The sequence below is a fragment of the Achroia grisella genome, unplaced genomic scaffold (genome assembly GCF_030625045.1).
Source record: "Achroia grisella isolate CSIRO2021 unplaced genomic scaffold, CSIRO_AGI_Agris_v1 utg445, whole genome shotgun sequence".
Classification (NCBI taxonomy): Eukaryota; Metazoa; Arthropoda; class Insecta; order Lepidoptera; family Pyralidae; genus Achroia; species Achroia grisella.
In genome coordinates this window covers 2,004,532-2,066,938 of record NW_026712860.1, presented here as the reverse complement: position 1 = coordinate 2,066,938, position 62,407 = coordinate 2,004,532, and the positions used below count along the sequence as shown (strand labels likewise).

Sequence of the window (62,407 nt, the reverse complement as noted above, 5' to 3'; positions counted from 1 at the left end):
TTATATAAAGCTATCTTAGGTATCTTCTTAGCAGGTCACTTTTTATTACTGCATACTTTTTTTTTTTAATCGTACATCCCTCAATGCGATTAAAACTACTTATAGGTAGGATACTGTATAGGTATATCTACCTATACAGTATCGATTTATTGAATGTTCTTGACTTATACCAGATCAAGTAGGTACTACCTACTTATGGTTCAATGCAGAAAATGAGGTGTTCAAACAACCACCCTAGCTTGATACGCAGACTATCCTACTAGTATCAACCGACCTATTTTATCGAAGGTCAAGTAATATTGGATATTTACGCTACCATTCGTGTTTATCTATACATATAAATAAAATTGGAGTGTCTGTTTGTAATATTGAAATAACTGTTTTTTACTACATGCATATGAATATAAATATGGTACATATATCAAAATAACATTTTTTACAATTTTTGTCCGTCTGTCTGTTTGGTCCGGCTAATCTCTGAAATGGCTGGACCGATTTTGACGGAACTTTTATTGGCAGGTAGCTGATGTAATAAGGAGTAACTTAGGCTACTTTTATTTTAGAAAAATAAAGCTAAATTCCACTCGGACGAAGTCGCGGGTGCAGCTAGTTTGATAATAATATTTTAAATGAAACATTTACAAAAATGTACAATTTGTTTATATTAAATGGAATATATACCAATGTCACCGTCATGAAACAAGCGAAAAAATCTTCAATAAAATAAGATTATACATAGAATAGAAGACGCAGTAGTCTAGTAATTGATTACAAAGAGTTAAAATACACAACGTATACGAACTTTACTGTTTAATGACACAACGTTATTAAATAAAAAACTAATCTCTACAACATTAGCTAAAACTATAATTATAGTTAAAAAATATGGTAGTTAATTTAACCTTACCGGCATTAAAAAAATACTGTTATTACAAGGATAACAGTAATATTTAAAGGAAAAATGGAATAATAGAAAGCGAAGCATCATTTAGCAACAATTCCAAGACAATAAATTAACTATAAATATAAATAAATTAAAACTTAATAATAATGATACTGCGTTAGTTTAAAAACATTTAAAATAATAGTTTATGCAACGGGATAACTTTGTCAGTAGTAGTCTTCCTATTTTAGAAATATTGAAACCAATACATCATTACATATCAGAAAAACAATGTACTATAATCACAATAATTTAAATATACTAGCATAAATTAATGTAATATTTATAGAAACTAAACTACATTTAGTTTCTAAAACTTGAAAACAGTAAAATAGATATAGCAAGTCCGGACAATGTTCAATAATTGTATTATACAAATATATTTTTTCATATTTTAACATTAGATATACTAAATGCTAGTCAAAACTATCTTCATTTTCATTTCTCATATATGTATATTGATACATTTGGGAGATAATATATTTCTCAAACTATTAAATAAAAACTTTATACAAACATCGATACTTTTACCCTTACCGTAATGAACAATTAAAATGAAAGATCTTAGATAAATAATTATAATAGAAAATGCAACTACAGTATAGTAGTTTTTATATATATATGTACAACTCTGCAGACAGGACGCAGTGTGGTAGCACTTTCTGTACAAATGTACACATAATGATATGAGCAATTTTTGCTAAAATTTCTACAATCTATGGATCTGTCGACCAACTAATCCGCTCGTAGTTCATAGGTCACAATATTATCCTCTCCTTCAAAAAGGTTATGACGACACTATTCTCATCCTCTTTTCACAAATCAATCCACCGTAAGAAGAAAAGTGACGTCCATTCATGGTAGTGATTCATTAGATTGGTGATGTGTTCATTCTTTCTATGTTTAAATTACTTTCACACGTCTCTGTATTTGTGAACATAATAATGTATGTAACGTGCCCATTGTTAGCTTATTTGTGAAATTATATAGACTAATTGCAAACACTGTGAGACTATAGCTTTTTTTATAAGCCTATAAGAGGAAAATAAAAAAGAGCGCAGCACGACTTTGCTCCGTAAAAAATAGACTAGTTTGAAGCGAAATCGACGCTGCAGCGTATTCCATCCTTGTTGTTTAATGACGTACATTCCAAAGCCGACACGGGAGGGCAAAGTACAAATGTTTGTTCAAACTTTGAACACATGCTCACAGTTATGTTAATACTATTCACACACGTTCAAATACCTACATAACACATGGCTGCTTTGTGAGTGTTTGCGTATTTGAAACTATGTGTGCCAGCTTCACGCGTTTCTGTACGTCAATACACTTGAGAAATGCAATGTGTTTGGTTACTATAGCGTATCGTATTTTGAGCACACATCAAAGAGTTCATCTTCAAATATTTGCGTAGTTTGCCACACATGTGCAAAGTCCAGTCGCGTTCACGTTGGCGAGTGAATCGGTTGTGTTTATAATCATACAAGATGAATTGGAGCAATGAAAATGTTATCGAATTTTTAGAGTTACTACAAGGTGAACCGTGTATATGGAATCCAAAAAGCACGGAGCATAAAAATCGAAATTTGAATCTTGATGCTTGGATGAGAATAAAAAACAACTTTTCTTTGCCTTGTTCAATCCAAGATTTAAAAAGGAAGAGGAATTCCTTATTGACGCAATATAGGCAATATATAAAAAAAATTAAAGACTCTACTAAAATAGGCAACGGAGCAGACGTTTACAAACCATCATGGTTTGCTTTTGATACAATGAACAATTTCTTGGCAGCTTTATATGATTATCATCCAACAGCTTGTATTGAGGTGAGCGAATAACAACAATTTATAACACATATTTACATATAATTTACATATGCCCAGCTAGAAGATTTAAATGAATATGTTTCCGTTTTATGCTATACCTACTTCATTACAATAAGTAGGTATTCAAATAACAAGATCAATAATGTAATAGGTGATAACGATACATTATTAGCAGCTAAATACGAGTAGCTCTCGTTACAATTACAAGACAAGCAAGAGACAAACACGAGAAATACCTAACCAAGTAGTACCTATGTGTATAATGTATATGCGGAATTGACGATCCGTCTAGCTCCCCCACCGCCCGTCACACACATGCATGTCTTATACGTATCATTCATTCAGAGCAGAGGCCAGTGTTACCAGATTTAATCTCGTGATCGTACCAATTGTCCGCTAAATTGGCAAATATTTTTGCCACTTTAGCGGCAATTTTAGATTTGTTAATCTATAAATAAAAAAGCTTAAAGATTAAGTAGGTGCCTACTTCATGTTTCTTTAAATATCACTTGAGAGTAAACATGATAATTATCTATTTTAGCATTCATGGGTATAATGCATGACAGACAAATAGACACAGCCACATTTTACTAGTTATAAGTTACCAGTATACTGCAAGGAATAAAATAATAATATCTAATACCTACATCAAAATAACAGATATTTTTAAAATAATTAAAACCTCTAGTGTTGCTTGAAGCATAGATTTCTGCCGAATCTGGTCACCCGAACTGGCTATACAACTCGGTCCCTGCTGATGTAGACTGAGACTGTTGTTATGGTAAGGAGATGCGGTAGCGCATCTAAATCTATAGTAACTTTTGTTCGCATAATGTAATATTTTGTTTATGTAAAAGTACTTCTTTATGTTAAGTATTAGTAGTATAGTATGTTACATACTTGTACTACTATGTATATAGGTTACTCGCTACTTTATTTTTAAAAGAATGTCTCATATGGTGCCCCCATTTAAAAATTAAATTATAAGATATAAGTTATTCTATATCCCCGTGATACAATTTATACACACGTTACACATTAAGATCCGTTCAGTCTTTTAATATTTATAATAATATTGTTATGGATTATTCAGTAGGTACCTAGCGTAGTTAATTTTCTGATATGTAAACTATAACGCACATAGGTGCGGTAAAAAGTTGGGCAAAACTATCATCTAATAAACAACTACAATCTAGATGAAAGTTTTTCTCAAAGAAATAATATTTCACATAATTTTACCTCCTAAATATAATAAAAGACTCAATAGGTACAATGAGTTAAAAAAATATGAAAATTATAATGGTCATTTTACAATCCTAATGTAGTAATAAACTAATGTTTACACTCGGCTTGGTACTTACCAAAATACTAAGTAGGACAATACTGCAACACTTTCATAATAACAAACTAGTAACATCTCATAATAATTGCGTCTATGTTACACATCTACTATACCTACTACAGTAATAATTGTAACTATTTATAGCTACATATTATGATGTGCTATGTGCACTTATTTTATAGAGATCATCGGTAAAAAGAAATAGAAAATACTTATTAGTATTTCAACACAATTTTTTCTTATTATTTTACAGGACAGTACTGATGAAAAGGATGAAGAACTCGTGCATAAATCTTTATCAATGGAATCAAATATGGAGAGACCACTTTCTCCTGAACCAATTATTATCAGGCCTATAGCACCACATTCAAACAGTAGTAGTGAATCGGAATCATATCCTATCAGAAAACGACGGCGCGTAATGCAAGATATACTGAGAATTAAGGAGCATAATGACGATGAATACTTTCCCAATAAAAAAGTAACGGTCGAATGCGATTTGTATGGTCAATTATTGGCACAAAAATTAAAGCCTTTGAATACAAATGACAGACTAGTATTAATGAATGAAATTGATAACCTCGTATTCAAATACGTGATGAATATTAGGAAACGGAATAGTGAAACTACAATATATGTGCCACCTATGAATCCAACCACGGTTCAACCTGGGCCATCTACTATGAACACCCAGTCTCCAGATGTTTCAAAAGAAACATAAACATATCATAATAATAAGAAGTAACATTATATAATACAGAGTTTCAAAGAGACTCGGACATGTAATATATATTTGTATAAGCAGCTATAAAATATGTACAGTAAGTCTAACGATGATTTATATGGGTCCTTTGAATCACTTCGTTAACGCGTTTTGTTAATCTCTTTTCCCTGTTATAAATTATGTAATGTTTTATAATAAATAATACAATAAATGAAATCGTAATATTCGTCAAAATGCATTAATATGGATTCCAAATTAAAAATTTGGTTGAATTGATTTAGGCACCATTATTTATTTTATTTTAATGTAGTGAATAATATAAGATTGAAATGTGATTTTTTATGTATTTTATTATTATAGTAGCTACACGCCCCGGCTTCGCACGGGTGTACATGTATTATATACATAAACCTTTCTCTAGAATCACTCTATCTATAAAAAAACAGCTTCAAAATCCGTTGCGTAATTTTAAAGATTTAAGTATAGGGACAGACAGCGTTAGCCACTTTTTTTATACTAAGTAATGATGATGATGTAATGATATTTCTTATTTATTTAAGAAACATAATAAAATAGTTATTTTTACTAAGTTCCATTGTCAATTAATACCTACAACAAGTTTCCTTGTCCTGTCTAATCTTTATAAATCTCCAGAAAGACAAATTGTGGCACTCAAACATTTCTATAGATCATAGACCAGTGTTATTTTTCTCCTTACGAAAGTGTAACTCTTTTACGTTGAAATATAAAATTGCTGGGACTGAAAATTAGGCGCATATTTAATATCTAAAATACCTATTTTAACCAGTTACTTTCCTATCATTGTACTAAATTAAAAATGATTTTATATTAAAACTAGAACTAACTAATAAATACATATACAAAATAAAGAATTTTATGAGTTAAATGAAAACTTAACTAAAAAAGAGGTCAGTCGTAGTGTTACAAGCTGTTGCTGCTGATGCTGTTGTTTCTTTATAATGTAATAAAACATTATACAAAATGTGTATATTATAAATATAAGTTAATATGTAGAAGTACATTGTGCAGTACTAAGTTAATAACCTAATGTGATATAAATAGGAAATTTAATGACCTCGACCTGTCAACTGTCAGTTAAACATATAAATTGCATTATTTTACAAGGTAAATCAATTTGCATAAATAATATATTTTCTACATTATTTATATAAGTCAACTACAAGTTAACTAGGTAAGGCTTAAAATAACTTATTTTGACATGTAAGATGTCACAACATACCGGAAAAGCAGGTGCTACGTCTAACCACACATGTTCTTCTTATTTTAATCGCATTGGCATCAAATATATTACGAGACATAATATAGTACAAGTATTCGTCTAAAAAATATTGAGATAGATTACTATACAATAACATAATCTAATAATTACAACCTATACTTATAACTTATTGATATTTACGAGTATGTGGAATGAAGACGCAACAGTTAAAAAAACCCTTTTCGGCTCTTTATGAACGGCAGTCTCGGAGGTTTTAGTCTTCTGCCGTCCATGCAAAAAGAGTAGAATGGAGGGGAGCATCAACATTCCGGTGCATTATCTCCGTAGTGAACCATGCGAGGAATGAGGAGTTATGGTAGAGAGAAAGAACTGGTTACTATGTTTTTAGGCTGTAATGGTTTTTAGCCCTGAGATGAACGGATTTTGTATGATGGATTTTCACACAAAAAAATAGGTAGGAAACCTTTATTTCTCCTATTTTTGCCGCTAAGCAGCTCATAATTTGTATTTTGGTTGAAGGGTAACATAAATGTGCAGTAAGCAGTGAGTGAGTAAGTATGCAAGCATGACATCTTAGACCTCCGGAATGGCAACGGAAATGGAATGAGGGAAAAAATATGCGTCATACTGAATACATGATGCACAATCATGTATTACTAACAAAAAAGGTAATATCGGTGTCATAGTTTTTCTCTTCCTATATTGCGATGTTATAAATATGTCGATATAAGTATGTATATATGCATTGTACACTGTATGCATATGTAGTACATTTTTTATTTGACTACGGAATCATTGCGGTTCATCTCTGTTACCTTCCAAATAATATTCATGTTATTATTCGAAGTTTAACTGTATGTTCATTGTGAAATCAATAGAAACGGCTAACTTTATTAACCGTGACGAACGAATGAATTGTGTTAAATAGAGCGTTCGATAGTTAATACCTACTTGGTGCTTAAAGATAAACTAAAGATAAAAATATATTCTATATGATATGGACGAAGTAAGCATATGGCCCGCTTGATGTTAAAGGAACTACCAACATTTGCAATATCAGCGAAATCACTCGGCCGAGGCTAACCCTTTAGTGTTATGAAAATCTTGTGTCAGAGTACCCAATAGTTTCACTGTCATGACCCAACCTTCGAAGCGGAACACAAACATAAATAGAGAATTAGAGATATACTACGCAAGTACCGGAACGTGTGAATACAAACAGGTGGCAAGACAAAATTCTAATATTATTCAATAAAACTGTATTTTATTATTCCTGAATACATCTTACTCGTAATTTATAAATATTTGTTTTTTAAACACAGACAGACGACAATAAGCCCGATAATTAGGAATTTGAACAATGGATTACTAAGGATAAATCGATTATTATTAAAAATATATATATCTAATCGATTATTGTGCTAACAAAAATAATATATTTTTATACTCATCTCTTGTCACATCCTTACTACTATCATAAAGTTCGCTACGTGATACCAAAATGGAGCACAAAATATTTTAGCTATATCTATCTATAATTAATGAAATTTTGTAGACTTCTAATTCCACTGTAAATGTTTAATCTTTATGAATACCATGTAATTCTGCTACAAAATTTTTACTTAGGTACACTAAATCTAATTTTAGTCATGGTTTTGTCTTATGGTGCTTTATATTGACTACTAAGCCTAATTGACATACTGAGAAAGTGTAGCATTTGGCGCTAAAATGAATATCCAGACTGAGTTTAATGAATGAAGAATGTAATGATAGTGTAATGTCAGCTGACTTGTAAATGTACATCGTACTCGTGAACATCTGCTCTTTTAAAGCCTAGACTTTACTATTTAAAAATATTCTATTGATGACTATTTGAATTGACAATAGCTTCATATTCCTGGGATTACCAAAATATATTGTCACTATATTCTAAACGAATGCCTAAAAAATATTGTATTTCTTTCAAATGTAGTACTTGTTAGCACTGTATAATAAGTAATATAGGTAATTATAGGTACTGCATGCATGCAAGAGTAGGTAAGTACATATATATATATATATATATATATATCTACAAGCTGACTCGTTAGCGTTTTCGCCATTCTCACACTAGTACTATGTCCATTAAATTGTTTTATAATAAAAGCTAAATAATATTAATGTCGTAAATATGCAAATTGGGACCAATTTGTAAACTCCTATGTCTAAACCACAATCGGCATGTAGCTTAGCCTACCTAACTGACCTTCTGGTCGATGACATTAGAACGGAATAGAATGGTTAGATACTGCAGTCTAAAACCATAAGTATACATTGTTGACTGACACATATGCATATATTTACGCAACCGCATGCAACTTCACATCAATAATAGATGCATTTTTTTGTCAACAAACTGTTATATAGTACCTAATTACAAATTTATTTCATTAATCAAATTGTTTCACATTAGTATTACACATTTCAACATTGTTATTGTATTCTTAAGTTATACATTTTCTTAAGCCAGGGCTGAGATCTCCTTATAAGTATAATTAAATACTTGTGATAGGAGATCACACTCTTCCATGGTTATTTATTAATATGCTAAGGATTTGTTTCTGCTGTAAATGACGTGTGTGAGTGTGTGTATGGAAGGATGTTGGGTGTTCTTCATACACATATAATATATTCAACAACTCAAAACATACTAGTAATTATAGTATTACTAGTATGTTTTGTAACACACTAGTTATCGAAATTTATAAGATATACTATTAGCATCCCTCATACATTCCTATTTCTAAATACTAATAGTATTATTATCCCTATATATATATATATATATATATATATAATCAATGGATTTATATATAATCCATATGTTATCCCTATGATAACATTGCGTAGTTTACTTTATAACAGCTTGTAAACTAGGATAATGGTGAACTACTTAGCACAAAATACAGTGTTTATTTTTTTAGTAATTACAAAGGATCGAAAAGGCAAGGAGAATAGACAGAAAAAAAGAATAAACAGATTAATCCTCTGTTTATGTTTGAAAAAATAAACAAATTATAAAAAAAAATTGTCCTTAGGCTTATTTATTTTCATAGGGATAAGATTTGGATGTCGCAGGTATAATTTTAATTAACGTAAAATATCTTTCATTTAAATAGAAGTAGATTAATTTGGTATTTCACCTTAAATGGAAGCTACTAAGTTATTACAGAGGGAATAAACAGATTGGCTGCAGGTGTATGGTAAATATAGACAGATACTTAGATTTCAGAGATGTTAATTATTATATAATATAATTTAGAAAGAACATTTCAATCTAGACATTGAGAAAATCTAATTTTTTTTGTAGTTCTCTGTAGTTTTATTGTTTATACCTGTTTTTGTTAGATTGTGAAAAATATATAGGCATATAATAAACTAAAAACTGGATAAAAATTGTAAATTATATGAAAATAAAGAAAATACAATAGATAAACAAGAAAACAATTTTTTATGAACTTAAGGGATACGTGGATTAACAAAAAACTATTGTAAGGATAAATGTATGTACTTGTTAAGTAAATTGTCTATGAGCATTGATTATAATAATAAACGAGACAGTGTACACTAAAATGTCGTACCTATCATTTGCCTAACAAGCGCCACCCTTATACTATAGCTAGCTAATTGCCGCTAAATAATTAACAATACAATTTTTACATCTGTTTATTTATCATTATTTAAAATGCCCTAACTCTTTAACCTGGGAAGTTTGTAATATATTCACTGGAAGTTGATATTTAATTTAGTAATAGATTAATATAATTATTAAAGAAAGCTGTAAGGCTTTTAATAACTAAAAGATTATTAGTGAAACCAAATACTCATTTTCAAACAAAAAATATATGATTAAATTAATAACTATTCCTCTTAAAAGCTCAGTAAACAGTCGTATTGAACACCAGACACTTTCATCTTAAAAGAACAATGATAATAAAACGCATTGAAATCTTTGGCAAAAATAGAATAAATAATTTTCACAGGAAAGGATTAAAAGTTAATTAAAACACGAAGCCATTTTAGTCGAGACAATATTATTACCGGTGTAGTACATTGTTCCCTATAAAATGGAAACAAAGGCGGATAATTTAGTACAACAAAGAGGGGGATGTTCTAATTTCAAAATCAGTCTTTAGAAAATTTACAATCGACTGTTTACGGATTAAATACCGCTCGCGACAAAAGCCGAAATCAGTTTTACGTTTTACTCTAAAAAAAATAATGTCCATTTACTCGTCTAAATCGTAATCGTATGAAAAATATTGTGACGATATATATAATACTATCAATTGTTATATGTACTGTCATGATATTTAATTATTTAAAAATACAGTCCAATTAAGACCTTCCTTTTTTCTGAACTTTAGGTCAGGGTGAGGGGTAGTCAGGGTTTTATTTAATTTTGATTAAATAAAACCCGATGACTACCCCTCACCCTGACCTAAACACATTTCTTATGAGAACCTTCACTGTTTGCTCCCAGTAAAAATAACATTACATTGTTAATGACTATACTCGTACTTATATCACTAAACTTAATTGAACGCGGAGACGCGTTCAATTAAGTTTACTTACTGTACTGATTCATGATAATTAAAAGGAAATGTGATTGCGAAATCACGATATCGTACTGCTCATTCTTCCAGACCTATCACCTTGTAACAGTTTCAAGGGATGCAATTCACTACCTTACTCATATACCACTATTAATACCACAATACTACTTACAATTTAAATATCCGCATACTTATTCTGTATACACACTATACTATGAGAATTATATTATTTTAGCATTGTTGGACAAAAACATACCTATATGGTATAGATTTATAAATCATTAGAATTTGTTGATCCTGAAATAATTGAATTAAATTTTATTTCTATAATTTTCTTTAATACAAAATAAATAGATAAATACATTCCTATTATCTTATTCACAACACTGATGAAGTAGTCGTTTACAGGATAACCATAACAGTGTAGGTAGAAATTAATATATAAATATGTTTAATAGTATTTATTTATATTTCCCAGGCAACATATAATGTCTACAGATTCAAATACAAATATAGATGGGACAGAAGAAATCATTTACACATTTTACGAAACCTGACTAAAAATTGAAGTCATTAAGACAAATAATTGCTATCTGGGTTGAATCTAATGTAACAGGACTAAGTCTACTGTCGTATTTTGTTTATTCGAAAATTTGAATTGACTGAATTTGAAGTATTTTTGGAGAAAGATTAGACTATGTTCCGGTAAATTAAATATTCTTTGAATACAAATTATATCTTGAGTAAGAATAAACAAAAGTAGCAAAAGTATTGTTTACTTTAGTTAGTACCTACTCATAGTAGGTGACTTCGAAAAACTCATAGTAGGTGACTTCGAAAAACTCATAGTAGGTGACTTCGAAAAATGTGCGAGTTTTGTGTGACTCTCCTAGGTCACGGTCACTGGAGCCACCATCTGCATTTCTGGCAATACAAGTGACTGGCCGCGATATGATAGGCTGTGGGAAGTAGTGGGAACGGGTGGCCTGATCGTGATACGATATCGTTCGATCCAATCCATGACACACATCAAAGGTGACAGTATTGCGGCGCCCTGGGGTCTGTCAAAACCTGACCTGTACGAATGGCACGCTGTAGATAGCGTATCATGATGAAGTAGAATGAGGGTTGTAGTGTTTAAGTATAAAATGTAATATTTTCAGTTCTATTTTGTGAATAGTGATAAAACTGTGATCCCATATAAGCTAATAAAGAACTCTTACCTATCAGCATTCATTATTATCAACGTTCTAATGAAAAATTATTATATCACAAAAATCTTAAAAACACTACGTTTATCGGGGAGGCAGCAGTAGAATTACAGGAATAACAACGTGAAAAGTTCCAAAGAAACTAAGTCACTATTTATAATTATTTACTATTTAATATTATTATTATTTACTATTATATATATTATTATTATTTACTATTTAATATTATTTATAAACTAATTCATAAACACATTTAGAAACATAAGAAGATGACATGATTGTTTGTTATTTAACAACATTTCATTTAAGATTTGCATCAAATTTAGTACAATAATAGATATATTATTTTGGATTGTATTCTTCCAATTTCGTATCTAAGTTAATACACAGGGTACAGCTAATTATTTAATAATTAATTAATACAGACTGCAATTTAATGGACAGAAAGTTATGTAAATTTAATTTATTTGTTTAGTTTCTTGATAGTCGACTACATTGAACTCCGAACATTTTATAATACTCTCCGCAATCGTGTCAAGGTTACTTGTAGTCAAAGCCTCTCCTTAATTGCATTCTCCAGACATAACATTTGAGGTCGTCCTCAATTCTACTCGTTAATAAAATTCATCAATAAATTCTCCTTAAAATGTTCCTGTTGTACCATAATTTCTATTTCGATAGTATCTAACACAAACGAATCTTAAATAATTCTTTGATGTTCATAGAAGTCATGCAGTGTAACTCTTTGTTTTAGTAGTAGTACTTAACTCTTTGTTGTAATAATTTTCTAAGTATTTAGATAGAATAATTAGTTATTTTACAATAGTAGAATGAATTTGGGGGAGTACCTAATTAAAATTTTATTGAAGGTACATATTTATATTAATACATAATAATGTAATGTAGTAATTAGTGCTCTATTAAAATTAATTATTTTTAATCTTTAATTTTTTTTTCCAGTTCATTTAACTCTTAATGTAGAGTATATACTGAACAAATTTAGCATCTATATGTAGTATTTAAAGCCATCCAAAATATTTTGAGTTATTTTGATACGGTTTTCACGATCATTCTTATATATTTTCCTGGAATGTTTATATGTATATATAGTTATATAAATTCCATCACATCCATTGTAGTATACCCATGTTGTGTCCACACATATACTCTAGAGTTGAGTAGGGTCAACTCAGCAGTACCTAGTCGGGCCTATTAACAAAACGTCTTTACATGCCGATTTTATAGAAACCAACTGATCCGTCTAATCTGCCTCCAAGTCGTAAAGTATCTAGACACTTTTTGGATCTACATGAATATATAGCAGACTAATCGGAAATATTTTCAAGTCTAAATATATATATTTCAAAATTTTCTCTATGAAACCCAATAACAGTATAATAAGCTATAAATATGGATGTAATTGTTTCGTACACTATGACTATGGTCACACCTCCTAATGAAACTTCTTCAGAATATGTACGCGGAATGCATGTGCCGATACGATTGAACTCCAATGCGGACCTTTATATAGAACGGATTAGCGTTCAGCGTTGCGTGAAAATCAGGCTTCACATTGGCAAAGAGCTAGCCGAATTTATGCAACCGAAAATGAGAAAGAACTCGTTTCAATTTACATAAGAAGTAGCCCCGCGTGGTTCGAGGGTCACTCGTCAGTGTGTCTGTAGGTTTCGATACGGACGCCGTTGGTTGCGTTTTGTTAGCTCAACCGATTGCCGGTGCGTACGATATCAATATGTGTGAACGATATGTTTTTGTTGTCATCCTACTAGCGATAGCGACATCTTTCGTCAGTGATTGCAGCGCGAAATTAGCACGTAAGTTTTATGTTCTACTTTTAATTTTCTAATAAATATTCTAAATATATATTATGAAGCAAATAATGTAAAATATTAAACATAAAATTATTTTGTTTTTGTTTTCGAAAGATATATTATAGATCTATTTTTATTTTAATTATGTTAAATATTATACTTGTGAAACAACATCGAAATGTTTTACGACACCGATTGCAATGTGGAGAAGTAAAATACCAATATAAGCGTTTTACAATGATTTTGAAATAGTACCGGTTATAGGCTGCGGCGATTGAAGTGACTCAGTTAAATATACATATGTTTATAAAATAACAGCATGTGTTCTTCATAATTATATTCACTTACTCATAAAATAATAGAATAATAATGCAAAACTCAATTAAACTGTATTTTTTAAACATTATCTGTCATACATACATACTTTTTGCCGCAACACTGTTGTACTGTTTTACACATAAATGTATTTAAATAAACGTATGTATCTTTAGTATAGATTAGTTAGTGTACAGTTAATAAACTTTATTTTATAAGAAAGTAATTGATTACTATAACCTGTAAAAATTCCCAGAATATATAATAGTTTAGTCTAGTTTTTATCCAAAGGAATATAATAATGCAACATAATTATTATTAAATTTCCAACATAATAACATAGCATAATGTCCACATTACGTATATTATAATATGCAATAAACATATTAAAAATATTATATTTTAAATAATATTTTTAATATTATAATTATTACATACATTCGATAAATTCAAATCCAGGATTACTAACAAAGTACGATCCGCAATATCGCTGGAAATGTTTGAATGAATTTAGTATAACACTATGTATACTGGATTGAGAGAGCTTTATTTCTACTTATTATAAGTGTATATGAATGTTAAGACTAAGCTCTATTTATAAAGATTTTAGCAATATTTATGTATTATGCACTGATTCTGTCATAAAACATATAAAAGTTGTCAGTAATAACAACACATAAGAAATATGACGAGAGATATAGCTTATTCTGTAACTTCCGTAGTATTTTCACATCTACAGTCGACTGTTAGCACTTTCCATCCGGTGAGTCGTTTACTTGTTAGCTATTTACGTTGCAATATAGGTAATACTGAACATTAATAATTGCAATCATAAATTATATAGCCACAACTACCGTATTTATTTTATTTGCGAAACATCTTTACAAAACTGCTATACAAACCGTTTCGACACTCATAATATATGAGTAGATGTAAGTGGCCCAAATAACTGAGGTCAAAGTCAGTCCGACAAACTAGAAGTCGAGAAATATGGAAACATATCATTTTCGCCACAATTAATTAAATCACTAAAGGATTGATTTAATTAATTGTAATAATTAACTGTTGAATTTGACAAGATAGGAATTCTTAAGATCTATTCTAACCAGTTCATCTCAGGCATTTGATTTAAGAGAGTGCGTTCTTTATACATTTCTAACAACACAATTATAATATATCTATTCAATATTTCTAAGAATTTTCTACGACGTATATCCCACTAAGTATAGTTTCCCACCGACTACCTGCGCCATTTTCTAAAATGACACTTTATTTTGTGAAAATACATTTTACACAACATTTCTGAACAAAAGTCTTTACAAGGTCTCCTGTAGACAAACTTTTTTCCCAATAGTTATCTATTTACTCCAGCATGTAAGCATTTAAGCCTTTAAACTATATCAGTCACTTTAATTCTTATGCGGATATCAGGAAACTTCCTAGGAACTCCTAGGATCTCTAACATATGGCATAGATCGGGATATACATTGTACATTATATAATATATGTACGGTTATATATACATAATGTAAGCAATCACACAAACAGGGGAAGATTTCCCGAAATCTGATGTTTCCACTAAATAAAAATTACGGATATCAATACGGCACAAAAGCAGATATGTAAAAGAATGTAATGCCTAAATTGAATGATAAACTGAAAATAAACAAATATAGATATTGAGAACTAATTAGGTTAGAATTGCGAAATATAGAATGTATGTTGGATTAGAGGTCTAACCCTTCTGGGGTAAACTCTTAGCCACATTGTTTTTGTCGGTCCTTTGGGACAGAAACAAAAAATATGACAAATTTGTACAGAAATAAACCCCAAAATCCTTCAAAATGCAAAAAGCAGTCGAAGTCGGACATCTCAGATCTCATATTAAAAACTGCTTTTATATATCTACCCAAATAACTTAAATAAAATTTATGCAGAATATATATTTCTGATAATACTGAATTTTACTGATATAGTGACAGTAAATGGGTGAAAAAATAATTGAAAATATATTTTAATATTACATTTTGAATACTTACTTCAGTATTATTGATATATTAATCAGTACGTATACATTAAGAATATTATAAATGTTATAAATTACTATGATTTTTGTTAATGTCATGAAAACATAACGTCGCCTGTAACAATAGCTCCGTTTTGTGAAGATATTCACACTTCAACATTAAACAAATTTATTATTATTGTTATAATTGACTTTGGCTTTTATTTCTGTTGTTTTCTAACAATTCCTATTATGTTTGAATTTACTGTAAAATTACTAGTTACGGAGGTTATTTAGTTTACTCTTCCGGGTTTACAGTGTACTTATGAGGGATAAATAGACATCGCTATTACAATGAAATATGAAATATTCTATGCTATGATTTTATACAAATCATTAAAAGGTAAAAGCTAAAGGTTAAAGTAATGTACCGTATATCTAATCAAAGGTTCGCTGTAAAAGTACTCTATTTAATAGTCGCGTCAGTACTGAGCATACTAAAAACATATACAAGATATCATTAGAATTAACTTATTTCCTAATATGACGTTTTTCTCCGATGATTTATTTTCTTAGTTTTTAACAATGTAAAGCTTTTGAGTCATGGATATTCTCTCTTCTATTAGAGCTTATGAACATATTATTCACATGGAACTTTTAGTCAAATGCTTTAATTGATCCTCTGATCCGATCCAAAGGGGATTGAAATTACGACGGTCTGAGGAAGGTTCGCCCTGTCCAATCAATAGGTTTTAGCAACAGTTTACCATAACATGCTTGTTTGCCACCATTGTGGTCTAAAAAAAAGAATCTCTAGCGGAGGATTTACACAAAATTCGTATCCGGGAAACAGAGTTGGTTTTCAACCGCTGGATTTGTCCTTCGCGGGTTTCGAATGCCCTTTGTAGGTATTCATCCCTATTTTCGGTCGTGAAACTACAAAACAGCATTATATAAATTCGAAAACAATCTAAAAAGCTAAAAAGCGTTGAATGCATATCTTTACACTAAAGTACTGTACTACTTGGCGGTCTAACAGTTCAGTAACTCATGAGGTATAAACACAAACTTTTGTCACTATGTACTTGGTACAATATACAGAAGTATATTCTACTAGAGGAAACAACTGAGTTGTAGGAATCCCGAAGAATTTATATTCTAGAGCGATAATGGTCTATTCTGGATAAATCTGAATTCTTTATTTTGATATTGAAGGCTTTGAAGCCATGAATCACTAGGCTGTTACTTTCTGTAAAGTTATTTTCCTCTACAATTGAAGGTTAACTTGTTTTCTTAAAAACGACTTTAACCCTCAAAATTTATATGAACTTGGTTTGTTTGATTACACAAACGACTATATTTCCGAGAATAAGGTGTTTGACAATGCCGCAGTAACCTAATATAGTAATGCACATAATGCCATTTAAACAACCAAGTCTTATTTAAATATTTGTAGTTGTATTTCTAAACTACAGATTTAAATTTTATCTTATAAATAATTAGTTTATGCATTAATAATTAAATAGGATAAATATTCTTATACATATAATTGCTGTGATGTGGTTTGCTACGGTAATAATATTCAATGAAATCATTCCTGAATTTTAATTTTTAGCAAAATATTTAAGTCTACATAAGCCCACGACTTCCTCCTTGTCAGCTATTAAAGATAATAAAATTACAAAAAGAACAACATTTTTATTCATAAAATAGCAATATAAATAGATAGCGTATCTCAATTTATTAAAAATGAAGTTAACCTTTGTTATCTATTTAGCCTATAGGTAGCCTACATTATGTTCTGTAAAAAATCATCCTAATTCCTCCTGCCCCTTTTAGGTTTTTGAAACCTTAATATTAAACCTTATACTAACAGACAATAAGTTTTCCTCTCTTCATGATTTTTCGATTTTATATATGTAAAGAAAATTATAAAGAATATTTTTATTCATGACACAATCTTTGTCATCGGGCAATATCAATTGGACTAAGGATAAAAAGTAGTCTATATTCGAAATGTATTCCAAATATAATGATTAATTGAGCTGTTATTTGATTTAAAACGTTATTTGATATTGTAAACGAACACTTTGTTTCATGCGTCACTTCTATACTAATTTGTGAGATTATTTGTTAAGTACAACCTTACATCTATATAATAATTGAATGCATAACTGCAGCTGAATTATTATCATAAAAAGCATCACTTTTAAATCCTAAATAACGGCTATTTAAATGTGAATATAGCTAATCCATCATTATAATTCAAATACCAATTTTAATTTTAATGATGAGACAATATTTCGTTTCTTAAAATAGACAACTCTTGTAATCTGGCGGTTTAGCACACTACTTAAGTTCTGATGGTCTCGGGTTCGATTCTTGCTCAGTAAAAATATTTGTATTTATGATTATCATTGTTTTTATCGGTCTGGGTGCTTTCTATGAGTATCATGTACCTATTTACAAAACAAAAATAAGTATTAATATCATTTATATAGGACGTATAACATATCCTCTGCTTGCGTTGGGACTAGATGGCATTGTGTAAATTGTACAGGGGTGTTATTATTATAAAAATTCTCTAAAAAGATTACATACCTATATTTTGAAATGTATTCATATAATTTTCTGCTAAAAGAGTAATGTAAATAAAGTCTCGTATATAGTAGGTATACGAGCAAGAAAATATATCTTTTTTATTTATTAACAGACAACATTGGCGTTACCTTATTTTCACATCATTGCTTTTACGGTAAGTTCATGAAATTTTCAATATCTAGCTTTCTCCAGAGAACTTATTGAAAGAAAAATAGTAAAAATGAGAGTTTGGTATTTTATAAAATTGTTGGTTCATTTTCAATGATTCAATATAAAAGAAATGTTAAAATGTATCTAATAATTTAAATATACCATCGATTTAAAATGTCTTTATAGTATATGTTCTTTGAATTAGTTAATTAGTAAATATTTTAAATTTATTATGAAGGTTAAATTTCTATTACTAAATGACTATTAATTGGTTTAGCAAAATTGAATTTAGGTTTAGTACACAGATAAATTACATGTTAGTAAACACATATAAATAAAAATACTTGTATGCGATGCCATAAAAAACTCAACTACTAACAAAGAATTTTTTTTATATATTTTATTCAGTGATAAACAAATTCTACGACATATTATATTGTAAATTAAATAAAAAGACCTCTCAGAATTACCTCTAGTTTTACATTGTTTCTTAAACCTTATATAAATATATATAATTGAGAGCATGAATATGTTTGCACCATTATTTTGCGATGATTTTGTTCCAATTTTATCAATAAATTATACTACAACATTAAACAAAATACGTAACTAAAACAACACTTTCTTCACATCAATTTTCAATTAGAATACGTTCATTGACGAAAACTCACAGTGCCAGCGATTTACATAAACAATGAAAAAATGTTCAAAGTATTCTATTAATTACTTGTGTAGAAAATTTTAATGTTAAACAATAAATAAAATTCTCGTCATATTATTATTGAAAAATGAAATTTTAATAAAAAAAAAAAGTCGGATATTTCAAAAGCTAAATACGTAGCTCAATCATAATCTTTTATTAGTAGATGTAAGTACAACATATTATGTAATATCTCTTAACCTTAATATTATCAATATATTACGGAAAGTTTAAATAATGTAATGCATTGCCTCATAAAAACAACGTTTTAAAAGACTATTTATTTAAAAAAAATAATGGAACTGGAAATGAGACTTAACTTATACTACAATACTATTCAATTTAATTAATGGATATTAAAACCTTCTACCAGAACGTTCATTATGTGTTTTTGATTAATATGATTGATTTATAAGTAGGATACTCAACAATACTAATGCAAACACTATCAGTTGAAAAATCATCACAGAATTCAGTATAGATTTACATATAACAAACGCATTTATATGAACGGACATAAGTAAACTTCTATACAAAAATTCATATGACCCGATTCTCCGATTTAGATTGTACTCACGCCTTATCAATTCAATGGTATCTAAGTAATCCTTTGGCAATTCAGGAAGTTAAGATTTTTATGTTAGTTTTGTAATTGCACTTAGAATTTGATTCGCGTGGGTAAGAACCATCGCCTTGTCTATTTCTAAAGCACCAGTGCGTGCAATGTTGTTTTTCGCTATCAAGCGTAAAGGTTCAATTCAAATTGCATACCGACCAATACCGACTCCTGCCGCAACGGTAGAACGCCGCTATTGTATGGACGTCACTTGTAGCGAATAGACAGTGCACCTGAATGGAGTATCTATTTGTACTTATTTGTGTATTCTCATTTTTTATAGCATTTCTTATGTACTTAAAATAACATCCATGCTAACTTGATAGAATATAGCAACCTCTACCTACACATATAAATAATGTCGAAAGATGTCGCAAGTATTTCCTCTTGCGTTGCCATTGTGGAGTACTAAAATGTCTTATTTCCGTACTCTGTAATTTCTAATAATTGTTACAATTGTCTATATGTAACGTCTATACAGGTAACAAAGCAAGCTATTTGCAAGCAAGCTAGGTGGCCCAAATAGGTCAAACAGTATTATACAAAATATACCAATATCTAAATTTAGTACAGTAAACAGTCGCAAAGAAACCAACTGCTTGTAATTTAAATTTTATTAGAATAATAGTCAATCTATCTATTTGCGTCCGGGATGCCACAAAGGTGGTCTAAAATAAGTAATGTCTGTGTACGAGTGTAAGCGACAACAATTAATTTGGCTAAAAAAGATGGTAATGAGGTTAATTGTAATTTTACCTATCTGCAGTTCTATTTGCAGCAGATATATTATGTAAATTATAACTTCTATCAACATTAACTTTAAGGATTTTAGAAATAATATATTTCACCTACGTTTATGATATTTGAACGAAGTACATAGAAACTATACATATGTAGGTTCGATATCTACTAATTTTAATATTAAAATTCTAATTATGTGTATTAGATATATACATTGATATGTAATATATAAAATAGTCGTTATTTTTGTTTATTTATTTTTTTATTATTTTCAATGACTTCCGTGTATAATTTCCGTATTCTAAAATTAAACTAAGCAGTTGTAAATACAAACATTTAAGTATAAGTTTCAACAACCAATTTATAGACAAACATTATACCTACGTAGCTATGACATAAACAATATTATTAATGAGAGGAAAAATATTCAGCAACTATTTAAAATTTTGTAAGTTTTATGTACGTACATACTACTGCAAGTGTTACTCAATTTTTGGTATCAACTTCCTAGACAAGTAATAAGAAGCGTTATGTTCTATATTGAAAAAGTGTATAATATTCACTTAATGTGACATATTGGCAGAAATTTAAACACTTTTTAAAATTGATTTTTATTGCTTATGACTGTTAAATGGTATTTAGTTACAGCTATGTTGTTCTACCGTCTGTCCTCAATAGGGATATAAGTATACCCTTAAAGATAAGTTTTCTGGTACTAATCTGTGCCTTTTGGCTGCTTAATTCATCAGACTTTCCTCATCAAGTTTACTTCTATATGATATGCTCATGTTAAAAAAAATACATAATAAAAACAACTAAAAATACGAACAGAATAGAATAGAGCCTCTTCTCGGGGTTTTCCTAGAGACAATGTATAGGACTAGCATGGGGTTTTAAAAAAATATACAGATTTTTTACTTTATTTCTGCGGTTACACTAAACATTCGTATTATATATTAGTTGTAGTATCGGGTTTTGCAAATATAGTACAGCCTAGCTGCTCCCAGAAGCAGAATTCATAATATGTTCGCAAAATTCATGGAACAACCTCTCTGTACTGAGGATTTGTGAACGTTTCAAAACGTCTCCATAGCAAGGTTACGCCCCTAAAAATTATGCGAATGGATATTTTTTTAAATAATTAGAATGGCAAACAAGCTGACAGATCACATAATGGTTAGCGGTAACCACACATTCGTTGTCATTCTAGAGGACCAAGATGTTATCTACATTATTCCGTGATTTCACTGCCTAATTCCACCCTATAAGCGAAATATAGCTACATAAAGAAAGCCGAAATAGGTAAGACAGGTAAAACAAGTAAGACATCCATGCAGACGACTTTTTACAGTCTAACTCAGATAAATTTCTTAGGCCTGATAGCAGAGTCTACAAAAAATACTGTTGTAATCATCTGATGGTGTCTGTTACTTGATGGGCCACGTTTATGCTTGTTTACTACCATTTGGTATAAAAAAATATTAATACCTAGTGATAACTTTGCTATGATATATATTTCGTCCTACAGGTACGGTATGTACATATATTGGTATGTATGTAAAATGAATAAAATAGCGTGACTCAAGGAAAAAGAGTATGATTTTCTCAATCATACTCAAATACATATCTGCATATTCGTAGCGTGTCTCTAAATTGAATGTACTTACTGTACTTACATCGAAAGTTATTTCTTAAATGATTCGCTGAAACAAATATTCAGTTGATCGCAAGAATAAAAATTATAATTCCTTTAAAATATGCAAGTAATATGTACATATGTGTTACATATAAGACTCTCTACAGCTATCAACCAAAAGAAAATAAGTTCAAAGGCAAACTAATTATATATAGCGCCTGCCGAATGTATCAATTGATTTCGATCGCATTTTTAAATCTTAATAAAACACACACAGTGTTACTCTGTAGATATATTTTTATAATAATAATATAACCTATAAGACTGATGATATACAGTCGATCTATATACGTACATAAAATTAGGTAGATCAAGATACTGAATAATAGGAAACACTGAGACAAATACGTATTTTACTATAAATACAATAAAATAAAACGATTACTATAAAAAGGCAGAAAATAATTTGTAAAGAAATATAACAGAGTAACGTTCTGAAGGACTTCAGTTTTAACAGCTTGGCATACGGGCAGTTTGAAAATCAACCATTTGTGTATCAACAGCCTAAGATGAAATTGTACCAAGAAGTTACAAAACAAACGATGAATTATAATCTTGTTTACGTTTTATATTGGACTCAATTACCGCTCTACGTCAGTATCTAGAAATAACAAATAAGGACTACTTTAATTATTGGAATTATAATGAAGCTGACGGTTTATTTGATGAAAACTGGTAATCCCTGTCTAACATGTCGTTCGACCATCCCTCCATCACACCCATTTTTCCCCTTAGTAGCTTGCTTTGCAAGCATTACCCTACTAATAATATTCCTTAGCAAACCAGGAACTAATTCGGTTATTAAACATATTAAATCTACATAATACAATGCTTTCTTAAATATTTACACATAATTATCATCTAAGGTTAATTAGGCAATATGGCTGAAGTTCTTGACGTCATTGAGGATAATAATAAATAATTACGAAAAATTAATGGCAGAAACCTAGGTTCTAAGTTCGATCTTTATTTATATCTTAATACTTAATACATACATTCTTCTATTTTATCTTTGTAAATAGATAAATAGATACATAGAAGTATATATTCAAATATTGGAAGCGAAATCTGGGTGTGATAAGTGTTGAGTATACCATGACATCTATAGTTAATAATGGCCATGACTATATTATACTCATATATTATTTTACTTATCTATGTAAATACATACGAAATATATATAAAGCAATCATTAAACAAACATTATTAGGAATATAAATTTTTATATAGGGAGATCAAACTTTTTATATATGTAACTAAAAAGAACATTACATAGTGGTAGTAGGTCTGTGTGTGTGTTTCATACACACATAGCCTTTGATAATAAAACCTTAATAAATTTAACAACAATTTTAAATTAATATTATATCAACAGGATCGGCAACTTATGTATATGTAGGTATATTATACTAGGTTATGTTATTATTATTTGCACTATACATTATATATCTTTCTAATTTCTAAATAAACCTACCTACATATACCTACATGCATAGATCGTGCATTTATAATATAAAAAAGTCGATGAACATAATTAACTAAGACTGCCTTATAAGCATAATAAACTTTTACGATTTTATAATTATTCTGATACCTACAGGAGATTACAGAAATAAATATTTCTTTACCTCATGAGGTCAATGGGGTCAATGATAATAAAGTAATAATACATAATTACTAGCTGTCCCGGCAAACGTTATTTTCCTATATAAATTAATAACGCTATAAAAAAACACAATAAAAAATATAAATAAAAAAATGTGCCCAAAAAATAAATAAATAATGTTAGAGGTGGACAACCCTTATGACTTAGGGGTATGAAAAATAGATAGTAGCCGATTCTCAAACCTACTGAATATGCATATAAAATTTCAGAGTAGTATGATTAACTGCTATTGTGACACGAGAATTGTGAAATCTTATATATAAAGATGTCACATTGTATTCCTAGTCGTTCGTACGTATACGCACAATAAACCATTATTGCACATTTAAAAAAAATAAGGTATACCCCGAATAAAAAATAAAATAATAGTTGCTAAGACCAACTCGATTACATTTGTTCAGTAGCTATGAATCCACAAACATACACGAAAAACTTATACCTCCGCAGTCTTCGCGTCGGGGATTAAAAATTTTGATATTAATATGGATCTGTTTTATAGATTTAATTTATTATAAGCCCTTCATTAGACTACCTGTACACTATTAAAATCGGAGTAGTATTGATAGAGTAAAATCGATTTAGTGAGTATACTCTGTGAAATAGCGGCTTTATTTTTCTACAGACAAGACAGTGATCTATTACAATATTAGAACAGTAGGCAATGATCTACTGTTTCGATATTGTTCTTAATTTAATTGTTGTATGTATGCCGTTTTATTCCACGTACCTTCTCTGGTAGTATAGGTATTCATGGACTTCGATAATCATCCACTGTTAACAAATTCATTTACGCTCTTATGGTATAAACAGAAATAATTTTCTGTTACAGCTGACTTCATACAACCTTGCAATAACACGGAGCCTGCGTGTCTTATAAAAGCCACAGTAGACGCCATTCCCGGATTCGCCAAAGGCCTACCAGAACTTGGGGTACCGTCTTTGGACCCCTTCGTTATAAATGAGTTGCCGATACAGCTGCCTGGTATCAAGGTCACGTTCTACGATGGCAAGGTCACTGGACTGAAAAAATGTGAAGTGCTTAATGTGGAGTAAGTTTTTTTTTCAATAACACAATTTGATCTCCTATGCGCAGAAAATATGTTATTATTTTTAAATATTTAACTGTATAATAATTTAGGCAATTATATCCAAAAATGGTATGAACCGATTTCAATGATATTGTTAAAAAAACAATGTTAGAAAAATCTCTGGGTTGTGGTACCGAGACATTTTTAGGAACTTCATACAGATTACTAGAAAATTATTTTACACACTTGTATAATATTTATTCAGATTAAGTGTTTAAAGTTATTTTTGATTCGAACAAAATACAGCTTTTTTAAATCCAATTAATTATAATAAACTGTCCTCGATGCATTTTGATAATAAAAATAATATAATGAATATTATATTATTGAAAAACCTCTTTAATATGATAGAAAGACTTACTTTCCATCATATTAAAGCGGATTTTCAATATTACCTAAAAAAAAAATTTAATAACCAATGATCAATGATCTATAAAGATCCATAACTATGTTTATTTTCTAATTTAAGAATTGTAATCATGAAATAAGGAAATATTTTTGAAACACTGACAATGTTTTAAAATTTGTATACGTCACTTATATTGAGTTTAGTTTAATTAATGTAAAAAATATTATCATATAGTGGAGTACAGTAAACATGTTGATTTATAACATTATCAGGAATGTCAATGTTAGTTAAATGCAAGAAAATTCGAATATTCGTTACTTCATCGTATTTTCCAAAATTATTTCTATTGAAGTTGTTAAAGAAATTGTCGTTATACAAAAAGTAACTTAGAATATCCATTCATTTAACTTTAATGCATATAATACGGATGGTAAACTTTACATATTTAAGCATTATAGGCGGATGTAACAGCTTGGAGCGTTATGTCCCAGTCAACCATAAGTGGTGCATAGAAATATTTGCCAGCAATGCACGATATAAATGACTCAACATGCCATAAAAATATAATATGTACTGTGATTGTTACTAAAACCACATCATTCATGTTGCAATTGAGCCTCCTATAATTCCTTGTATACTGTTATTACCATTCACAATTTTCGCCGTAGGATATTCACGAGGACATCATCAAAACTTTGATTATCACAAGAACCTTGCTATAAAGTAATAATGCGTTTCTCACAATTATTTCCCAAGCAGACAGTTGTCGAAAGCCTTTGTATGAGTAACTGACACAACAGCGTATATAATTTATATATAAGTATACCTTCAAGGGTAAAACAATTGGATATACAAAACTGCGCAACTCTAACAATTATGTGAAAGATTCGAATATACTATAATAACTGTTTACCTATATTTTTATTGTACATATTTGACACAGTTATGTATTTTGTATTGTACGAATCAAAAAGGCCAATTTTGCCAGGAAAAATCAATAACGGTTTCCAAACCGTTATACTTGACTACCCATCTTAATATTATTACTAATACGACTCCCTCCCCCTCACCCTGTTTTAAAATAATCTGAAATTATTTATTCAGTGATTTTAATGAAGTTTTATTCTCATATTGAATAGACAATTATATGTTAATAATACTCGTATTGAATGACATTGACATGCAACGATTTTTTTTTATATATATTTATTTTTTTGTATATATATTGTATTTTAAGTTTAGAGCATATTTTAAATGTATAACTAAAGTTTGATCTATTATTGAACTTAAACTTTTCTAAGTTAGTAGCCTAGTATATTGCTATTCGGAAATATACCCAAGAGGTCATAGGTTTAAATCTGGTCGACACTGAAATAACGTTTTGTATCAATTTATATTTTGAGTGACTTTCCGAAAAAGAAAACACCGATATCTTACCATAATACATCCTACTCCAAAATCGAAATATGCTCAGCGAAATGTTCACCACCAGTAGTTACAATATATTATGTAGTTTTAAATATATGGCCCACTGTATATTTACTATAACTAGTCAATATTTTTAGAATAATATATTACACATGTATCTATAGCATATTTCTTCTGTATTTCAAGTAAATATGATTTTTCAATATTTTCCTGTTCAATTCCAGAGCCTACTTGGAGAAAAACATATTTATATTAGAGGTGCGCTGTAACATTACGATCAAAGGGAAATACACGGCTGTTGGTAGATTGCTGCTCTTCCCCATCAACGGTGAAGGAGACTGCAAAATTAAAATTGGTAAATATTATATCTATCTTTTTATAAAAAGTTCTTCTGTTTTGTTATATCAATATCTAATATCTATGTCAAGCGCAAGCAGACTAACAGCATATTCTTTTCTATTTTTCTGTTTCTTTAGCTATATTTTTTTTATGTGTACAATAATGTCATTACAATTTACGAAATCTGTAGTGGTTTTTGACACTTTTTATCGAATTAGAAAATAATAAAAAAAAATAGCTCAATACCTAAAATATTATATATTGCAAAATAAAATGCTCGTGTACGCTCGCGATAATCTCAAGTACCTACCACTGAAGTTTCATCTCCTAGGTTACTAGCATTATCAGAAACATTAGGTATTGGGACATGCATAAGATGTTAATAAGCCCTATTAATTACTGTATGATGACCACTCACTATGACAGTACAATGACACACTGCAGCCAAGGATAGGTCATAATCATTCAATCGTATCATTACACACATCGGATATCATGAAGTCTTCATAATTTCAAGTGTAGCATAAGTCATAAGCGATCTACGGGCATTCAATGAATATCTATTAAATTAACATATATAAATATATTATGTAGTTATAATAATAATTGCGTAAGAATGAACATAAATTTGGGAAATAATCAATTGATTTCTTCAAAGTATAAGATTAGAAATCTGTCTAATACAAGAAAGTACATACTAATATGAAAACTCTTTATAATTTGTATTACAATACAACATAGATACATATTTTGGTTATATGTAAACCAAACTTGTAACTATTTATTTTACATCAACCAGACTATGTAGATAAGATAGATAGAGATATCTACTTTATTATGTATTATTTCTCAAAACTCAGTACCAACCTCTCTGAAAATGGGTTAGTACGCTTTAACAGTCAACTTGGCCACTGCGCGCGCTTTTAAATTCAAATCAAATTTCGCACCGAACTGCACGTTACTGTTGTCCACTTCTAATAAAATTACTTTCAGACATCAACATTCCCACTCACTTTTCGATAGAACAACTATTAAAACTACACAGGTAGATTCTGAAAAAACTCCTCTACGTCGTACTTACCCGTATGTCTCAAAGTACGACGCAAACGACTATAAATTAGCTTACTGTCAAGATATTGTGAATGAAGAGACAAGGACCTTATAGTCCTCAGAAACGGCGACGTATAAATGGCGTCATGGGTATTATATGATGTTCGTAGTACTGTTTATTAATACAGACCACGGTTACCACTTACCATCACTTGTGATTGCTTGCCATTCCGATTACATAAAAACATATGTCGCTCTACCATTGCACTTTTCTAATATTCTAAACAATTACTAATATTTGATTTCAGTAAATTCGGTTATAAAGCTAAACATCAAGACAAAATACTTTAAAGATACTGAGAATCGCGATCATTTTGGTATTAAGAGCTACAGATACACCTTCGACTACGGCGAGAGGATTATCTATACGATCACCAATTTGTTCAAAGGAAACCCTGAATTAAGTGAGTATAAAATTTAATTATTATAATATCAGAACACACTCAGGTTGAAATGGTTTCTTAAAAATTCAGATGATAAGATTATTTTAAGAAGAAAGGGGCCAAGTAATAGTCATTACTTGGCCCTTTTCTTCTTCTTCATCGGAAATATAATTATAATTTAAGTAGAATTGATATTTCTGACTCTTTTATATTTACTCATTTCACATTTGAAGTATGTGGTATATAAAGAAAAAATTGCAATCCCAAGTATGTACTATCGATACGGTCTACGGATGCAGTAAGATTACTAGAAAGAAATATGTCAATTTCTCTTTAAAGCTATATAAGTCTCATTCTTATAGACATTTGTCTTTAAGAATGGTTTAATAATACTCTTAATATCACTAAACAAAACCAAGTTTATAATTTTGGCTTTTTATAAATACTATCGTCACATCAAACATCTATTCAGTCATTCAATCGTGGATTAACTATTCTAATAACCTGACAGAACAACTTCGGTATTTATAATTCTATAGCAATATAAATAGCACCAAACAGAATATCATTTTAGAACTGAATAATCTACAACCTGTATTATATAGAGTGTAAACTTTTCAACTGGTACTTAATCTGGAAAGTTATCTAAGCTGTCAAACATGATTACTATTAACAATATCAAGTCGTTTGCAAACTTTGAGAAATCGGCACTCGTTAGATGTTACGTTGCCGTCCTTGTAGTTTATACTGGCTTTCCGTTACTATGAGCTGTACAATCTCATCCCCATACTGGCAATAGTGTCGAAACTTGATTAAACCTAATATGACTACTAGTATTGCCAACACTAAATCAACAGTTTCAACTATCTAAAACGAAATTACCAACTTTTATAACATTATAGCGTGCAATAAATATTGAAATAGAAGTGAATTCAATTTAAGTAGTTTGAATTGAAGTGAAATATTCTACATTCTCATATAATTAATAGTCATGTATATATCCTAAATACACACATATACTACTAAATGTATAAATATATACATATAAATTGCATATCTATTATTTTAGATCAATTTCCTAGAGATATCTATAACTAAATTAAGTCTTATATTAATATAACGTGTCTTTAATTAAGTAAGTAGTCCTGAACACTGTAGTAAGATTTGCTGATTAGCCATCTATGTAGTTCTTTCTTGAATTTATTTCGATATAAATTTACAATTTCACTTGGCAATTTATTACATATTTTAATCGCCGTGGCGTGACAGTTTGAGCTGCGTAATGATGTCTTTATGGATGGGAACATCAATGTCTTGTACTGTATTTACTGGGAATATCTTGTCTCCGTTTGAACAGTTCAGAATGCAGTCTTACAAATTGGCATATTTCATAGATATACATACAAGGCAAAGTCAATGTGTTGAGTCTTTGAAACAATGGCTTACAACTTGTTCCAGGCGAAACGTCAAAAATAGCTCGTAGGCAATTCTTTTGACAGACAAAGGCTATGTTTATTTCTATAAATTTAATAATTTTACTTTATTTAATGGTAAATAAAATATTTACTGAACTCTATTAGTATGTGTATTTGTTGCACTAGCCGTGAGTACAAGTTGAAACATAAAATTAATTGCATTGACTTTAGTATACGTAATTGATATTTTGTCGGGTACAAACATTATTAATTAGGTGTACTAATCACTAAACTCGAAAGTTTAAAAGTTCTATATTTATGTTAAAAACATATAATAATAGTTTTATAATAAATTCTCGATAATACGTTTCATACTACATTGTTGCATTGAGCAAAATTAAAATAAATTATTTTATGAAAATTTGCTCTTCGTATTTCTACAGGAGTTTTACATATACATTTGTAAGACTTTTAACATTTCGATCGTCTACGCATTTTGGATAGGTTAGTATGTATAGAAGTTAACTTCTTTGTTCTCACTTGGAAATTTGTTCAAATTATTCAAGTATTAGCACCATAATAAAAAAGACGACAACTCTACATTTTCGGCGGATATGAGATTTGTTATTTTCAAGAAGTATAATAATACTACTACTTGTATAATAATCCATGAACTTTAAATAAATATATGTCAGTCTTAGGAAACGAATAAGATCAAAAGGATCCAGACATTTTTCTATAACTGTGTGAGTAAGGAAGCTGTTACCATTTTAATTTGTTAAGTGCGGTTAAAAAAATATTTGAGTAAATTACGTAAAGATTTCATAATGAAATAAAGAAAAATCTTTTCTATTTATTTGGTATATTTTTAACCAAACAAAAACTTATTTAATTTAATATACAAATAACAATACTATACAGTTTCAAACTACAAAATTTCTTTCGCTGCTTCGTTAAAATCAGAGACACTTTCACGAATTAGTTAGCTTTAAACTTTTTTCAATTTACTATATATATATGACTTACGTGATTTTAAATGCTCAACAATTTTTTTTTATTATAAAGATATAAATAAAAATAGTTTCTAAGATTGTAGTACAATTAAAATAGATTGTGGTAATGGTAGGTTGTAATTTAAAACCTAGATAGGACCCAGACACATTAACATCACCATGGTGCTGAGTGCATTTACCGAGCGACATCATAACACTGACACGCATTTGAACCGGTTGTTGAATATAAACAGATTACATCACAGCAAACATTGCGTCAACTGTCGAGATATACGTTGCTGTTTCTAACGTACTTCATTCTTTTTAATCTTGATTCAGCTTGAATCTGACATGCAGGATCTATTTTACCAAATCGAGGATATATAGTTTTTTTTATATTTTTATATATAAAAAGATAAAATAAATCCCAACATAACAAATGATTTAACTATATAAATTATTTGAGACTTCTGTAAAATAATTCGCAAATACCATGAAATGACAAAAACTAAAAACTACTTTTGCATTTAATAAAACTGTTGACATTATGTCATTCTACAATCAACAAGTGGTTGATACTGAAAGTAAAATATATTTTTGGTAAAAGGCTCACAGTATCAGATCTACAAAACATGAAAAATATAGAGATATTTTTTTTTATTTATCTAAATACGAAAGTCAATGTCTTCTATTCAGAAGGACCAGATATAAATTTGTAAATTAAGTCCAAGAGTAGGTGGTAAGGAAGGTGAGTATAGAATATACCAAACCTTACGTAGTACCATATCTGAAAATTAAGCATAAAGACCATGATCATCTACTTTAAGTTAGCCAGGAACGTCATAACTAAGAAGAGACAAAATAAAAGGTTAACTACAAAATGTAAACGTAAATTATCTGATAACACCGGATATGATAGTCACTTAAATTATCGTGAGGGTATGGGAACTTTTGATATAAATGTATATTTGGCCAGATGGAAGACATTGGTATTAGATTTTTATATTTAAAACGATATGATTTGTCTTCTATTGATCGTTGAAATCGATCGATTGAAATTCTCACTATTGATCACTATTGACATGTTGTGAGCCTTTTATCATTTATACATATATTAATTTTGTATTTCACTATATTTATACTGCAGATTAAACCACAACAGAAGATCGTAAGGTTAATTCAACATAAAATTTTTATTCTAGGTAACACCGTGCTACAATTCTTGAATGAAAACTGGAGGGTGGTGACAGAAGAATTCGGTAAACCCGTGGTGGATTACGCACTAAATGTCACCGTTGGCACCGCTAAAAAATTCTTCGATGCTGTACCTTATGATGAGTTACTCTATGTACCTATACCTAAATATTAAAAATCTTATTTTATTATTTGGAAACTTAATTTTACAATCGTAATTTAAATCAACAGATTATTGATCCAAATTATGAAATAAATGAGTGGTTTAAAATGAAGCTGCGGTCGAAATAAATTGACAATAGTATACAAGCAAAGTTCATCCTTTTTGTTCATTGTATGTAATAATAGTTTGTTTATAGTAGTCTTTACTTGTAATTCTATTATATAGTTTTAGGATACACCGTGAATGAACTTTAATGAAAAAACGTTTGTGAATTGAAAAATGTATCTGATTTATTTAGAGACATTTTATTTTCTTCGATACTATGTTGTAAAAAGAGAATATTTAGAAATATCACATTTTGGAAATACTGTAAAATAGTTTAGATACCTGTTGTGATCAATATTTAAAAAGAAACGAATAAAAGAAAATATTAACATTCATTACAATACTTAATACACAATAGTAATACTTTACTGATACTTTTTTTGTAAAAATTTAATAAAAACGTCTCTATTCAAAGCAGTCTGTCAGAAATTAAATAAACAAATTCAACTACAATTACAAAATATCAATGTACAATTTCTATAACATACGTATATTATTTAATATAGGTAAATGGAAATCGAAAACATACAACTAAGTACCAATGAAAAATATGTGATGAATAAAATATTCTGTTATGTTTAGATTTAGTTTAATTTTATTAATATGCTAGTTAATGTTAGTATTACCAGATATAAAATTTATTTTATCAAGTCCAAATCATTTTATATTTTTATATACCTATTATATTGTATTATTAAATAAAAAAAAATATTTAAAGAATATAAACTTCGATACTGGCTCATGTAATAAAATGTCCCAGGTAATTTTTTATTATATTTCTGTTGATTTTTTTATTTCACATACAATTATTATGTCTAGGTTCATAAATTATTGAATACAATAAAATATTAAATCCATCAATTTCATTAATAATATATTACCTTAAATTTTTACAAGTTATATTAGACATTATTATTGATACTGAATTATAATTGTTATTTTAATGTCTTTTATTTTGTACACTCCTAAGACCTACTGTATAAAACTAAATTAAATAATTTCATAACTGTAGAGTTAGAGGTACTCAATAAAATTACTGGCGGATAACATAATCATTCTTTATATTCTAGGAATATTAATGCATGTTAGTGGTCGCAAAGTGATCGAAATTCGACCTTATTAATTTAATTTTTAAGTTTGACATTTTGAAGATTCTCTTGTCATATCACGTCAATATATAAATTACTTTGTTAACAGCACAGAAACAAACTGGACTCGCTAAACGAGACAAAGAAACAATACTGACATTGACGTATTATATTGTTAGCAGTCGTATAATAAAAAAATAGTAGTGTGACTCAGTATATTTTATATAATAATATAGATAATTATTTGCATTATTTCAATGTCGAATAAAAAGTTTTAAATATGTGTAATTGATATATTTCCTAGAGTTTCTTCTCCTTATAACTGGATAACAAATCATTTTGGATTTGAGAAAAAAATCTTAATCTAAACGTAAAATTAAATATTGACTAAATGTTTATTTATATTTAATTAATTACAAATATATAAACTTCATTTTTACTAATTTGCACGACATAATGTAAATTTTTACGTCATGAGATTAATACGGGCTCTATACAATAAATATGCTCGCAAATCTAACATAGGGTAGCTTGAGACTTTTAATTTTCTAATACCTAGTCTGAACGGAATCCCGCGTGATACAGTTTTACAGATTTTTCTATATATGATAATTGCCTGCATTAAAAATATAACCTGGCGGAGCAACGCGGGTTGAATATGAAATAAAGTCAATCAAAATCTAAAGTTTCTATGGGGGTATGAAGTAGAGGTCTATTTGTTATATATTAATAGTAGCGTTATTGGTTCCCATTACTACCAATCCCCTCCCATACTGATTTTTAACACATTATGTTAATAATATTGGACTAATTTTTGATTGAATATGAAGCTAATGTGAAAAATAGCTTAAGAAGCGGTTTAAAACTGTTGAAACCAATATAACTATAATTTAGTTTAGAACACGCCTGTGCATAGTCCCGAACATATCTATAAATTTGGTGTAAGCACACACACCTACGTGGTATGGAATAACAAACTACGGTAATTCTATTATTCAAATATTTAATTCAAATTTATATGATGAATACAATGAAATTACTAAATAATGTTACATTTAGGTAATATTATAAAATATTATTATATGAATATATTATGTCATAAGCAAACAAAAAAAGTGTTAATACCTTTTGATTAAATCTTGAACATAATTATGATTTATGACAGACACTATTGTCATTAATAAATATTTAAAATATTTTGTTAGTACACCGCTATGCTTGATTCATGATGCTCGTAATGTAACTTGTTTCACAAATCAATTTTTCAAAAGGAGACATCAAAGCTCTAAGAAATCTTAATGAGTCCTTGATGTTCTGCCGGCATCCGAAATGTATGCCATATTCGTTATGAAATGAGGTTTGAAAGGAATCACTTGACAGGAATAAGAGAGCTGCAGAGATCGGTACATATTGGGGTAACTATGTACTCACACACAATATCCAATAGAACGATCTAATAGAACACTAAAATCGCATAAAAAAAGTGATGCATGTTAACTATTCATTAAAAGGAGTGTTATAAATTGTAAAAGTACTGAATAACGCATCTAACTGTTAATCGCTATTACCTATGTACTCAGGAACTATTGTTCGAATCGAAATTTTGGTAAATACTTTCTTAGTAAATTATCTAAATAAATTTAGTCCTCCTATTAGGCTATTAGTGCATATTAGTTCTAAAACATTTTAATCATTTACAATAAACAGATCTGATATAATAGAGATGGGGGTAAGTAGAGAGTAAGAAATAGGGAAAGAAATTGTAAAAGATTGTAACAAATAATCCCCTAAATATTGATTATAAATTAAGTTATCCACTATATTTGCATTTTCGTTTATCTTATCGTATTATCTGTCAGGCACACAGGCTTTTGAAAGCGCCTTCCACTTTCCAATAGTTGGAATGTTATTTAGAAACTTTGCTAGTATACTCGTATCATCATCATCATCATCATCTGCTTCTTCCTTATCCCATTTATTTGGGTCGGCGTAATATGTTTTTCGCTAGTATACTCGTATAAAAAACCAAAATGTCATTATTTGGAAACTAATTCTAACATCGAAAAATCATTAAATGAGCCTGTACATGTTGGCCAATGTGATAGCTTAAATGAGCCTGTACATGTTGGCCAATGTGATAGCTCAGGGCGGTTATTTTTATTTATTAGTAAATAACGTCCCGGGCTGTCGTTACTACATCGTCTTAATCACTATAATTGTTATAATTACAGTAATGTAGGTTCCAATTTCGCGTCCAATAACCCATTAGTTGTGTTGTGTCAATCATTTATATTATTTTAATATCTATTACTTAAAATAATGTACTAAATCTGGACGACCGAGTTATGTTTGGTGGATCGCTATTCATCTAAATAGTTATAAAATCGCGTTAATATATAAAGAATATTTATATAGTTAAACTTAAACTTTGGTTATATTTTATTTTCTTCACAATGTTATAATATTACTTTTACGCTGCAGTGTAGGTATTTTTGTAAATCAAAGTTCATATTATTTATCTAAAAGCAATGATCTGATTGCCTAACTTTTAAATATTCTCATTCAATGTTAATATAATATAAATAGATAATTCAAAATTTAAATAATTTACATATATACGTAAATTAGAGAATATAATCATGAAGTCACTTTAAATAATTCATTTATATGAATAGTTATAAATATTTTAAAATTATTGCATTATAGTATTCATAGATTTATTAAATATCTAATAGTCATTTCGTAATAGTTCAAGTATTTCTGTTTTTGACATTGGCATTTTAGTCAAAGGCTTTTGCCATGCAATTACCAGTAAAATCGTTCCCCATACATATACTCGTACTATTGAAGAATTAAGCTCTATCGAATACCAGCAAGTGCTTGTAAAATTATAATACAGCGATCCCATAAGTCCCCACTAATATCTAAAATGGTGCTAACTGTATCCAGATTTTACAAAGTAAACTGTTTTATGGCATAGATACCTTTGTCTTAGTTTTCTTTTCTTATGTCATAGGAATGGCAGACAAACTTACGGCACATCTGGTAAGAAACTGTTACTCGCGTCATCTATTTACATGAATAACGAAGGACTAAAATATCATGTCTCTTATCCTATAATTTCACTAATATGTATCCTACAACCGCATAACAGTTTACAGAGCAAGCTGCTTGGGTACTGAAATAAGCGGGGGTGAGGTACACCCAATTTCGAACAGAAAATTTTGTGATGAGAGGATATTTTACTCAAAAAGATTAAAAAGAAATTTGATACACATAGCAATTATCATAGATAATACATGGATTTTACCCGATTTCAAGCGGGTACCGTAGCATTTTACAACTAGTTTTAGACGATACTGAGTCTTTAATTACCATCACACTTTCTTATTAAACATAATTGCAATTGGAGACTTAAAGAAAAATAAAACATGACCAATTTGGCATGTAGGTCAAGTTCTTCATTATTATTTTGCAACACAGAACAACTCCAAGTATAATATTATAACGCATATAATGTATTTAGGTTGTTAATAAGTGACAATTGGCTCACAAATTTAAATGATGAAGATTGTGAATAATTAATTCAATACTGTACTAATTTTCATGATGCTGGTATTATTTTATTCAGAAATAATACGAGTATTTATTAACTCAGTTTGGATTTATCTCTTCGTCCATCGGTCCTGTCATAAATATTGAGTTTCTTCCCAGTTCTTCTCAACTGAAATAACTAAACGAACTGGACAGTAGAGTTGGTCATAAAACATTAACGCGCACAGGAGGCTGGCCGTAGGACCTCTATGTGAATAAATGGTATTGTCTTTCACAGAGGTTGAGCAAATATGGTTTATTCTTACCTAATCTTTGAAAACTTTGGAACATGGGATATGTTCCCTGGAATGGCAAATAAGCTAACGACCCTCTGAATGGTAAATGCCCTATATACACGAATAGTACCATGGACATTACGTTACACGTGGTATCCCTTATTACTTACACAAGGTAAATTTAAACAATCTACCGAAATATATTGGGTTTTCTACATAAAGATACACACGCAGATTGTACAAAACTTATCTCCGTTATTATTAAATACGATATTTAATAAAATATAACAGATATTCATATTCATTACCCGATAGGGATAAAATCATTGTATTATTTCTCCTAGATCGGAATCTCATAAATTAACTCTATAGTACTCACTGTATTTCTTGACATTTCCTTTATTTAAATATTTTTTCTGTTTTACTTCATACCCGTTTGAATTAATTAATCAATCAACTACTCGTATGCACAATTACTACACATGTTCGTCAAATTTATCGGAAATACCTTTAACTGCGGTACTTTTAATTGAGTTACGCACGGGTAGGTTTGTTTATAAACGTGTACCTACTATATAATCAAGAATTTGTGTAAAGTAAGTAGTAATATTATTATGTTACTGACCTAATGACCTATAGATGTGTTTTAACTTAGAAAAATATACAATTTTATTATCCAACGCTTATAAATATGAACGTCATAGACATCATGTTCCGGAAGACTAAGATATCTTGCTTTTCAAAACTCTGTAATTTCTTTTAAATTAAATAAAAACTACACTACAAAAACATGGAATGTAGGTACCTATTTTTCAACCACCTCAGGCAACAGGTGATTCCATATGACGATTTAGGCTTGACCACTAAGCACCACGTCAGTATTCTATCTATTTGTTTTGTTATTTTAGGGATTCCAATACATTTATTGTATTAACGACTGTTTAATTGGTGCAGTGGGTCCGTCTTGAAATGTACGCCAATAAGACTAGCCGTCTGGATTGGACCTAAAGATATAGTTTTAGTTATTGAACCCAGTGTCATGCATTCTCTCTAAATGCTTATTTTTGTAACGCGCAATCCTTGTCTGTACTAATATTATAAGGAGAAGGAATTTGATTTTACTGATATCTGTTACTGTGTATTTGCTTAAAATATACTTGACCGATTTTAATATATATTGTTACCAGACAGTGACATTGCCATAACATAGGCTGTATTAGGTACATCTGAACATATATCGCTAGTGATATATGTTCACATGATATCGCTAGTGAATTAAAAAAATATATACCTTTTTTAAAAATAATATATATATATTTTGAACCTATGACTCTGTGATCAGCGCCAATTAATATCCAAAACCTGATAGCTAACAACAACTGGATGTGACGACTAAACCTAACAAAAATTTGATTTCGATGCATATGTCATGACGGATAATATTATTAAGATTACCTACATAGAAACATTTTAAACAAAAATGAAAAGAAAACAACAAAGAATAGGTATATTCCTGTTCCCAATAGTATTTCGTATATAGATTGGCAGGTGTAACCCACCATTATGATATCTGACATGAAATAAGCGTTTAATTGGCAACGCATCGTTTAACAATTCATAGTATCTGTTTATATTCCATTTTACTTGAACATGAATAATAGGTTCATAGGAATAATCCGCTAACATAATTAATTGAACACATGAATGGAAAATTGGAATTGGTTTGATGAACCCACAATTCTTATATTTCGATCTCACTGTAAATTATAGCCATATTTGAAGTATAATGCTCACAACTTTGAAGCATAATTTAATGTTATCCATTTTAGTAGTAAATACAATGTAATTTTCCAGAATTACAATGGTTAACAGAGTTAAATATTAAAATCAACTTTTTTTGCTTAAAGTAGAAATTATAAATTAAAAAAAAAAATTTCAATAAAGCAAATATTATACGTACAATAATATATTTTTTTGCGATTACTGTCTCTAGAAAGAATCGTAATAATCATAGTATATTCGTATACAAAATTACAGGACATAATGCAATATGATTAACCATATTGCGTCAGGAAACGGAGTTCCAACGAGGCAAAGATCTCAACACAAATAAATAGATTTATTTCGATAGCCACAATCGATGATATGACGGCTAGAATAAGGTACAAAAAGTTTTCTTCCAAGATATCGTAGGACTAATACCAGTGGATAGTAACTACTAACCAAGAAAGGACTTACCTAATCCCACTGCCACAGGCATGTGGCCAATGCCAATTCAAATGCCGGTCGGAAGGATAAAAGTAATTGAGGGAAATTATTTTCTAGCAATAATATAATAAACATGCTTTGACTAATATATTGTATATACATTAGATACAGCCAAATCCTTTTTTATGTAATTTAATGCCAAAACAAACTGATAGCCACAGCGAAACAACAGCTATCACGTGCAACGTGCTACAGTACATGCGTTGCTATTCCAGGGGACTAAGATAGTATGCCTCTCATCCTATAATTTCACTGCAATTTTTCACCCTTCAACCAAAACAAATTGCTTAACTGAAACAATCTGCTTGACGACTGAAATAGGTATGACTAAAGTACCCACTCTGACTACTCTTACAGTCTACCTTAGTAAGCTATCCTCGAGTTAGTCATGAACCAGAACAATTTGTCACTAATACGAAAAATTACACTATGCGACCCGTAATTCCTAATTTGCTATTTGTGAGGACTAAGTTTTTCTTCTGTAATCCCTATAATTTGCGCTCACTACATTTAACGAGCATTCACCTTGTAAAACAAGCTGCATGGCTGTAGATTTAGATGCGATTAAGGATTTTGTGAATTATTATTTCTGCACCACTCAATAAGTTCTTTAATATGGTGAAACGCAAATTTTGTCAGTCTAAAATCTTTATAACGTTACTTGAATATCGTAATGCTTAATTTATAATTAAAGTTTAATTTCGATATATTCAAACTACATATATTTATCTTAAATTATCGCATTCTAGTAAGTTGGCGATTCTCTATAATATAAATTAAGTATAAAAACTTAGATAATACCTTTATAAAAAAAATAAGATAAACACATAATGATGTGTTTATTTATACAATGTGTGTGAAAATTATATAATTCAGCGTTTTTTTCTTTTCAGTGAGTATATAATTGCAATAATTCAAGTAACCGGTTGTCCGGCGTTCTAACAACCGCAAGGTCTAATAATGTCTTTCCGTTTAGTCGATATAAAGCAGTTGTTCTCTGTGCGGCCGAAGCAGTTGTGAAACTGACTTTAATTGTTTCACACATACATCTTTTTGATATATATACCATCATCTTACAATACATAATGAATTTTTGTGCTGCGGCATTGTGTGTGATATTTAGTATTTTGTTTGTCTTCTGTCAATATGGATTCACTAAGTTAGCGCGTAAGTAGAAAAAATTTAATGCAATCACAAGATTTATATAATTTCTAAATATTGCAGTAAAATTACTTTAATTTGGACGTCAACTTCCTTTATATAATACAATGGTTATAGAAAGTAATTTTATTGATATTAATTACCAAGTAATATTAAATTTACTATTTATAATACTTAAGTAAAAATACAACACACATTAAAATTGACGTCTCAAATATATTCTACATTAAAAATTATTATATAAAATGGATATTATATACGTAATATGTATATTATGGTTACGCAAATATAGTAACTGCTAAGGCCAAGGCAATGTTTTGCAACTATTCCAGTTCTACATTACGCTATAAATTATAACCGAAAATATAATATTTTGTTATTTTTAATTTTATGGACTTTTGTACGAAGTATAAGTAGATGCCAGTTCAGTTGTCCATTGCAGTATCCACTATAATTATCTAAAGTTGTATCCATAGCAGCAATATAGCAGCAATTTCTTTTGCTGTTTTTTACAAATGTGCCTGAAAGCAATATAGTTAGTTATCTACATATATTAACTTCAAAAACTTAATGATCCAGTAATTCAGCCGGCAGAGATTTGACAAAAAATAGATCCTCGTCTCTTTTTTTAGATGCTCTGCTTATGCGGCTTGATACATGATTTATTTTTAATGGTCTTTGTAAAATACACTGTACTAGTTGATTCTAAAAATGTCGCCAGTTTTTTAATAAAAGATGGATGCTTTCACCCTCATGATACTTATCTTATTGTAAGATCTATCCTAATGTCAAATGTCATTACCTAACATCTGTTAACAGTTAAAATAAGTATAATAGTATTTATATTATTATACAAAACTACCATATTACATTATTATTCAGAACGACAAAAAATATATCTATAAATAAACACTACGTAAATATTTTTACCGGAAAAGATTCATCAAGATATCATTACATCTTGATTAATATTATTATATATGAATTGATGGTTTTTTTAAAAAACCATATTATAAATTATTCAAAATTTAATATGTTTTTCGTTGATATGTCACAAAAATAATATAACAAAGAAAATATTGTGCTACTTCTTATCAATAGACAAGTAGTAAGATAAATAGAATAATCAATAGAGAATAAATAATTATTCATCGTCAATCAATTAAATTGTAATAAGTTAAGTCATTCACTTACTGTTAATGGAGTTACTTATTGTGATAACTTATTTTATCTAAATAACTTTGTTATTTATTAAATAACTTCAATTTGATCTCAACATCAATGTCATCATCAACAAATTAGTTTAGACACACTAACAAATAAGAAACAAAGTAGAATATAATTGTGATAACAATATTAAATATTGGCTAAATATCTCAGTAAATGAATACTAACATTTGAATTTAACAATCTTAATTTCGTGACATAATGACAAACGTGTCAAAAAATACTTTCAATCTAATTACAACAGAAATATGACTAACGTTGAAAAATAATGTAAAGCAATGTTTTATTTTTATATCTATTATATTTTATAAAACTTAAAAGAAAATTTTTAAGCTTCTTCGAGAGCGACAGAAAAGGAACTTAGAACTTGACTACGACCCACACTACAATATTATGCTATTTATTCCTGCACGAATAATGGCACTCTATAACAAATTCTCGGCCTAGAAATGCAGTAACGTAAGATAAGGTATCCGTGGGGAGTATGAACAGAGAATAGATACCTCTAAAGGATGAAAGCATATGCTTGTCATTTTGTTTAGAATATTTTCTTCTACAGATCTGTAGTTATCTGCAGGTCTATTCAATTAAATAACCCTGAACAATTAACACAGCGTCATCTAGTCCCTTAGTAAGCAGAGCTTGTGATGTGGATATTAGATAACTGATATATATACATAGTTTTTTTTATAAATACATACATAATATACATAGAGAACATCCAGACTGATACAAATAATTATACTCATGAATACAAATATTTGTACCGTGCGAGGAATCGAACCCGCGACCATCGGAAGTAAAGCGATGTACCAAACCGCTAGACCACCGAGGCCGTCAATTAGTTTCAATTGGTATGATTTTTTTATACCCAATTAAAAATTTATTATCCAATAATATAGTATTATTATTATTGAATAATAGAAGTTTATGGGGCTATAAAATAAATATCGTTTTAAGTTCGCATACCGATTGAATCTATTGAATGAAACTTAATTAATGGGCTATAATCACAATAAATATGTAAATAGTATATAGCAAAGTACGTACTGTATCTCCACATACTTCTTCTATACCAGGCAATGAATTTTGATACGGATTACAGTATCATTTACAGAATTACTTCCGGAAGGTATATGTGCGAATACTCGCGCATATACGAGTATACACTCGTATAACATGCATATGGTGAAACAATCTGAGTTATACATAACATTTATATATACATTCGGGCAGAGCAAATCGGCTTAATATGAAATAAGAATGAAGAGAGAATAAATTATCAATTTAGAAATTATTAATAATGCTAATAAACTATTGTTTTAGTATTCATTATAATGTGTAAAATATCAATTGAGTGACAGTGGCACAAAGGTATAATATACATAAAATTGCATAATTTCAATATTATTTAAAACACAGATATTTGTAGTACGTATTTAATCTAAATAAAATAAAGATTCTCATCATTATAATCTTAAAAACATCGTAACTGCCAACGTGGTAAACGTGATATTTGACATTCCATATTTCGTCGAGATTACTCGAGTCCATCCATAGTATTATATATTAGTTTATATATCATCTATATTTTCATTGGAGAATAATTTATCAGAAAATAAAGTAGTTGAGAAAAAAAAATATAAAAAATCACTAAAATGCACTAAACGATCAATTTGGAAAAAACACACATCTTATAAAAATAATGTTGTTTATATTGTTTTTATTTTTTGTGGCATTATAAAATACTAAACTAATGAATACATATTTTGTTTTTATTGTCATTGTATATTTTGTTGTTACCGTGTCGTAATACGAATAATTTTATGGTAAATAAAGGTATTTACCTCACTCGGCTTCAAAATACATATTTTGTTTTATTACAAGATTAAAGATATAGTGGAATGTTAAAATGCAGCAAAAAACAAACTTGTTCTTGCCTTGTTTTTGCGATTATATATAGACAGGCATTCGAATTAGGACATAAACAAGATGATTTTGTTGAATTTTTTCCATCTTATTATATATATATATTTAACTATGCAATACAAGTTACTTAAAATATATAATATTTTCTATTGTAAATATACAAATATATCTAGCAGTGACAAAATAATAAAAGAGAATTATTACCTGCATATTAAATAGTAATAAATGTTTATTACTAGTTATATGAGGGCAAATCATAATAAAACGATGATTGTATGTCCTCTTAATAAGGTAAATTTACTTGAATACTTCTGTATGAGTACTCATTTTATTTTTAATATGTACTGAGGGACATTGTGTCTTGCTGCCCCTATATTATTTATATAATATAATAAATTGTGTAATTGTTGTAATAATATATATTATTACAACAATTATATATACAATTATTTTGTGCGTTTATTAAAGTCTTTAAAATCTTAGAATGCAAGGGACCACATTGAAAACGTATAATTTAGTTTTAATCACGTTTAGGTTAGGTAACCTACCACATTCTAAATCTGCACGTCCTTAGCGTGTTCATTAAAAGTCAAATTTGTATATCTAGATTCGCTTGACCGATTTTAGTATAATAGTCAAATGTCCATTTCATTAATTAATTGATTGCTATTGTTTTGTTTAATTCCGCTGTCCTATATACATGACATGTATAGTTTATTAGCTGTAGTAATGGAAACCATAATACTTTTAACTCAGATATATAATTCCGTTGAATCTACTTCTTCTGTCAAATTATTACAGTAATTATTGAAATTAAAATAATTGGTTTTCAATTGCACAAAATATTTCTAGTCGATTTTTTTAAATTTAACTTTTGCGTAAATCAAATTTTCATAAATTCGCCCCCATTTTCGACTATTTTCTATTTTAATGAAGTGTAGCATAATTTTAAGCTTGTGTCTGATAAACACTAGAGACGACTACGAGAGACCTAAGTGAGAGCAGAGAAAGATTTCAGAGTTATCAAATAAATATTGGTCATTTTTATTAAATTATTATCTTGTTCATGGCATAGGTCATGAATCATCGAGTTTAATTACCATTATTAAGTTCAAAATAATGCATTTTTATAACCAAGATTATTCAGTAATTTTATATGTATTGGTTATAATAATGATAAACTTGTATACTTATAAAATAAAACCTAAATTACTTTGACCCTAATTAGAATACATAAAAATAGCTATTTTACGTACAAAATTATTATAATAACCTAAATATTAAAATAATTCTATTAAAATCAAAGTTATGCAACAACAACAATAATATTAAAATCTGTAATAATAAATAAAATCTATAAATAAACATACTTATAACATAATCTACAGAAATGGCAACGCATGTGTAAAGTTATTTTATTTGTTTTTAACTCTAGTTTATTTTGGGATGCCTACACCTAGCGTTTGTTGTTTATTTATAAAGGATGATTTGGGAAATATGTTTAACTGATTTCAGTAATAAGAGTTATTAAATTAGATTGTATTTTTTATGTTCAATAACTTATATATTAAACCTAATTTTTTTCTTTCAGCTGACTACATCATACCATGCAATGACACAAGTAAAGAATGTCTAGTTAAAAGTACTCAGTATGCTATCCCTGAATTTGTTAATGGCATACCAAATCTCAATGTGCCAGTATTGGACCCGTTTGTCATCGATAAACTAGCGATACCACTAAATGGCCTCAAAGTAACATTCTATAAAGGAAAGGTCAGTGGTTTCAGGAAATGTATCGTGGACAATGTTATGTGAGTATTTTTCCATGCCTATCTATTACGGATGATCGATATTAGAAAAACATCGATGTTGACATCGATGTATTGAGTATCGATGTATAATAAATATCAAACGAAAAATATCGATGTTGGAAAATATCTATGTTTAGATTTGAACTATCTGATTTTATAACTTTACCTTTTTTTACCTTACCAATTTCCTCACCGGCTCATCAGAAATTAAATCATTATTTTTTCTTGTTTCTTGTCGATGTCATCGTAGACTTAATATAGATACATCGATATTTGTATCATCTATAACTATCTGTACTAATACAATAGGTATAGAGTAAAATAGATACGGCAAGTAGGTATCTCACACTTTTGTCTCACGTTGCTACGTTTGTGTACTTACTATGACATGTATTAAAGTGTATTAAAAAAATGGTATGCTATAAAGTAACTGTTAATTGTTCCAAAAAAAATGGATTGGTAAAGTATGAGTGGTACCACGTTTTCCACGTGATAACGTGATGATGTTGATACAAGTGATGGTAATACAACACATATTTTTATACATAAAAATTGATATAATCATAGTTTATATCGATACACAGTATAATTAGAAACATGTAAATTATAATAATTGCAGGTATCTGTGATTACATATACAATGTCATTGTAAAGCTCTCTGTAAGATCAATCGAGATTCAAGCAGATATTAATAATTTAGACTCGATTGCACTTGCACAGATTTCATTGTATATTATCATATAAGAATATAATAATTAGGTATATAATGCTCTCACTTCTCTGTGGATTTTTAAATTTCAGCTATTAATAATTACCCTTACCTAGTAGTATCCCGTACCTTTATCACAAATTCCGAGGCTTGTGTAAGGTTCATCAAATAATCATCACAATATTTCACCTTTCAAATTTTAATAAGTTATAAGTGGATTTTGAAGTACAAACAATTGAACTAAATAAAATAATTATAATAATTAAATGCTTCAATTTAAATTCGATCCAATTATAACTGAACGTAAATGTCATGCTGTTATCATCTTATATTTGGTTTCAAAAGACTGATGAATCTACAGAAAAATTGTATATTCCAACTCGGAAGTAAATCCTTCTTATTAAAAAATCTAAATTAGATAAAATGTCATACGACATTGTTATACTAATACAAAACATTATTAATTCCAATTAAAGACTAAATTGTTTTTAATGTCTGTTGAAAATAAAATTTTAAAATATCGATTCTATAATATTACAAGAATTTTAAAATTATCTCCGATCAATTACATGAGAGCTCATTAAGAAGACAATAAAGGACTAATTGCTACTACATATTTATTCTAGTGTTGCTATAGGTTTTTATGACTTCAATACTCAAGAACAGGAAACTGACAATTTAATTAATCATAGTTGCATAACTAGCAAAATACACATTTCACACAAGTAGAATTTTCTAACGGATTATCTATGTCGTTCATATATTTCGCCGTTATTCATTATTTTTACCTGATTTACATATTTAATCGATTTGTAACTTAAAAATATACATAATTTACTTAACGGAAATCCAGCTGTTACTGTGTGCATACAACCTTATTTTGACCTTAGTGTACGATACTGATAAAGAATCAATACAACCTCGTAATTAGTATCCAATACTACCTATTAGTCATAGACATTGGATTTAAATAGATACAAATGCAAATACGTGTACGTTACATACATATTTTTATACTAAATAAGCTTACTATTCCCTACTTGTTACCCAGATGAGTTTCGATTTGTACATAGTTTTAACACGATATTAATGTAGAAAACACTCAGATAAGCTAATAAGTAAAGGCATATCGGAATATAATAAATTATTATCATTACATTTTTTAAAGACTTAGTATTTACTTAAGCAGCTGCTTCACTTATGTTTACCGTTTGTACGATTAAATTTCTCCAACACATTGTTATACAACCTCATACTTTGTTAATCCTCCCTTACGTCATCATTTATGGATAGACCCTATTCTTCCCTTACCTTATGTGTGAAATATAATCAATTTGGTTGGTTTTGCTATCTGTAGATGAAAGATTTTTTAAATCGGTCATTTACTTTTAAATTTATCCATTATAAACATGCTCATAAAAAACTATTTTTCTCTTTATAATGTTACTATAAAAAAGACTTCCCTGTCATTTTTTATTCATATTCAATATAATTATCTTGTTAAGATTTCTACTAACTAAACTAGTGTCAGCTGTACGACAGAAGCCATTTCCTTCCACTTGAAAACATACATTAATTTACCACGAACTGATTTAACAAATAAGTAACATATATTATAATATTATTTATCTTAAACTGGACAATTTCAGTATTAATTCTACATAACATGATATGATACAATAATCCCTATCAGGTAATACCTAGTTTATAGCCGATTGTCAATTATACATTTTAATATTATCCTAAAAGGAAGGAAAATATTGAGCTCTTAATTACATATAATACGTAAACTATCTGTTCTAAGTTGTTGCATTATAATAATAAATAAATATCTTTATTAAGATATCAATGGTTAAAAAAAATAGAAAGATTTGACCAAATTGTTACTAGCAAATGGTTGGTAGTAACAATTTTTGTAATCTAATATTAGTAATATAACAATCGCAATGGTTACTTTATTCAACGTCTAGCAAGTACACCAACAAAGTATTGTATGTAAACATTAATTTATTACTACTAATGGTGACACCATTAGTAGTAATAAATTTATGTTTACAAAATGTTGATAGAGTTACCGCGCGTTTTTATAAATACGGAAGTAGTTTTTTTTTGTAATGGCATAAAGTCATCTGTTCATACAAGAGCGAACATGCCAGATGTCGGATGTCGTACAAAAAATATTATATACATAATCAAACCTATGTCGATGTTTCATATATGAATTGAAGTTAACTCTCCAATGTTAAGTATTTTTTTCTTCTCTCTCAAGACTTGGTAATTTTTTCAAAACTAATTTAATGTCTGAGAGTTGGCACTTGTTCTCTCAAAAGTTTGTTAAGAATGTTAATAAAGTAAGTCAGGCATAAACGACTATTGAAGTTGGGATTACATTTGGCACTCAGAACATGTTCCGGATTAACACGTCATGTCAGCCGCGATACTGTTATTTGCCAATATATTCTCGCTGAATATTCTGCATCCAATCCTGAAATCCACACATTTAAACTAAAAAGAAACAAGACAAACTGTAACATTGTTCTGGTTTATAAACCTGTAGTTTTATCTATACTTAAAAATATAAAGTGGTAAAGTTTGTGTGTTTGTTTGTTCGCTGTAAACTCAGATTCTGCTATTACGATTTTCAAAAAATATTTTACTGTTAGAAAAGTACATTGTCCTCGAGTGCTATATAACATCAAGCTACGACCGATAGAAGCGGAGCAGCAATGAAAACTGTGTTAAAAAACATTAATTTCGAGTGCTTCCTCTGCGTAAATGGTTAAAGTTACGCACAAAATATATATGACGGAATTATTCTCCTTAAAAAGTTAATTTTCATAATTTTGTCACCAGATCAAAAACATCCTCAGTAAGCGATATTCCTCGTTTATATACATGAACTGTATGTACTACGGAGATCTCGTTATTCTATGGTAGCTGCGAACCACTCATATTCCAGTGGGAAAAGGTAGAATGAGATAACCACGCAGACGATTTTTACAGTCTAACTAGAGTAAATTTCATAATACAAACGAAAAAATTAAAACTTCTAATTCTAAACATTTAATACCGCCTATTTGTTGGACAGGTAATTAAATATGTTTGACTTTTAATCTTACAAGAATTACGGATTTAAATTGCAATAATTATAACTAATGGGATGACAAGTCAAGCCTACTTTATGTAGCTCTATCGTACACGAGACCGTGAATGATATACTATTCCATTAAGTTGCCTGCTATATCTATAATAATACGCAGGAATTTGCTAGCCAATGTGGAAATAGTAGATTATGGAATTGGAATGGATTATGGATATTTATGGAAAAATGAACACCCAGCAGATCGTTAAATGATTGTTGCAGGAAAGATAAAAATATGTAGACTTAATTCAGTTTATAGTAAATCAGTGTCACAATTTGATTGTTGGATAGTAAATCAGTAAACAGTGGTGCTGCTGCTGAGCTAACATCGAATCGAGGGTCAAAGTCGGACTCTACTGTACTATTTTCTTATATCCCTTGAAACGGATTTAGATGCCATTATTGAAGAAGCCTAAAATATTACCAGACTGGCAAACCTCATAAATAAATAGACCGACATAAGCATATAAAGCAATGAAACTGCGAACCGAAATACAAATCGTTAGTAGGAGCTAGGGTGCGAAGTAGTTTTTAAGTAAACGAGACTGTTAATTGCTATTTCAAGATATTAACTAGTAGTTTTCTCTAATATGCGAATAATGTAATTTAAGTAATATAACATTTTAATTCAAATTAAATATTATCTGGATTATAGTTTACATATGATTATGTAACGGTGGGATTAAAATACAATTATGAATATTTGATTACATTGTTTTATGCTTATTTATACATTCTATATTTAAATAATAACATTCAGAAACTATAATGTGCACTACTAAAAAGAAACTATCGAGTTTTAATGGTTTTTATGTTTGGTTATTCCTTTATAAATGCATATATGTATTATAGAAAAATCATTTCATATTGAATTTAATTCTGTTTACATGACACTTAAAAGATATGACGTCTTCTTTCCCCGATCTTATAATTTATTACTATTTATAGTATAAAATTTAAATACTGCATTGCTCCACATTTTAAACAGTGGCACAGTGGGTCGTTGTTCGCTATTCCAATTTCATAAAAAAATAAAAACAATCGTCGTCACGAATTAACAAAAGAATAGTCAAAAATATTGCAATGTGTCCTCGTAATTTTACGCAATATTTGATAACCCCACACTATACTAAAATTATTTGAATTCATCAAATTGACCTATCACCATTTCTCGGATTAATATAATATTTATCAGCGTTTCCAACACCGAAAAGTTAGTCAGAATTATAAATCACACAGAAAGTCTGGAGTTGTTCAAATTCACATTTATAAGTTTTAGTCTCCAGCCAGAACTCTATTATTTATTTATTGACAATTTTATAACAATTTGTGCGCTTTATAAATCTCAAGTCAATCATAGATCTTTTTAAGAGTATGAACGGTGCAATAAAAGTATATTCTTAAACTTGTATAAATAATAAATCAACAATATAATTAAAGACGTCACAATTCTATATTCATATTTAAGAAATTGACACACTTGAATTTGTTATATTAATAGATACCTCTTCTCGGCTTCACCTTCGCACACACTGTGGAATATTGAACATTTCAAATAATGAAAGTATTATTTAATTTGGTACTGTGGTTTTTCACTCACCTTATAATAAAATCTTACTCTCTCTTTGTAAAAATATGTAATATATTTTGAAATTAAGTACTAAATATTGACATTCCTTTTAATGTAAATGTAAATATGTAATTTTGTCGAAACATTGTCGAATCTGATATCTTGGTTGACAAGGCAAAAATTAAAATTAGGTGAACTCCTTCATAACTTTTATTTACTTTGAGTTGTTAACGCAGAATAGATTAACAAGAGTACAAATCGTCTTACCGTCTATATAAGTTTCATTGTTAGAAAACAATACATTTGAATTCAGATGTTAAGCTTAGCGTTTGTTTGTAGTCTTTTCCTGACTGACCTTATCACATAGACAGAATAGCTAATCTTATGCTTAAAGTGATTGCTTAACATTAGTTTAAATTGGTTAGTTTGTTACACAATATATGACCTCCAGCAATCATTCGCATACGTGCATCCTAATGTCTATTATCCAATAAATAAAGTTGCAACTCGTATAACAAAACCTATGGTATGCATATTGTGATGGATATAGGTACTTCTACAGTTAAGATAACAATTGTGGGTCTTCGCTATTAAATTAAGTAGCAGCAAGACGTGTTTTGTTTTCTCCCAAATATTCAATTGTACATATTGCGACGAATTAGTGTTTATATACATATGTATGTGTATATGTTTTATAACGCCACTATGTCAGTTTGCCTCCACGACTAGAATTCGAAGCCTATCCAACTGCAGCGCGGTGTCAGACAAGGCGATGTCATATCGCCAAAGCTGTTTACCGCTGCGTTGGAAGATGTCTTCAAGCTTCTGGACTGGAGCGGGCTGGGCATCAACATTGACGGCGAGTACATCAATCACATTCGATTTGCCGACGATATCGTAGTCATGGCTGAGACCCTGGAAGACCTTAGCAAAATGCTCGATGACCTCAGTAGAGTCTTACAAGGAGAAGGTCTTAAAATGAACATGGACAAGACGAAAATTATGCCAAACGTCCATGTCGTACCTGCTCCCGTAAAAATCGGAGATTCTACACTCGAAATTGTCGATCACTACGTATACTTAGGGCAAACTATCCAGCTAGGTAGATCTAATTTCGAGAAAGAGGTCAATCGTCGAATCCAACTCAGATGGGCAGCGTTCGGGAAGCTCCGATATATCTTTTCGATCAAATTTCCGCAGTGTCTCAAGACGAAGGTTTACGACCAATGTGTGTTGCCAGAGTCACTCAGAGGGCAATGAAGAGGGCTATGCTCGGAGTTACTCTGCGTGATCGAATCAGAAATGAGGAGATCCGCAGAAGAACCAGAGTGACCGACATAGCCCGAAGAATTGCGACTCTGAAGTGGCAATGGGCAGAGCACATAGCTCATAGGACAGATGGGCGTTGGGGCAGTAAATTCCTCGAGTGGCGACCACGGACCGAAAGACACAGCGTGGGATGGCCACCAGCAAGGTGGACCGACGATCTGGTCGATCTGGTCGTCGGTCAGATCGCTGGAAGGCATTGGATGCGAGCAGCGCAGGACCGATCATCGTGGAGATCTTTGGGAGAGGCCTATGTCCAGCAGTGGACGCCTTCCGGGCTGCGATGATGATATGTTTTATGTGTAGTTGGGAAAATTAAACCGATTGACCTATTAACTGTAACATATAAATATATATCTGTAACTGATTTGTAGATTGTCTAAAACTAAAACGTCAACGATTTATCATGAAAAATAAATTACGAATTGTGTATCCAAAATTTCGCCTTTGATTCATGGCAAACGTAATTCAGTTTCAGAAACTCTATTTTCAATTCTTCAAAATTTTGTTATTATATTAAACGATTATGTTATGAAAATTATTTTATTTATCAGTACTCGTTAGGGAAAATAAAATTACGTCAAAAAATAAGTATATGCAAATCGTTTAATCTACTTACTGCTGTCAAACGCAAAGTTCCCAATTTCACATAAGTTCATTTATATGCATAGATATAATTATGTGATTTACTTTATTACGAATAAACTGCTTAATACTGATTTTAAGTAGAATTATCTTATCTTTTTCAAATGTTTACTGAAATTTTAATTGAAAATATATAGCTGATATTTTTTCTGTATATCTTATTCTTACCCCATCGAAACATAATCACTTGAAACTTAATATTCTATATTCTAATTTCTTACGATTTAGTGACTAGTATACGTAGGTATATATAATATTGGTATAACTGTATACATAATATTACAATATAATATACTTTAAATGTATGTAAATCATAATGAAACTTATATCAGATCAGTTACATCGTTTAGAATAATCAAACCGACAGACTAGAACAATGACTTTGTTTTATATTTATTACATTACATTACAGACGCAATATTATATATTTTCTTTGAAAAATAAATAAATAAGTTATAACAATTATGCTTAATTACAGATCGGAACTCGAGAAGCGCCACTTTGTACTGCAATTCCATTGTAACCTAACTATTAAAGGTCAATACGATGCCGTTGGACGAATTTTGCTCTTCCCTATCAATGGAGAGGGAGACGCCAAAGTTAAATTAAGTACGTATAGAGAATTTGTTTTTTGGGTCTCGAGGCCTCAATATGATTTAGACTGAATGGAGCGAGTTCGAATGTATGAAAACTGTGTCAATTTATATTTCTTATTGACTCTGCGGTGATTACTATTATACAAAATCTTATTGCTGTTTTTAAGAATGAAACGTAATTTTGAGGAAACTAATGTTTTTGTAATTAGAAATTAAATTTTTATGTAATTAAAATCGCAAACAAACTGACGGCCCACCTGATGGTAAGTAAAAATAGCACTACAAACATCACGCCATCATGTGAAGCTTACTTGCTTTTTCAGAGATATCAACTCAATATGGTATCTATATTATTCTTTATATAACTGCATATATGAGTAGGTACTAAAGTCAAATTAAGTCCTAAACCATATGCTGCATATAATGGAATTCCTAATTGATTCTTACTAAATTTGGATTTGGAGTTTCTACACAAAGTATGTTTCGATGAAAATAAAATCATCGACAATATATCAATATACAAGAGAATATTATGTCAATACATATCTTTTGATGATGATGATTTTTGTGACTTTTGATTAATGTTTAGTAGACAATTAATTTTCGTATAAATTGTTCCTCAGTCTTACCTATTTGAGCCGCCAAGCAGCTTATTTTGATTAGGCAGAGAAATTACAGAATATGAGGTATGATGCCTTAGACACTACTATTCCAGATAGTGGTATAGCGTGTGACACATCTGATGGTAATGCGTGTAATGATGTTTGCATAAAAGTGTATGTATTTAATAGAACGGTAACAATATTATTATTTGAAACAGCTAATCTTAGAATGACTGTGGATATCAATACAAAATATACAAAGGACAAGGAGGGACGTAATCACTTCGCCTTAAAAAATTATAAGTACACTTTCGACTACGGAGACCGAGTCACGTTCGATCTCCAAAACCTCTTTAAGGGAAGCAAAGAACTGAGTAAGTAGCCTAGTCTGTACATATATGGACATACTAGCTTATTATATTCTTTAACATGCCACATTGAAATGACTCAAAGCAAATATAGCCTGCTATTACGGCAACATTCACGAGTTTTTATTAGGTATATAACTAGATTTTTAATCTATTATATTACATTATACGCAACAATTATTCTGCATCTATTGTAACGATAATAAACTAGATAAAATTATACATAAATAAGCAAATAAATATATACTTACCGTTACACTACTTCCTACAACAGAATAATGCCTATATATAGAAACCGAACAGTTCATTTCATAACTTTAATCTTTTCTATAACATCAATACATTCAATGCAACGGAAAAGCTTACGTCAGAACGAAAAGTCAATCTTAACATTGTCAAGATCTTTTTCGAGCAATTCTATGCATTATAGAATAGAATATATATAATTACAGAACCTTTAAACAAGTTCTCAAAATAAAATCACAAACAGAATCACAAATTACACTGAACAGATCCTTCATTGCGTTTAATATATATTTTTTCAGGTGATACTGTTTTACAATTTCTTAATGAAAATTGGAAGCTCGTCGCCGAGGAATTTGGAAAACCCATAGTAGATTATGCAGTAGATTTAGCTATAAGGACCATTGAAAAATTTTTCATTGCTGTACCATATGAAGAATTAATTAATGTTCCTATACCACTGTAATTTTGTTACCAAGCAAAAAATATACTAAGTATAAACCTGGGTTACATTTATTAAGTTAATAGAAATATTAGTTTTTATTAATTGGTTACTGGAGACTTGTTAGTGTATATGTCGAATTAAGTTTAATGATTTCATTCAATTCAAAATCTATTGGCATATTTGTTCAAGTAAAAATTAGACTCCAATAAAAAATATAGTTTTTTTTATGGAATTGTTATACTGTTAAACAATAACTAAGCATTTAATTATTAATCATATACCATAATGAGGAATAACGGGTTTACTTACGGGTTATGTCATGTTATTATTTGTAAGTTTATATTTCAACAATGCTACAATTGCCAAGTTTCAATTTAATGTTTGTAGTTTAAGTTTTAACAACAATTGTGGTGAAATAAGTTATTTTTCATTGTAGTAAATATACATATTTTTCAGGTGATACTGTTTTAAGGTTTCTCAACGACAATTGGAAGCTAGTTGCCGAGGAATTCGGAAAGCCTATAGTAGATTATGCCGTAGACTTAGCAATAAGGAGTATTGAAAAATTCTTCAGTGCGGTGCCCTACGAAGAATTAACAAATGTCCCCATACCGCTGTGATTTTATTACCGAAAACAAAATAGGTTAGAATTGTTAGGTTGGTTTATAGGTTAGAATTTATGAATTACTAAAGACTTAATAATATAAGTGTGTTCTTAAGATTGATAACTTGTTTTACTTCCACGGATTTTATATACATTCCAATTCCAATTAAATTTGCATTGCATTGCAGAAAGTAAAAATAAAGTTCTACTTTTTTGTCTTTTACACGCATTTCTCATTGAAGGTATATCAGCCTTGTAATATCATAATCTTCCATCAAGCATCAATTTAGATATACCACGAACTAATAATATTGTGCAAAAAATTTTTCGCCAATGTAGTTCACAAATGGTCATAAAGAAACCAATATAAACCGGACCTAGGTACATACATAATTGAAGAATTCCTTCCTTGAAGTGAGTTTAATCGTGCGGATTAAGTATATAGCACGAATTAAAACTCTTCCGTTTAAAAATCATCGTTAATTTTAACGATGGCTTTATTGAAAGATATCGGACAATTAATGAAAAAAAAGGTTAATGTACTCTATTTTAAAGTAATACAGTTTCTCCGTCGATTATTTTTGAGTTATGACTTAATTTTTTTACATGTTGCATATCTTAATATATAAAAATTTCGTGTCAGTTGATCATCCGCGATGGATTCCTAAGTTACTGAACCAATTTGGATTAAATTTTATATGTGTAGGTACTCAGTAGATCTGAGAATACGAAAAATCCACCCGAAAAATTAATAAATAGATATATTAAAAAATAATGTAATAAATAAAATAGGTAGATTAAAAAATGTAATGACTATTCAAAAGTGCTTCAATGTAAGTTTATTTGAATAAATGATTTTCTATTCTATTCTATTCTATTCTTTCTATTCTATTCTAATTCTTATCTGACATATTTTTTTTATGATTCGGCGTTCACAATATATACAACTCTAAATTATGACCCTTCTACCATCAAACCCTATTTTAAATAGCTATATTAATTTATATGAAATCTTTTGCCGGGTCAGTTAGTATTAAGTAATTTGGTAGACAACGAGTAAGATGATCGATCTTTGTAAAGAAATAACATTTTTTGTTATTAAACAAACACCTTGACCTTACTGCTGAGGTTAGATGTTCATGCTGATTGAATACGGAATATAAGGCGTTAATTATTAAAGCAAAATTATCACGGGTAGTTGTGTAATTTCTTGCGTAAGGTGCATATCGTAAATGTCGGTATCCTTGCAGAACTCTACCATTAGCATATTTTATTACCTATGTGGTTATTGACTACTGAATGCTTATTGAAAGAGTACTTCATACAGTATAACAAGGCATACATATATGCAATTTGGTGTTGTCTAAATCTATGTATATCTATTATTTGTTCAGGACTTCTACGATCTGCGACGCTTGATGGCACGGCATAAGAATAAAATATCCAATGCTCCCAGACTGGATCGTTAGTAAAAAAGACTAGTGACCACATTGTTGTAATGTATCATATAAAATCCAAAGACCCTCACACAATCTATCACTGGAAACCATCATTGTTAATTTCTGGTGACGCCACGACGGACTATCTGACCTGTTTTCAAGTTCATCCTGACATCCTTTACTAGAGTTATGCTAAATATGTCAGCGCTGGAGGAGACAATATGTTATTTTATCCATAAAAAAATTGTGGGATATTAATTTATTTATTTGCTAGGGATTCTTTGTATACACGCATGCCGCACCTATCGGAGACTGTTGATTTAATTGACCAAAAAATGCGATCCTTTTATAAGCCTTGAACCACTTTACTCCAACGTAGTTTATTCACCGTGGATTTAGTCTTACTGCTATTGATTGAGCAAGTTACCTGTACCGTAACAAGTCTCGTATTACCTTGCAAGCATTTAATATTTCACAACATATAAGTACCATCCTAACCTACAGCCTTTCGATTTAAAACCTAAATTGTTCACGCAAATCGTGGGCAACTGCAACTAACTTATAATAACTACTAACCTGTTTTCCTTGTCAAATGTAAATCTAAGTAAAACGATGCTGATGCAATTGAAGTTCTGTTCCCTATAAGATGAAGTCACATATATTAATACTAATGTAACGAGAGAAAGCAGATTTTGTTATAACGCAAGTAAACTTCGCAAGTCTAACAATCTAAGAAATTATGTATATTAATTTTTTTTATTATTTATTTATTATTAACTGGAAAATGTTGGCAAGACCAAGGATGTAGCGCGCTTTCCAAGAAGAAAAACAACTATTTGAAAGATACATTATTTCATTTTGATATAGACTATACTTTTAATTATATATAAAATTCACCAAGTTACCAATATTTTTTGGGTAAATCGATTTCGTCGAGTATATCTCTATACCTATAATATTCTCAAACATATTTTCTAGTTTGTTATCCGTAGTACTTTATAATAAATTCTAATACTATATTAGATTGCTAATTAAGTATTATGACTTTAATATTCATTTTTTAAGTCAAATTTTTGCATCTATTGAACTATGAGGACATGATTATGCTGCAAAATTAAATTTGAAAGTTAATTATAGGTTTGGGCTGCTCTTCAGTCTCTGGAGTATAAAGCCGTTGTGAAGTATTCTACCTACTAATGTTTGTAGTCTTGTCATTAGTGTCTGAGTGATCCTGAACCAGATACAAACGCAGAGCCGTACGTTTAATCAGCCTTCGCAAAAGGGAAAGCACATGAATCGAGCCATCCTTGTTGAATGCCTGTAACCTTATCATGTACAATAGAAAGTTCTTCGTAATTAACTGAATATCGAAGCTCAGTACATAGTTATTGCATAAAATTTTTTATTTATCTAAGTATTGCATGAAATCTAGACGTCGTTTTTTTTATATTAACGACTTTCACAAACAAATACTTCTTTATACAACTAAGAAAACAATCATTATAATTCAACGCAGCATATCGAGGCCTAAGATACTGGCATGGTTGCCTCTTTAGATAGCTTCTGCGCTATGTAGCTACCACTCTCTGGTCACAAGTAACTTTGACTGAAATTAATTACTTTATTTTAGTGAGTTCCACAAAAACGATTTTCATCGCATTACTACCAGCGTTTCTAATAATTATTTCTTACATGTTTTGGGACATAGTGGAGAAGTCTTATAACATAAATATTTTCTTATTGAAACTTACTGAATTCTAGACTTTATGACATTACGTTAAGATCGAAATTAGCGTTGTAAATAATCCGGAAACTCAAATAATTTATCAGGAGTAGAACGTCACCAGCCACGCCCTTACCGAGTCCTCGTCGTGTGACAATTCACATTTGCTATTATTAGTGACATTTGATTTTTTACTGTCACATCTTTTGTTATTAGTGAAAGTACCTTTTCAGACAGTCTCTCTCTCGCTTTACTTTTTTCGTACTATTTCATTGCAATTGTGTTTATAAAGTTTTCCTGTGATAGAGTCTTGTGTTGAATTGTAAGTATTATTACTAATGTTACTATATAACTATAACTGTGTGATTATAAAATGAAACTGGACAGCTGATGAAATCTTTGACATAAGATACCTTAATAGATTTAGCCTTATATTCAAGTAAATTTATTCCATAAAAGTGGCAACATATGATAAAATATATACAAAAATAATATGTTGGAATTAAGAAAATCCTTTTAACGGTAAAAAAGTTTTACAATTACATAATATTATGTATAAAAAAAATATGTCAAATACAAGTACTCAAGATAAACAGTAGTTTATGAATAAAAATCAAATATAATAATACATTAATGCAATATATATTTAAAATCAATAACATTAAATATAAATTATATTATATTATAAAATCAATAACATTCAAAATAAAAAAGACAACCTCGGTGGTCTAGCGGTCGACAGAAGCAAACGGCTTTACGTCCGATTGTCGCGGGTTCGTTTCCTCGCACGGCACAAACATTTGTATTTATGAGTATGATTGTTTGTACCAGTCTAGGTGTTTTCTATGCATAATATGTATGTATCTACCAAAAAAACCCATGTACACAAGTCTTGGGTCTAGATGACACTGTGTGAATTGTCCTGAGATTATTATTATTAAATTATAATTTTAAAACATTATTTACACCACGTACATAATTTCTAAATGAACAACATATTATCGAACACGCCCGACTTATAATATCATCTCGTAAAACTGCGATTAGAGTTTCATTGAAAGCGCAGAAGTTTCCACGTTCGTAAACGCAAATTTTATATCACAACTTTGATAATTATTTTCTTCGGGCAAAATTTAAAGGCCATATGATCACGTTGGATCTAGCTGAAAGATTAAATTACAATTTATTAGTATCATAGGAGCTGCAGTACCGTTCTTGCTTTAGTTGTAGGTTGTAAAGTAAAAAAATGCAGTGAAATTGTAGGATAAGAGATGTAACATTTTAGTCCTCTGGAACATCAAAGCATATACATATAGTACTATGAGTATCACATGATAAGGTGATATCCATAGTACTGTTCATGTATATAAAAGACAGTGACAGCTTACCAGCAGTTATCCCAACAGCTTGTTGCATTCCAATTACATAAAAAAATATTGTAGTAGGTATAAAAATTCAAACTTATGTAAGTTTTCTTTTAATATTTACTTTTTCGTCGAAATAGTCAGATGTGTTCCCAATGAAATATGTAGGTACGTGACATAAAATTATATTCAAATCAGTCCAAGCAATTCAAAATAAATAGATGACAAACATAAATACAAAAGAATTATATATAATATATATAATTCTTTTGTCATATAATTTCATCATATAATAAGAGAAAGAATTTAATCACAACATGATGAACCATGAAATTATAACATTCCCGGCATAATTTTACTTATTAACATTTTCTTAATAAACCATAAGGTAGAAACATTGTCTTACTTATTTTATTATTTGTATAGTTTTATTGTAAGTTAGTATATTCACAGATAATATAATATTATTGTTGTCTATATAAAAATCATGGTATTTCGTCAAATTTGAAAACTCTCTTCGATATCGGAATGGACATACTTATTTACTTGAAATATTAGCATCCAGTTACACGGACCCCACAAGATTGCTTCACGTATGATTCTCATTACGTGGGACTTTGATGGAACGATAAAATCATAAGTCACAGTATCGGCCGGTACCGATACAATTTTGTTTATTGATTCCTTTTTGTTATGCCTTGGGTGGTTATTTCCGTTATTTCCAAAGAGAACAGTTTTTTATTTCAATAAGTCTATAAATCAATTGCAAAATGTCCATGTAATAGTAACTTATAGTTGTAAATGTACGTAAGAATTAGGTATTTATCTACTAGTCTTTGTCAACTAAACTGTTAACAATTATGTACAAAGAGTAATAAGTTTAACTTTGTTAACTCTAAGTACTTATTCTTTGCCTTTGTGTAAATCTTAGAATACAATATAAATAATTTCCTTTTCCTTCAAATGTTCAACTATATACAAGTATATACTAATATATTGTAGGTACATTTTCATTATGAAACATTGCACGTAGATATAATGGTACTGAACACAATGCCATCTTACTACGTGCTACTACCTTATGAAGTAACACCTTTGAATGTCAATATTCTATACACCATTTAAATACATATATAGCTTCGGCTAATTAAATAAATCCATATTTCTTGAGCATCATCCCATCAAATATATCCTTAATTGCGCATATAATTTTCATGAAATATTTTCGGCACAGCGTATTCGGTACGAGTAAATCCGATAAACACATTAAGTAGGCCGCGTCAGCGTGAGGCTCCCAAAGTTTTAACTTGATTACTCGTAACATAACAGAACACAACTTCACCACTAGTGTGACATTAATGGTTCGTCCAGGCTATATACATTAAGTTGTTCCAAACGTGCTGAATAATGATGGCCTATGAAAATTAAGTGGAACGGTTGAACAATAAATACAAACAATTTAAAAAGTATGTGGATAATATAGATGAATAATATTAGGGAGATAATCTTAATGTAGTGCCATGTTAT

The 62,407-nt window shown here is 29.5% G+C and overlaps 3 protein-coding genes across 4 annotated transcripts; all 3 read left to right on the top strand.

The window, feature by feature from the left end:
* Positions 1 to 2,407: 2,407 nt before the first annotated feature.
* Positions 2,408 to 5,361, top strand: LOC131845028 (uncharacterized). The gene is made up of 2 exons (XM_059194046.1): positions 2,408 to 2,769; positions 4,365 to 5,361. The coding sequence occupies exons 1-2, from the start codon at positions 2,431 to 2,433 to the stop codon at positions 4,830 to 4,832; spliced, it is 807 nt and encodes a 268-aa protein (XP_059050029.1). The 5' UTR covers positions 2,408 to 2,430; the 3' UTR covers positions 4,833 to 5,361.
* An 8,232-nt stretch (positions 5,362 to 13,593) lies between these two features.
* LOC131844956 (circadian clock-controlled protein daywake-like) lies at positions 13,594 to 33,182 on the top strand. The gene is made up of 5 exons (XM_059193951.1): positions 13,594 to 13,737; positions 25,054 to 25,273; positions 27,314 to 27,444; positions 28,787 to 28,942; positions 32,531 to 33,182. The coding sequence occupies exons 1-5, from the start codon at positions 13,656 to 13,658 to the stop codon at positions 32,695 to 32,697; spliced, it is 756 nt and encodes a 251-aa protein (XP_059049934.1). The 5' UTR covers positions 13,594 to 13,655; the 3' UTR covers positions 32,698 to 33,182.
* Positions 33,183 to 40,983: 7,801 nt separating this feature from the next.
* Positions 40,984 to 56,449, top strand: LOC131844958 (circadian clock-controlled protein daywake-like). Of its 2 annotated transcripts, none has more exons than XM_059193953.1 (5): positions 40,984 to 41,143; positions 45,885 to 46,104; positions 53,975 to 54,105; positions 54,913 to 55,068; positions 56,207 to 56,449. In XM_059193953.1, exons 1-5 carry the CDS (start codon positions 41,062 to 41,064, stop codon positions 56,368 to 56,370), a joined length of 753 nt encoding a protein of 250 aa, XP_059049936.1. In that variant the 5' UTR covers positions 40,984 to 41,061; the 3' UTR covers positions 56,371 to 56,449. The 2 variants fall into 2 exon arrangements, with proteins under 2 accessions (XP_059049936.1, XP_059049935.1); XM_059193952.1 differs by lacking the exon at positions 56,207 to 56,449 and adding an exon at positions 55,608 to 56,152.
* Positions 56,450 to 62,407: the final 5,958 nt, after the last annotated feature.

Bases quoted from the DNA above. Each gene is read 5' to 3' on its own strand.
- LOC131845028 (XM_059194046.1), top strand. From the start codon at position 2,431: ATGAATTGGAGCAATGAAAATGTTATCGAATTTTTAGAGTTACTACAA. The intron at 2,770-4,364 runs GTGAGCGAATAA...ATTATTTTACAG, and splicing joins ATCCAACAGCTTGTATTGAG to GACAGTACTGATGAAAAGGA.
- LOC131844958 (XM_059193953.1), top strand. From the start codon at position 41,062: ATGAATTTTTGTGCTGCGGCATTGTGTGTGATATTTAGTATTTTGTTT. The intron at 41,144-45,884 runs GTAAGTAGAAAA...TTTTTCTTTCAG, and splicing joins TGGATTCACTAAGTTAGCGC to CTGACTACATCATACCATGC. The intron at 55,069-56,206 runs GTAAGTAGCCTA...CATATTTTTCAG, and splicing joins TAAGGGAAGCAAAGAACTGA to GTGATACTGTTTTAAGGTTT.
- LOC131844956 (XM_059193951.1), top strand. From the start codon at position 13,656: ATGTGTGAACGATATGTTTTTGTTGTCATCCTACTAGCGATAGCGACA. The intron at 27,445-28,786 runs GTAAATATTATA...ATTTGATTTCAG, and splicing joins AGACTGCAAAATTAAAATTG to TAAATTCGGTTATAAAGCTA. The intron at 28,943-32,530 runs GTGAGTATAAAA...TTTTTATTCTAG, and splicing joins CAAAGGAAACCCTGAATTAA to GTAACACCGTGCTACAATTC.